Source organism: Mustela nivalis (genome assembly GCF_964662115.1).
Source record: "Mustela nivalis genome assembly, chromosome: 3".
Classification (NCBI taxonomy): domain Eukaryota; kingdom Metazoa; phylum Chordata; class Mammalia; order Carnivora; family Mustelidae; genus Mustela; species Mustela nivalis.
In genome coordinates this window covers 140,281,304-140,353,110 of record NC_139022.1, presented here as the reverse complement: position 1 = coordinate 140,353,110, position 71,807 = coordinate 140,281,304, and the positions used below count along the sequence as shown (strand labels likewise).

Genomic DNA, 71,807 nt, shown 5'->3' with positions numbered 1-71,807 from the left:
TTTTGAAGTTAGGGTTTCTTTCCTATTAAATTTGAAAAGGTTTGCACTAGATATGGAACAATGAAGTTTAATTTTAAAAAATATAATGTAAGACCAACTTTATAAACTTAGCTACAATGCATGACTGTGACTATGGCTCTATAGCTCTTATAATTGTGTTTTTCCAAATTATCATGATTTCAAATAATCTTGTCCATAATTCACAGGAATTTTCTGGAAGTTAGAGTTCTGCATCCAATCTGCCTCTCACACCAAAGAATTGTACAGAAATCCTAGGTCAGCTCAAGTATTTCCTTTTATAGTTCAAAGAATATAAGCCCTATAACTCTAATTTCCCAGGTTTGACACTTTGCTTTCTTCTTTGGATTTGGGGTGCTGATTTATCTGGTCTAGTTGGGCCCTAGTGGGCCCAAGGAGGAGGGAAGTAAAAAGAACCCCCAACTGCACATTACGATAAACACATAAAACAATGCACTGGGTCATGGAAGACCTTGGAGGTCAAGGTTATTTTGTAACTTACTTTCTTCATGGTTCTCTGGGTTCCCTTTGGAATTATTGAATGCCCTTTACGAGTCTTTTTTTCCCCAGATAAATATATAGGCTTAAACAGAGCCATAAGGTAATATCTCCTATATTCCAGGAACCACACTAAGTGCTTTAGATATACTTATTACCCCACTTTACAGTTGGGAAGAATCATGGCTGGGGACAGGGATATAATTTAACACTTCACGGATACTAGGTTACCCTGAGCTGGGATCGGAACCTAGGTCCTCCTCTTAAGCAGAACAAAACATATCTGAAATCCCACACATCCAGAAATCAATCCTGAGTTATGGAATCTCTGGGAAGGAGCCATAGCTTGGCCAACAGAACTGTGCAACCTTGGGAATCACCCCAAGGGAAGCACTTAAATCTGAGTTTGGGAGATTGCAAAGTGTTAACGTTTTCCAACTGCTTATTTATATTAGAACTACCATTGGCACAATTCTCTATTGCCCAGGGTGTCCTAGTGGTTTCTCTGACCGATAAGTGTTTGTGCCATCTTTCAAGTACACAGATGCTGGGCATTACTGATTCAGGGGGCTTTGGACAGGGGCACGATAGTCACAGAGACCCACAAGATTCAACCCTCTGGAACTCAGAAGCAGCTAGAATGGGCTACAGCAGAAGAGCTAAGTAGCAAGCAGAATACTTAGAACTATCACTAGGAAATGACCCATGACCACTGGGGAAAGAATAGGATAAAAAACAGAAAAGAATTCGTTCTTGGAGCGGGTGTGTGGGTACACATGTGTGCATGTGTGCGTGTGTATATGTGTGTGTGTGTCTGTTTCTGTGTGTCTGTGTGTGTGTGCCTGTGTCTGTGTGTGTGTTGGGTGGGGTGGGGGCTGCTTTCTTCCCTGAGTCATTGCAAGCTGTCTCCCATCAAGCCAGTTTGCTCTGCTTTCTCTCATAGACAGACCAGGTGGGGGAATCAGACAGCCTGACAGCCTTGAAGTGAGAGTTGATACAGGAACAGGGAGTGGGTGGGTTGCTCTGTTTGTTTTTTTGTTTTTTGTTTTCTGTTTTTTCTGACTTATTCCTGTGTCTAGCCACATCTGCAGTTCATCTTTCCTTCTGGAACATCGGCCATTTAAAATGTACTCACATGAAGATACTCAACAGTCCTTCTTTGGCAATGCAAGTGTGTGACTCTCAGAGCCTCAGTTTTCTTGTCTGTAAATGTTCATACACCCCCTCACAAGTGGGATGGCCTTTGTCAACACAGACACACACACACACGTCATTCTACAGGGTCGATAATCCACAGTTCCCTCAAAAGCAAAGTCAACCCCGTCTTTATGGGATCATCTTGTATGTCCCAGTGCCTTGGTTGAATCCAGAAATTTCTCAAGCAGCTTTCTACCTCGGTTTTTGCCTTGAGTCAGAGAATAAGGTGATTGGGTCAGAAGGGTTTCCCCTCGAGGCTCCAGTCCTTTCAGGAGTGGCGACGTTAAGCAGCCCCCAGATATGGCAGTTGGGTGGTTTAAATGCCTATTCTGGAAGGGGCGGGCAGTTATGGAAGCCAAGGTCATCGAAGCCTTGTAATTAGAATTAGTGTGACTAATTTCCATGGAATGAGAGGCTCCTACAAATTGCTTTTGCAGAAGTCATACCCACTGGTGTTCAACTGCCCTGAATCATCCTGTGCTCACTCTCAGAAACAGCTGGTAATTGGAAAAGTCTATACATACAGCAGATAATCACATGGGACTTGGTCTGAGGCATAGGCCTCCTCTTGCACTGAGAAGTGGTATGCTGATGACGTCATGTTAGTTGCCAAATTTTTCCGGTCTCTAAGGGGAGTGTCAGAGAGCAACCTTGAACTGACATTGGCGAGTACGGTGAGGCTCCTCCCTTTTCTGATCCTTCCTAAAATGAAAGAGTTGAATTTGATGGTTTCCTAAGCCCCACAGGCTTTGGCAGTTCACCACTTGTATGACATAAAATTCTTTGAGGCTTTGTTCATATAAGAGGTGATAAGAGGTGATTTAATCAAACATCTAGCTGGCTCACACAAAAGCCCCTTGAAGTTGATACTCTAATAGTCGTATTTTACAGATGCAGAAATTAAGGTCCAGAATGGTTAAGTGTCTTGCCTGATATCATACCCAGAATGGGGATTTTAACGTGAACCTTATAATCCTAGGGTCTAAGCTCTCGACCATTTATAGAATTAATAAAAATACTAATGAACCAGCCATGCATACAAAGTATTCCAGATACTTCTTTTCTGGATTTTTCCATTTTTATCTATAAACAGTGTGTGTGTCACCTCTGAGGAATCACCTGGCTGATGTGGATATATTCCTTACCTTGGTCCTGGCATGTCAACCCTGGACAGGTCCTAGCAGATTACCTGGGCCGGGTGTTCCTAACTCATCCTCCTGAAGCATGCGCTAAAGGGTCCTGGGGCTCTCTGAAGATATGTACAAAATGTGAGTGTGTGTGTACAGTTCTGAGGCAGATCTCATAGATTTCCTTAGATTTTTCCGAAGGGTCTATGAGCTTTTAGGACCAATCCATCCTTTGGCAGTTGGTAAAACTGAGACCTCGAGAGGAAACTGGACTTGCCTGAGGACCAGAGCAAAGAGTAACAGAGCTGGGTTCAGACCCCGGAGCTCCTAACCTGGAGCTCAGTATCACACTGACCTCACTCTATTCCCTCTGAACACCCAAACCCTGCCAGAGTCTAGCTGCCTTGGTAGGGATCCCATGTGCCGCTCACAGGCTTTGGGGATCGTTGGAAAGTCACTGTGCTTCATGTATATCTTTGAGTTTAGCCTTGGGCCTCTGCATCTTATTGTTGCTCCTACGTTCTTGTTGTTGATATTTACTCGCTGATCCACCTGTCCACTCTGGATGAAAACTTAGGTGATGGCACGTCCCTAAGACATGATCAGTCAGACTGTGCCTGGTTGCATCCCTGCATAGAAGCTAAAGGCATCTGGGCTTTTGTGTTCCGGTGTTTTGCTTGAAGCAATCAATCCAAAATAAGGCAGGCAACAGTTAAACCACACAAAGTAACATGTATTGAAGACTAAACACTGGTGAAAGACTCAAATCGTCCTGACACAGTTCAGACCAACTGAATGTGAACTAGGGAAATGGGACTCACCAGAGTAAAACCACAATGCAAAATTCACTTGGGCAGAAGCTAAAACGTGGTACAATTAAATCTGATACAGATACATCACACTCAGTAAGTTAAGATGTTCTTAGAAAAATTCACATGCAATAGAATTAATCTCTATAAAATGATTTTGATCAGAGAAAAGGGAAAATGGCAAGAAGTAGAAATGGTTTCACTGCACTATATTGAACATCGATTTGAAATTAAAATGGCTTAATGAGAGCTAATTAAGAACGTTCTTGACAAAAATTCAGCCCTGGGGTGCCTGGGTGGCTTAGTGGGTTAAAGCCTTTGCCTTCGGCTCAGGTTATGATTTCGGGGTCCTAGGATCGAGCCCCATATCAGGCTCTCTGCTCAGCAGGGAGCCTGCTTCCTCCTCTCTCTCTCTCTCTCTCTCTGCCTGCCTCTCTGCCTACTGGTGATTTCTGTCTGTAAATAAATAAATAAAATCTTAAAAAAATATATTGGTCCTTTAAATGATGGTAGTTACGAGTATGGAATCAAAGCAACCTCAGTGCCAAATCACAGAGGCCACAATGTCTGCCATGTTAGGGGCACCTGGGTGGTTCAGTCAGTTAAGCGTCCAAATCTTGATTTTGGCACAAGTCATAATGTCAGTCAGGGTTGTGAGATGGAACCCGTGTCAGTCTCTGTCCGGGGTGTGGAGTGGGCTTAAGATTCTCTCTCTCTCTCTCTCTCCCTCTCCCTCTGCCAACCACCTCTTGCTCTCTCTCTCTCTAAACAAAAAACAAAAAATTAAAATTAAAGTGTCTACAACATTAAACTAAGGGCTCAAATGGAAACTCCAAGGTAAGGAGGACAAAGCTTCTCATAGCTGTGTTTGGTAAGTAAGGAGGCAGTCACCTGTAGGCGAGGATTTGAGGAGGGGTAAACTGAGCTAATCACTGCCTTTGCAAAGCTCGCTTGAAGAGCCAAGCATCTGACATGGACTACATTCTTCTCACATATGCTTTAACCCTACAAGGTAAAGGACAAAGTGAAACACCAAAGAATATATGCTATGAGTGAGTGAGTGAAGGATGTTCCAAGCCCTTCTGGAGGGTTCCTGGAGAATTTACTTTACTTTCTGACCGAGAGGGGTCTCTTCCTTCTTTGCATTTTGGAAGGCCCCATCAGTTTACTTGTCCTGTGTCATCTCCAATACTAGGCACTGGCTCATCCACCAGACCGCTGGCCCACTCACTCTCATGACCTCATCTTCTTTGGTGGAGCTGGGGTCAGTGGTGGGCTAGAGCTGGCTTGAACCTACTCCCAAGAGCCAGTTGTTAGATTTCAGGAATTTTGTGAGCTGGTTGTTAAACATAGTCACTATTTACAGCTAAATTACACAAAGAATACAAACTTAAGATTTCATGTACCACATTAAAAAGAGCTCATAAATACTCAGTATTCCTCACTTCCTAGTTAGCTTAGTAGTCTCTGCTGTTAGATGTGCTCTGGAATTTGCTCACACCCATCATCTCTGTGGTACAAATCCTATATGGCCATGTGCACATCTTCCCCAGGCTAGACTCAGTGACATCACATTAGTAGCTTGAAATCAGCCAAGGTGGGAGTATTTACACCACAGAAATTTGCAAATCCTAAAAATTGGGACTTAACTGATGGCTTCATTGATTGTCTAGATTTAAGAAAGTGATGCTAATAATGCAGATTATACTTAAAATGGTCGCTTCTGTAGCCATTCCATTTGATGAGCACACACAAAAAAATTGAGGCATTATTCTTTCAAATTCAAATACAACATTATATGTTTTTTAAAAAATTTAAAAATTATAAAAAGTAATAAATTCAAATACCAAAAAGTCACTCACGCTATTGACAAGTGATTTCAGACCTCCTTTATCTTATTTCTAAAGGAAATACCAGTTAGCATTCATACCACAACTATGCTTGTTATCTGATTGCAACCATAGCTGACTCTACGTACAAGAGTTCCAAGTAAATCAATGAATGCATTCATTGTCTGAGAATCGATTGGCTATATGAAAATTTACAATGAAAATACTCATATTTATTGTTATTTGTAAATTGTTGTTGTACATCCTTTAGAAAAAGAAATTTTATGACAAACTTGAGTATGCATAAATACACACACATATTCTTTTTCAGAGAATCAGCTGTTAGACACTTACCTCTGATTTCCCTCAGGAGCCCCTCCAGCTCTTCCCACAAGACCACCAGAATCTGTTGTGGCCACCAGGCCTTTAAGCCAAGTGAGGTCATGGTGGGCCCAAGGAACTACCTGGAAGCTTCAGGCCAAAGAAAAGGAAGGCCAGTGTTTACAGTGAGGTCTGGCTTCAGAATGGCCTTTGTCTACCCAGGGACTTTATTTATTTTCCAACCAGCCTAATGCCTTTGACCCCAGCTTGAAGTCAAAGGACAGGAAGAAAGGTTCTTTTCTTTGGGGTGGGGATTGGCCACATGGCTTGGCGGGGAGAGAACTTCGGGATGCTGTGAAGGTCTGGCCCAGGACCTCCCAGAGCCCTGGAATGACAGCTCATATTAGAACTGGAAAGAGAATGACCTTGCTTCTTCCCGGAGGCCCCATGTCGTACAGAGGCTCTGCAGGAAGCCAATACTTACTCACTCACATACATCTCTAATTCAAGTCTGCTGATGTCCTACCAAGGGCATATTTCTTTATTTCATCATGTTATCTCGGTATAATCTATACCACAAATAATGTCCATGGTCCATTTATTTATTCATTCAATCATTGGTCTAATCAATCAATACTGAGCACCTTCGATGGATCAGGCGCAGTTCTCATACTGTGGCTGCATCAGTGACCCAGAAGATCTCTGACCTCAGGTATATGAGGTCAAGGGGACAATATGGGCATTAAACTGGTTTGCATCCCACTGGATGCAAACTATAAGTTCCACAGTCTCCAAGTTGAATTCGTGATCTTCACCCAAACCCATACTCTTCTGAAATGTCTATCAGTAGAACAACAGCCATCATAGCCACAACATACATGACACAGGCCCAGCAATAGTCTAAGCACTTCACATACATTAACTGATTTAACCCTCACAAGAACCCCCATGGGATAAGTACTATTAGTACCCTCACTTTACCAATGAAGAGAGTGAGGCACCAAGACCTAAAAATTTGTCTGAAGCCACACATTTGATAAGCTATAGAGTTGTGCATTGGTACCACCATCATCCTGGGAAGAATGTGTAGGTGAACAAGATCAATCTAGCTGAAGTCCCAGGAAATTCAGCAAAAGTCTAACTTCAGTTTTGGCAATCACAATATGGGCAAGGCTTGGACTCCTTTCCTGACTTTGCTACTTTCTACCTATAGGACTTTGAGTAAAATTTCATATCTTACTTAACCTCTCTGAACTTGTTTTCTTTTATGTACTGTATGAACAGCTATCACATGCAATTACTTCTTGGGTGGGGAGAGACCATTAGGAGGAGTCCATGATACAGTGGGAGCACACATTTAGCGCAGTATCGGGAGTGAGTGTTCAAATCTCAGCTGTGAAGACAAGAGTGTTGGAGAAGTTCATAAGAGGACCCTGGTCACCCAGGAGCCCCCAGGTTCCAATGGGTCATGGACTGTGATTACCTTGCTTCCTGGAGTATAAAGCCTACTACATGAGAGGTGTTGAACATTGGTTGGTTGGATGATTGGGTGATTGGTTAGTGGTTAGCTGGTTGGACGGAGGGAGAGAGAGTAAAGCATGGTTTGCTGTCTGTCCCACAGGAGCTAGCCTGTGACCCTCCCTCCTAAAGCTTTCCACATGTGTATCCAGTATCCAGTCTCCTCCAAGCAGACTAATAATGGATATTCCAAATCTGGGACTGGGCTTTTTGTCATTCATCTCACCATAACCCCAAATTCTGATTTCCCAAGGAAGGAGCCTGGGGGTTCTGAAACATTATTATACGCACTTAGGCCAGAAAATACCTTAAGGATGTCACCTCTCACCTGGCACTCTTTACTCCATAAGCCTTCAGCACTGAAACACCTGTGGCCACAGGTGATGGCATAACGTTTATATAAACCAATGGTCCTGCCCCCCGGGTTTCCTCGTCACTGCCCCTCCTTAAGACAAAGAAAAACCAGCACATGCTCACAAGAGAAATACTTCTCTGGGAGATCCTAAGTTCTAAACAAGAAAATGTGAAGCCAAAATTACATAGTTATTAAAAGCACTGATGTTCAGGTCAGAATATGTCTGCAAGTATCTTAATGACTTTGAGCCTTGATTCCTTCACCTGAAAAGTGGAGACAACAACACCTTCTCTGTGAAGCCATTTGGGGGAAGAGGTCCTATACTGTAGGTGAAATTCTTAGCACAAGGCCCACCACAGAACAGGTGCTCAGTAACAGATTAAGACTATCCCCGGTCATGACTGCTACCTCCTTCAAAATTGGGAAGACACCAGCTCGTATTTTGCAACTCATCCTAAACAAATGAAAATTATGCTGACTATTCTCAATAAACACCAACTAAGCATCTGCTCTGAATGTAAGCAGCCCTATCACCCAAGTCCTGAGTCACCTGAATCTACCTGCAATAAACAGGTAGATTATTGTTTTAATAATCTCTCCCTCTCGTAAGTGATAAGAAGTGTCCCAATCTGAATCCAAATTCTCATTCATTCATTTTTCTATGAACCCATTCACCAAACCTTTACTGAGATGCTACAATGTGTCAACACTGGGCACAACTCTGAAACCACAGAGCTGAATGACCCAGACCAGGTCCCTACTCTCTTGGAGCTTCCAACGAGGTGTGGTTATTTTTTTAAAGCCACATAGACACTATAATGATAAACTGTGGTAAGTTCTCTGAAGGAAAAGCACAGGGATCCTTGAATGCTTGCAAAAGAGAGTACTTAATCTAAGAATACTAGAAGAAAGAAAGAGACACAGACTTTCCCTAACTGGAAAGAAGAGTAAGGAAAGCCATATGACTTGAAAGAGTGTCAGGATTTCAGTCTACATAATCCCTTAGAACTTTAAAACAATCCAAAGTGCAAATCCTCCAGGTCATCTGTCTGTTTAGCTCTCTTTCCCTTCACCACCAGAATGTCCAAGCTACGTGTTCTAGGACAGACAAAAGTCCATTTTGTTTGTTTCATGAATAAGTGGCTGTTTGGTCCCCAGGATTACCAAGCAGCTGTTACTTAGCCTGTCCCACGGCAGGTCCTCCGGGAGGAAAGCAGATGTAGCAGGTGTCACTGCCGTCTGGTATGATGGGCAGAGAAGTGAGGGGCATTCCTGTGAGCATCTCTACAAAGCAAATGTCTGATCTATCTCCAGACGAACAAACAGCAAAAGTCCTTAATTTACAAGAAAGTTCAGAAACAAAGATTTCACCTTTGCACACAGTAGTTGGCCCAGGCAGGAACGGTAAAGTAGTTGAGAGTCACCCGCATCGTGTTTATTAATGTGATACTCAAGATCTGAAAGGTTAGAATCGAAGGCAGAAGAGATCGCCTATTTAAAAAAATTCTTTCCATAGATAAATAATTTATAATCAGTGAAATTTCATAATCCCAAATAAAATAGAAGTTTAAGAGCATAGATAAACATTTCTAAATACTTTCAGTCCGTGAAAAACTGTTTCTAGCACTCTCTATCCATAAGAATTAAAGCATCTCCACTCGAGCGTGGCTTTCCCCAGCGTGTTTGTTTCACGAGATGGGTCTGGAGGTTGATGGTATTCCCAAGAGCTCCTTCATGATATCAAAAGTAGGCGATCCTCAATGGAACTGGAGGGTATTATGTTAAGTGAAATAAGTCAGAGAAAGAGAAATGCCATATGGTTTCACTCAATCTGTGGAATTTAGAAAACAAAACAGATGAACACAGGGGAAAGGAAGGAAAAATAAAATAAGATAAAAACAGAGAGGGAGACAGACCATAAGAGTCTCTTAACTAAAGGAAACAAATTGAGGGTTCCTGGAGGGGAGGTGGGTGGGGAAAAATAGGTAACTGGGTGATGGGGACTAAGGAGGGCACGTGATATCATGAGCACTGGGTGTTGTATGCAACTGACGAATCACTAAATTCTACCCCTAAAACTAGTAATACACTATATGTTAACTAAATTGAATTTAAATAAAATTTTTTTAAAAAACACATGTCTATATCTCATTTCTGCCACTCAAGCTGCTGGTACCATGATGAGTGAAGCCCTCAAGGCTCCACCTGGCAGCCTCTGTTGCTCCGGTGTCCACATGCATTCAATGCTGGCTCTGAGCTATCCTGCAAATTCTTTTCACTTACCCCACGCCTCACCTGCAATCTCCAAAATCTAATTTGTAATTTGTTTTGACCATCGCCACTATGCCATTGTAAACTTTGTGTTCCTCCTTTCATTTTCCTTTTGGGAAAGGCAGTTTATCCTCTCTTCTAAGCTGCTACTTGACTGGTCAATGACAACCTCCATGTTTTTCTTAAGACCTCCTAGAAAATCAGTTCTCTCCAGTCCTGTTCTGGAGCAATTAATTTTCTGACCCACCAGACTCACTGTGTTGATTTCAGCCCCAGATTCCAGGCCGATGAAACAACTCTTCATCTAGCTTCTATGGGTGATCTCATTAGTGACGGTGTCTGTCCCAGACACGTGTCACCTGATATGGACCCATAATACAGTGTAATCAGTTAATGCTCTTGTTTCAGTATCAGGGAGACACGAGTTCAAATCCCACCTCCACCACTTACTAGCTATAGACTAAGCCACTTCCATTCTTTCGATCTCAATGGAGATGAAAAGCAATTGTATCCTCCTCCAAATGTTGTCGGATTACATGAGAAAATAGGTCCTCCTGCATAATATTTATTCAAAAATATCAACCCTTCTTTTTATTTTGATATGTGCTCATTCCCTGGTCTCAGTAAAGTTGTCCATCAAATGATACGTAAGGAAGAACAAAAGCCAGCGCTCTCCTGTGCTCTTTGAGACGTCCCCCAGGCCAGCACTTCTCAAACTGCAAATTAGTGAGTCTGTGAGACACCAATTTAGCAGGTCATAAGCTGAATATTTTTCAATTAGAAGAGTTTTGGGGGTGCCTGGGTGGCTGAGTGGGTTAAGCCTCTGCCTTCAGCCGAGGTCATGCTCTCAGGGTCCTGGGAGCCTGGTTCCCCTTCTCTCTCTGCCTGCCTCTCTGCCTACTTGTGATCTCTGTCAAATAAATAAATACAATCTTTAAAAAAAAAAAAAAAGAGTTTTAAAGTGGTTAGAGTAGGTCAGTGCACCTCACGTTATAAGAACTAAACGATGTTTTGTCAAAACTTGTATTATACGTATGTTTGCGCATATGCATACTGCGGTACAAAGTAAAATGCATTTCTCACTGTGTCACAGTGCAGGGGAGGAAATGTCTGAAAGCCTCTGCTGGAGGCCTATCCAGGACTATTACATGCATTCTTTGGTAATGTTGTACTCTTTAAGAAGACATTGCTGCCCCCTACTGGAACGCTTGATTTCTCACAAAAAGAAGCCTTGCTTCTCTTTGCCCTTTGTGACCTGGTCACCCTCCCTGTACCCTCTCCCAAGGCTCACCCAGAGGGAATTCTTCCCGGGAGCTCTCCAGATGCCCTGAGCACTGAGTCAAAGGCCCCCGCAGAAGTGGGAGCTGGAGTTCTCACCTCTAAAATAATTTGGAAAACGCTGTGTCCTTCCCTCCCACCCACCTTCCAGAAGCCAAGCAGCCGGATGACTGAGTCTCCCCCACCCATGTTCTCCCTGCCTCACCCCTCCCTACCCCAGACCCTCCTGGGCATCACGGAGCCTCCCCAGCCCCCGAGCGGCCAGCTGTCTCTGCTTTCTCTGGGGAGACTTCAAGGCGTACATCAAGAAACACATGATTGGATTATAAAGCGGCAAATAAGAAAGTTTAAATCTTGGCTTTACAATAAAACTGATGGATGAAGTCAGGCATTTTTTATAACATAAGCCATTTGTATTAACCCCTTTAAAAATAGTCTCGTTTGTTTTGCGTTTGAATCAAATTTGTTTCTTCCTTGGGTAAAGGCCTGCCCCCAAAGAGAGATGTGCTTCAGCCATTTCCTTGTCTACGAGACGGAAGCAGGTCAACAAACCTGTCCTGTCACTCTGTGTTATACCAGGTGCCAGCCACTGTGTGTTCGGGACTTTTCTGTGTCATCTCATCTCATTCTGGCGATGCTGGGCTCAGGGAACTTAATTAACCTGCTGAAGGTCTCACTGCTCACAAGAACCAGATTCTTCTGACTCAGTGCCTGCCTCGCCGCCTTCGCGCCCTGCTGTCTGCTTGATTGAGGGCCCGGCCCGCTCCCTGGGATTTCTCCTTCCTCTCTTCCCCTGGTCCACACATTTCAATGGGAGCAGTTATCAAACAGGAAGGAGGTCACAAGGGCCAACCAAGTCATGAAGAACAGGGAAAGACTGAGAAACTAACACAGACCAGAGGTGACTAGGGGTACGTGACAGTGAAATGCAGCGTGGTACCCTGGGATTCTGGATCACAAAAAAAGGACTTTGGTGGGGAAACCGATGAAATCTATGTAAAGACTGGAGTGTGGTGTTGTCATCGCCAGGTTCTTAGTGGGCTTACCAGCTGCTTCCCTCTTAGGGTCTGTTATCAAAGGAATGAGACTGAGACAGAGTGAAAGTTATGTAAAGCTTTATTTGATGCCAAGTATTAGAAGTCAGACTGATCGGCCAGGGGAATGAGACTGAGACAAGGTGCAAGTTATGCAAAGCTCTATTCTATGTCAAGCATTAGAAGTCAGACTGACTGGCCAGGCCTGTCCCCGAAGAGAGCGACCATTCCCAGTTTATAGGCTCAAGAATTGACTGACTGGGGCGCCTGGGTGGCTCAGTTGGTTAAGCAGCTGCCTTCGGCTCAGGTCATGATCCCAGCGTCCTGGGATCGAGTCCCACATCCGGCTCCTTGCTCGGCAGGGAGCCTGCTTCTCCTTCTGCCTCTACCTGCCATTCTGTCTGCCTGTGCTCGCTCTCTCTCCCCCTCTCTCTCTCTCTCTGATGAATAAATAATATCTTAAAAAAAAAAAAAAAGAATTGACTGACTGACTGACCAGTCAGGGCCGCCTCCGAAGAGAGCGACCCCTCCCATTCCTACAGGCTACCTTTTATTGGGTAAAACTGCAACCCATATCTTGGTATCTCAACCCACTGGGTTTGTGTGTCTCTTGCTGATTGGCTCGTTTCATCCGGTCTGGTGACGTGTTATTTAAGATTACTCCATATTAGGAACTGTTACAAACAGTATTTTCTGGGAAGGCTTTAGTCAGCTAACATATTCAGTGTGAATAGTAAGGTCGTCGTCCTTCCCAAGATGGAGTCATTTTGGTTTGGGCAAGACCTTCTCACTGTTACAGTTAGTACTTCATACTGATTAGATGTCTCTATCTGGCTTGACTCGTCCTTGTATTCTGGGCTCTGTTATCAGGAACTAGCTGACTACATTTTACTGGTTTCTGGGACTTGTTTCTAAGTAAGTTTCTCTGGGGGAGAGGGTCAATTTAAGTTTACTGTACAAACAACAAAAAGGCTATTTAACCAAGATGGAGTCGCTCTGATTAAATAGGTCCTTACATTCCTGCGGCCTTGTTAGCCATTCCTTACAGCTTCCAGAATCATCTTTCTAATGCACAAATCTGACCATGTCTTGCTCTCCTGCTTATAGCTTTTCCATGGTTCCCACTCACTCTCGGCTCCCCCTCTAGCAGCTTCTCCCACTTCCACTTCCCTACCTCCCTAACTCTGCTCCAGCTTTACTAAACTCAGTGCTATTTTCAGAAAACAGCAGGTCCTCTCCACCTTCTGGAATTTTGCTTGACACATGCCTGTCAACTCCATACCCCACAACTTGCAACTGGAATTAAGTAGATCTCTGTCTATCTCTCTCTCTGACTCAGTTCAGTTGTTACTTCCTCCAAGAAGTCCTCCCTGATGCCCTGGGTCCCATGGTGGGTGAGGTGGCCTCACCTGAGTTCCCATAACACCCTATAATTTGCTTCCACCACAGAACTTCCCATCCTGGATCACATTTGTATTTTCCCCTTCCATCTCTCAACACTGAACCCCCACTTCCCTGAAGTGGGAAGTAGGTATCAGGCATGGCACTGAATAACACTGTCATTGTGAAGATTTTAGTCCTTTGCGCTGCTGCCTGCATTTCTTTGATTGCTCCAAGACAAGCGTGTTAGTCGTTTGCAATGTTCCCTGCCTCTTGTTCATCTTTTTATTGTCAAATAATAATGCCAGATCAAGCCAGGGCCAGGCTCTTGCCATGGGCAACAGGAGCTAGCTTGAATGTCGTGCACTGTTTTGTTTTCACTGTATTTGTTTTCATTTATGAAATTCTATTTCTGGAAAGCACAACTTGTGTTTTCCTTCTATACAGATCAGTCATCCTTTATAAAATTAATTTATATGAGTAAAGAAAACAAATCAATTTAGAAGAAGTTTGAGAAATGGTTGCTTGGATGGCACATAATAGTGAGAACTGCTGAAGTGCTTACACAAATGTGCACACACACATGCACGCACACACACAGGCACACATGCGCACACACGCGCGTGTGCACGCACACACACATACACATGCGCATCCCTGCAGGAAGGTCGCTCTGAGCAAGAGAAGCACTATTAGTGCCGCAAAGTCCTTGGGTCATGAGATCCAGGGTACTGCTGTCTTTGCCACTAACATCCTCTGTAACAGGGGAAAAAATTACTTTTTTATTTCTCAGTTTACTCACCTACAAAAGAAGAGAATAAAATAGGGTCATAAAAAATACATATGATTTCATCTCCCAGATACAAATCTCATTTCCTGCTTTCATATGATATGGAAACAACATTGCTGAGAAGGAACCCAGAGGTGATTATCCTTTTTTTTTTTCCTAAAATTTTATTTTATTTATTTATTTGACAGAGAGAGATCACAAGTAGGCAGAGAGGCAGGCGGGAGGGTGGGAAGTAAGCTCCCTGCTGAGCAGAGAGCCCGATGTAGGGCTTGATCCCAGGACCCTGAGATCATGACCTGAGCAGAAGGCAGAGGATTAACCCACTGAGCCACCCAGGTGCCCCTGATTATCCTTTTTATATCACATATCAGAGATCTGACAGGTATAGAGTCTCAGGGACTTACCCAAGGTCACAGTGCAATTTAATGTCAAATTTAAGACCAAAATACAGGTCTCAACTAACCTGGTGACCTGTTTCTCCCCCTAATTCTGACACTTTCCACCCCTATACACTCCCTCCCCAGGTAAACTTCTGTCAGAAGAGTTACATAATACTTACAAAGCACAAGCAAACACACACATACACACACACACACACACGCACATGTACACAGAGAAACAATTTGAAGACATCTTAAAATAACCAAGAAGCAAATAAGAAAAGGGTGAAAGCATATCGGATTTCAGAGTGGTAACACTGTTGGGTAGGGAAAAAAATGCACCTGAAAGCTGAGAAAATACATTACGGGTTTTTCCACAATGGTGCAATTCCCTTCTTAATCTTTATTCAGGTTAGGTACAGGCAGCCAGGAGCTGGGTGGCTCTCACAACTTTTAGGGGAGGATTAGGATAAAGAGCATAATGAATTCATTCCCCTTCTCTACTGTAAGAGAACCTGCTTAAATATGGACCAGATCCAATCACCACTCCATGCTCTGTGGATTGGGGGCAGGGAGAGCATCAACATGATTTCATATTTTTTAAATGGGATTCTTAAACACTTTTAAAGACTGTTAGGCAGAGCAATTTCATACAGGATGTAGTAATGGCAATGATACCATGCAATGTTTTTCTCATTTAAAGATTAATCCTACCCTCATCTTTGGAATTATGTTGAACATTTTTTTTAAAGATTTTATTTATTTATTTGACAGAGAGAGATCACAGTAGGCAGAGAGGCAGGCAGAGGACAGAGAGAGAGGGGGAAGCAGGCTCCCCGCTGAGCTAAGAGCTGGACTCGATCCCAGGATCCCGGGATCATGACCTGAGCCGAAGGCAGAGGCATTAACCCACTGAGCCACCCAGGCACCCCCTATGTAGAAAATTTTTATAACTGATCTGGGTAGAGGCAAATGTACCAGGTTTACAGATGAACCAAAGTGTGTAGAACCAGAAAATTGTAGGCAAAATTCCCAATGAAATATAAAATGGGTGGATTAATGCCCTTCCCATAAAAATACATAAATAAATAAATAGAGGATATATATATATATATATATATATATATATATATATATATATATTACACAGATTTGCAGCAATTGAGAAAGATCTAGAGAAACAGAAGCTCACATGGAAGGAGGTTTCGACTGATCGTAAGCTGAATGTGAGCCAGAGGAAAGATGTGACTGCTGGAGAGAAGAAATATCTTATTGCAACCTTAGACTACAACACTAAATTGCATTAAGTACAGTAACCTCCCTCTGTACTCTCCCCACAAGCCCGTTCTGAAGACTGGTGGGTTGTGGGAAGCACACTTGCAGAGGAGCTGAAACTGGCATTCGGCCAGAGGAGAGTAATAGGTCGGGGGAAAAGGGAGAGGGACTGTAACCTGCGGCAAATGGGGAACGGTTCATGGCATTGATTGCAGGGCCAAACAAGCTCTCTTCAAAATAAGATGTGTAACTGTTCTGGAACGCATGTGCCCCTGTCTGTCTCCCAGGAATGTTGTGGGAAGGACGCCGCGTGGGAGGTCAGACCCATCCACAACATCCCTCCCCGCTCAGGGATTTTACGGTTTGTGGTGGGAACAAAATCACATCTATTTTACATGGTCGTGGATTAGGTCACTTCATTTCCTTCTTGGAGAAGACTATTCTAGAACAGAGAGCGTTTGACAACCAACTGAGATCCAAAGGAAAATAAGACGTACTGATGCGTAGATGACCTTAATGACTAGAAGATGCCATGTGGACTCAACTCCTCGCCCCAATCCCAACCCACCACACTACCAACCGTCTGGTGGGCCCAAGAAGCTAGAAATTAAGGGCAGTGATTCCGACAATAAAATCTAAGCTGCTGGGCATCTGCGGCCAGCCCTATGGCTAGATCATCTAGTACATTCGCACATTTCAGAACAGGGGGGAACCCCCTGCATCAGGATCACCTGAGTTGCTCATTTTAAAATGCATGTACCTGGGGCATCTCCCAGACCTACAGAATCAGAATTCCTGGAGTCAGAACCAAAAAGTTCATTTCCAGCAAGTTCTGTGAACAATTCTTTTGCACATTATCTGAGAGCCGTGGCTCCAAAGCAGTGTTTCTAGTGCTTTCGTGTGCATTAGAATCATCTAGAAAGAAAGGCAAAAGCTAGGGCTCCAGAGATTCTGATTCAGAGGTCCTAGGGGGCCCCCAGAATCTGCATTTCAAACAATCACGCAGGTGAGGCTGTTGCCGCTGGTCTAGTCAGCGGACTGTAGTTGGAGCTCGCTGCCTTAGGGAATTCCTGATTCTGTTCTCTAAACACTCAGATACAGAGGTAGGCAGCTTCTGAAAAGGCCCCCAGTGATTCCCTGCTTCCTGGTGTTTACACCCTTGGTAAATACCTTTCCTTCCTCCTATGGGCTGGACCTAGCAACTCCCTTATAATGAACAGAATAGGCAAAACTAATGGGATGTCACTTCTGAGATGAGGTTCTGCCAAGACTCTGTTCTCTCACTCGGCTCTGTCTCACTCACTTGCTCTCTGACCAAGCTGGCGGCCATGTTGTGAGCTGCCCTGTGGAGAGGCCCACATGGTGGGGATCAGGGGGCAGCCTCCGGCCAACAGCAAGCAAGGAACTGACTCCTGCCAACAGCCGTGGGTGTGAGTTTAGAAGCAGAGATTTCCGCTAGCTAAGCTTGAGAAGACTGCAGCTGACAAGCCTTGACTGTAGCCTTGTGAGCCACCCTGAGCCAGAAGACCAGCAAAGCCACACTTGGGTTCCGGCCTTCCAACAGAAACTGTGAGATAAAGGGTGTTTCAAACCACCACACATGTTATGCAGTGACAGAAAACTAATAGAGATGATTTTTTGAGGAGCAGCCCTGAAATCCATATGGCACCTTGGTACTTAACCCAACTTTCAGGTCTCCCCCTCCTCACCTCTACCCGTTAGAAAGGACACAAATATGCATAAATGTAGATGAGCAATATTTAATAATATACACTATTTACATGTAATGTGCTAATTTTCTTAGTGTTCGCTGTTTCAGCCTTGGCCCTTGGGGAGCCTCCTGGACTTTCCAGAAGGTATGGGGGAACAGAGCCTCAGGCAGGATGGAGAGGTGAATCTGCATGAGACGCCCCAAGACCTTTGCACCAACCTGGCCATTCTAAGGCCATCTTTTGAGCTGAGAGCATGGTGAGTTCCAGCCACCAGCCCCAGGAGCAGGAGGAGGAGCACCTCCTGTGGCTGAAGAAAGAGAAGCAAGAAACTACCAGTTTCTCTGGGGCAAGGGGAAGGGGCTTTCCCTGAGAGAAGTCAGTGAGGGGAACAAAGTCTGGCTTCCAGACTCTCCAGGGCAGTGCCTGATGTCCTCACTGTGGTCAGGAGAGAGGCTCCCCACGGGGCAAGCTTTCTCCATTTCTCTAGGAGAACTGTGTGTTGACAAAGTACGTTTCAGCGGATGTACCTGCAGACTAGAGTCCACTGGAAACACTCTAGACACAAAGCTAGGACTTCCAATCCCCGCTTTATCATCCACTCCTTTTGTGGCCCTCCTGGAAGGAGCCCCTGTCCTTCTGAGCTGTGCTCATCCCCTGGAAGGACACTCCAGGTCAGGGTGGAGGACCCCGGGAAGGGAGGCAGCTCTGGCCATGGCCCCCCGGTCAGATCTGGGCCAGCGGTCCTCAGAGGGCCAGCCCCCCGCCGCTCAGCCACCGTGCCCTCTCTGAGGAGCGCCCGGAGGGGCTGCTGTGCCACAGAGGGCTCCGGCAGATGTGGTCCAGCCTGCTCCTGATGCTGTCCTGCAGCTCCTCGTCACCCAGCAGCACTGCAGCTGCCAGGGCCAGCTGGAAGTACTCGGTGGCATCGTGGGCATCCTAAACCCCATGGCAAGGGGGCAGAGAAGAGACAGTGGTCAGCAAACATTTCCGGGAGAGGATAAGAGGCAGTGCTGGGGACTCGAACTCAAGCTTTGGTCCGCCCCACACACTTTCCACCCCCCTGCCCCTGGTTCCTGGGAGAGCTCCCACCTCACTCTACTGTGGACTGGACAGGTGACAGTGCTCCCTGCAGTGGCCCTCTGCCATGGTCACAGGGTTGGTACCTTACCCAGGCACCTTACCTCAGGCAATCATGAAGCAGCATGGTCCTGGGCCGGGGACCTCAGGGATCCCTAAATAACCCAGGCCACCTAGCCCAGTCACTTCCTGGGACCTCTCAGTGTAACCCCACAGAGCTAATGGTCCCTCCCCCTTTTAGCCACAGGCTAATAGCTGGACCCAAAGGACCCCCAGGAAACAGATAAGTAGAAACATACAGAGCAAAGAGAAACAGGAAAAGGTGAGGAAATCCAGGATGATGTTTGAGTACCAGCATCCAGAACGCCCTAAAACTCCTGAATTTATACTCAAACTTGCCAGTCACTTGAGCCAATAAATTGCCTTTTTTGTTTAAGCTAATTTGAGTTGCGTTCTTCCGCCTGGCAATCCCTAGATTCCCTGGTTGGGCGAACCTGATCAGATGCACTTTGTCCCTGAACCATTTCTCTGGAGCTATGGGACAGAAGCAAGATGGCTGCGAGTCCTTCACTACCCCGTGGTCCCTCCCCACATGGTAGGAATGAGGAACAGATGCTTCTTTGGGTGAGATTCAAAAAGGGATGTCTGGTTCCCATTAACCCTCACAAGTCAATAATTAATTCAGGCCAGAAACAACGTCTGGCAAATAAGAAAAGGACAGCAGAGTTGCCCTGAGGTTCCCCTGGGGGCCAAACACAGGCGTGACTCAGAAGGATATTAAGAGATTAAGGGCCATACTGGTGCAGACAGGGACCTCTGGTAAGGGGAAGCCAATGCCAGAGACAAAGTTTGAGGGCCAGAATGGTAACAGAAACTTCCAGACCACCAACACAGTTCTAGAAGTGGCTGGAAAAATAAGAAGCTCTAAATTCAACTCCTGTTGAACAAACAGGAGGGTCAGGGCTGAGGCCTGGTTAGGACAGAGGCACGCCTGCTTTTATAGACCGCACCTCGCAATCTCAAACGTGGTAGCGTGTCCCCAGATTTCTCCTAGAGTTTCATTTAACTTTATAAGAAGTACACGATGACTGACTAGTTACCCTGTAATATTTTGAAGACGCACTGTTAAGTATTAATTTTTTATTTTAATGTTGGAGCTTATAGTTCCTTTGTTTCGTGTGTTGTGTATTTCCATAGGCCCCTCAGGAACTCCCAGGCACGCGGCAAGGTCCTCATGGTCCCTGCCAGATAAAGTGGCTCCAGAAGTCATAGCAGGGCAGGGAGAAAGAGGAGCTAGGATCTCTCTCCTCATCGGATGGGAGCATCTTTGAGATCTCCCATAGGGCTAAGTGAAAATAGCCATCATGTCTCCAGAGGAGTCATTCCCCACCCTATGAGCTGTGACTTCCCATCTTGGGCCACTCGACTGTACCCTGAAGGTGTCCAGGGAAGAATAGGATGGGAATGCCTCTCTCTCAGGACCTCGGACCTCGTCTTAAGCCTGGCTCTTACCTTCAGCTGGTAAAAGGTGAGTCGCCCCAGGCGATAATACACCTTCACATAGTACAGGGCCTCCTTGGGGCTCTGCAGCCAGGGGGAACAAAGGGACAGAGTCTTCAGGTAGCAGTCCTCAGCCATCTCGTACATGTGCAGGGAGTAGTAGACTGTAGCCAGACGGTGAAAGGCCACCAGCTCCTGCTTCTGATCTCCTAGGAATGGGAAGACCAAGGGAGAGATCTCGCAGCTGACACTTGCTGACATCCAATCACTCACCCAGGCGCTGCTATTTTTTGAAGGTCTTCTAGGGATCGGGGACTTTGCTTGGGATGCACAGAACAAAGCAGAAGAGATCCCTACCCTCATGGGAGGTTCATCGTCTCCTGGGACATAGAAGTTCCTCAAATAATCTCACACTTCCTCACACACAAATTTCACCTGTGGTAAGGGATGCGTAAGAAAACGCCAGGCTCTGGGAGTGACTGCTCAGAGCACGTGTGCTCTTCAAGACTCGAGGACAATGCCCTGAAAAAACTTTCTCTTTATTACAGAAATCTCTGTAACTCAAGGTTCTGGGAAATAATTATCCCCAAGTCCCTGTAATGAGACAAGACTAGCTTGATGGGGTAGCTAAGGATTCTTTGTAATGAATGACTCTGTAGTACAAACGCCTTCACCACATGGAAGTTTCCCCCTTCAGAGAGGTTCCTGGGGCTATCCCCAGAAGCAATCACCCTCTGGCTCCTGCACCAGCCCAAGGTCTCAGATAACTACAGAGAACCCACCCCCTCTCCCTGCCACTTTTAACTTGTGTTTAGAACCTTGTTTCTAATGGGTCTACGATTTGTTACTTTGGTTTTTGGCGGCTCTGTTGTTTTAAAAACCAACTCCTTTAATACACAGTGGCCTTTCAGAGAGAACAAAGGCTTCCCATTGTGTTTCTGGAATATTCGCAAGGTGGCTGTTTGATGCAATTTGAAAAACATCACTTTTAAGCTTCAAAGAGACAAAAGCCAAAAATAAAAGAAAAAATCCAGGGGAGAGAAAATTTTCTGATATGGAAAAATCCAGTCACAGGGAAGTACAGAAAAGGGTGGATATATCTTCCTTTCAGCTTGTGTCCAGGGAGGGACAAAGAGTGTTCAGAGCGGGAGCTGCCTGGGGCTCCCACCGCCTTTCCAGAGATGGCAGACTGGCACTCAGATAAGATTTTCTGCAGTAAAGAAAAAGGTAGGAAAAACAGACAGAGAGCTCTGAAGTGCAATTAGACACAATAAAGTCCAGTGCCATCCACATCTCAAGCCCTTGAGAATGCCCAGAAGTCCCTTCTAGAATCCTCTCAGAAGACTCCATTTGCCCCTACATCGAATCAAACCTTCTCTAATCAAACCTGCTTTTCCTCAAGACCAACATTCAAGAGGACGGGGTTTTTTTAATTTTTTTTTTTTTTAATTCTGCCTTTTTCCTATTCTAATGGCACACATTGTTTCCTACCAGCGTCTGTGGTCATTACAAGCTTTTTCAGCTACACAGTGAGTTAGGTTCACGGGAGTTTGATCTTCATTTACTTTTCAATTCCACGCGGAAAATGTGCTTTCGACTAACCGTCAGCCCATTAAAAATTTAGGGCAGAGGCCTCTAGTAACAGGGGCACTGCCTGTGCACAGGATAACATACCATTTACCCTGAACTGGGAATAAACCCAACAGAGGAACCATCCCCATTTGCAAATGACACACTTGCTTACAACAGAGATTGCAGTCGAACCCGGGATGCGAACCCACATGGTCTGACTCCAGAGCCTCTGTTGTTACTGCTTCGTCATTCCCCCGTTGGATAAGCCTTTAGCCCTCTCATTCAATATGGCCGACCATCAGGACCAACCTACCTATGACCGTGCTGAGTCTGGCTGCCAGGGTGGCAAACTCCAAAGCCTTCTCATAACCTTCTAGGCTGATCTGCAGCTCTGTCAGCTTGTTGAAAACCCGGAGCTCTGTTCTCATGGCCTTCATCCTCCTCGCTAAAGGAATGGCCCCAGCCTGAGAACAGAAGCACATGGAAGCTTAGTCCAGCTAAAAATCCTCGGTATAGGCCATACTCTAGGAGGCTTACATTCTGCTGGTAAGGGTTGGGGGGATGGCTGTGTTTCCATGCATGGCTCTTCACAGCTCACTCTCCTGGTCCTTGCTCTTGGTTGCTCTGCCCAGATTTAGAAGTAGGAGAATTGAAGGTCATGTGACCTCCTAAGACATTTCCTAAGATGACATTTCTTGAGGCCACGTGGGAATGTAGTCACCTCCCAACCAGGTGATCCATTAGCACCCACAGTGCCATCTGTGGGGTATGCCCATGGTGTCAGAGAGTGCCCAACAAATGGTCATTTCTATTATTTTTATTATGATAGAATTGTAGGCAGGTCACTTCATCTCTCTAGATTTAATTCTTTCATCTATAAAGTGCATATGAAAATGACTAGCTCAATAGTCAGGGACATGCTTCTTGTTCTCCCCACCCCTAGGTCAGTGCCTGGCATGTACTGGGTGCTTGATTAATGTTTGATGACTGAATAAAGATCTGAACAAGCAAATGAATGCATAAATAAAATTTTAGGGTCAAATAAGATCATGAGGTTTCCAACCTTCAGTCAGTGATGAACAATTACAATTTTGACATATCTGCTTAACATATGCACAATTATTTAATTACTATTATTTTTAAGTCGACTCTCTTTTACTACTTTACCTCATCCTTGTCAATAATATCTGTGAAGTCATGGGTTTGATGTGCTGGTGTTACATACTTTTAATTTTTAAAACATATGTGAATGCACACTTGATAAAAACATAATAAAACAAAAGTATTCCTCTGGGGAACCGTCATCTCCCACCATGACACCAGTTGTACACAGGAACATTCTGGTAAACACAGAACTATGCCAAAAATGCTGAAGTACAGCATACCCAAGAGGTGTAATTATTTTGGTGTGTTTTCCCAGAAAGGACAATTTATCAAATCTAGGAATGACAGAGTTTATCGACCCCTTTTTTGAGAGCCTATTGATTGGAAAAAGGAAGAGCGCATGGGCACTGGATGAGGAAGGAAAGGAAAGGAAAAGGGATCCCAGCATGAGAAGGGACAGGGACCCCAGGCCACATGACCCTGCCCACATTTGTTCCAGGGTCCAGGTGGGTGCATGGTGCAGCCCAGGACTTACTCGGTAATACTCCACGGCACAGTGTCTGTGGCGTGTCCCATTGAAGAACACATCACCTGCTTCTTCATAGAGTTTGAGAGCCAGAGAGGGCTCCTCAGACTTCAAGGCCTTCTGTATGGCTGCCTGGATGGGACAGAGACAGGTGTCAAGGCAGAGAGGCCTTCCAAATATGCACAGGAGTGGCCAGAGTGACATCCTAACCACCTGGTTTAATGCTCTGCTCACATCCTCCAAATGCTGAATTGTCCTCCACGCTCACAGGACCAGTAGGAAGCCTTTGCAACCTCCTAGTCCAGCATTTCCCCATCATGGTACGATGGTATTAGGAGACCTAGAGACAGTTTTGAGCAGTACATAGACAAACATTTTATGTTTTAATAGTTCAGTATTTACTTTGATGTGTTTTAGAGGAAAAGCTGAATAATACATCCACACCTGTGACTTCAGATAGTGTTACTTAGTGTAAAAAACTAAGTTGACTTGAAGTTGAGTCAAAGAAAATAGTAACAATACAGAAAATACATGAACGTGGCCAAGCCATGAACTTCGCCTACAAATGACTGCAGTTTGGAAAACAGTGATCTCATCCGACACCTGCACTTCACAGATGGAGAAACTGAGGCTCAGAAAGGCAAAGGAAACTGTGTTTACATAATAGTTAGTGGTAAAGACATCCTGGTGCCCTCCAGCCCCATACCCTTCTCTTGGCACCCAGGAGCTCTTGCTCTCTCAGGCACTTCCATATTGCATCTAAACAGAATTTGGAGACGAAGTTCAAGTGGGGGATGGACCTCAGAACATCTGTAGCACCGCTACGGGACCTCAGAGAACCTGAGGTCAAGAATGGCCCTACAGAACAGCAGGCAGCAATCTGGGATTGTGAAGGCCTGGGACCGGGCCTGGGCAGGGAGTCAATGGGGCAAGACCCCCCTGTAAATGTTACTGCATAGCTACACAGTGGAACAGGCGAGGAGATGGGATCCTGCCATCTGGAGGTGCTGCCGCCGAGCAACGCACGACCCCATGGCTCCCTCTGGGCCTCTCCTCCTGGAGAGGGAAAGGTGAGACCTAATTATCTGCTCTCTGAAATCCCTTGCAGCTCTAACTTCCCATGGCAGAAGAATGTAGAGACTGAGAGCAAAGGCATTATGTCACAATGTCAGTGTGCGGTTCTCACGACTTACCAGCCGTATCACCTTGAGTACGTTACTCAGGCTCACTGAGCCACATCCATAAAATGGGAGGTTGAGTAGAAACTCTTGCTGCATTTGGAATGAGGGTTCAACTACAGCAGGTATGTGACATGCTTGCAAAGGCACTGTGCACAGTGAGCTCACACTCAATGTCACACAGCCATAGTTACTACTCTATGGACGTGGGTTTGTGTGAGCTTAGTAATAAGGGCAATAATAAGAGAGTAAATAAGAAATGGGAAGGAAGAAAACTGGCGTATTTTCAATGGAACAAATAATATATAACATCATAATGTCAGCATTATGTAGATAACAGAAATGATTATTAAAAAGAAAAAATCCAAGGGATTTTTAACAATATATTTTTAATAATAATGTTAAAATACCATTTATTAGCAAGACAGGAAACAACGTGTGTTGGAGAGAATGTGGAGAAAGGGGAACCCTCTTACACTGTTGGTGGGAATGCAAGTTGGTGCAGCCACTTTGGAGAACAGTGTGGAGATTCCTTAAGAAACTAAAAATAGAGCTTCCCTATGACCCTGCAATTGCACTGCTGGGTATCTACCCCAAAGATACAGATATAGTGAAAAGAAGGGCCATCTGTACCCCAATATTTACAGCAGCAATGGCCACAGTTGCCAAACTGTGAAAAGAACCAAGGTGCCCTTCAACGGACAAATGGATAAGGAAGATGTGGTCCATATACACTATGGAGTATTATGCCTCCATCAGAAAGGATGAATACCCAACTTTTGTAACAACCTGGATGGGACTGGAAGAGATTATGCTGAGTGAAATAAGTCAAGCAGAGAGAGTCAATTATCATATGGTTTCACTTATTTGTGGAGCATAACAAATATCATGGAGGACAAGGGGAGACGGAGAGGAGAAAGGAGTTGGGGAAAATTGGAAGGGGAGATGAACCATGAGAGACTATGGACTCTGAAAAACAATCTGAGGGTTTTGAAGGGGTGGGGGGTGGGAGATTGGGGGAGCCAAGTGGTGGGTATTATGGAGGGCACGTATTGCATGGAGCACTGGGTGTGGTGCATAAACAATGAATTCTGTTATGCTGAAAAGAAATTAAAAAAAAAAAAAGAAAAAATCAAGTAATTGTGAAACATTCACAATGCATACATCTAATAAAGGGGTTTCATGAATGACATATAAAGAACTTTTAAAAATCAATAATAAAAACGCATCAATAAAAGAATGGGAAAAAATCTTGAGCAGACAAAAGAAAGTATAAAAATGGTCAATAGGACACAAAAAGGCACATAACATGATTTGTCATTGGGGAATTATTAAATAAAGCACAATGAGAAAATGAAAAAAAAAAAAAGAATTTACTAAGTCCCAAGCATTTAGTAAATGCTTGCTTCGCATAGGCATTTATGCAAGTGATGCACCTAAACCTTACCTTAAGAGACTGGGTTTGCTTTGCCCATGAAGACACTGAGGTCCCATGACAGCTGATGTAGCAAACCCAAGGTCACACAGTCCAGAATCAATGGCCCTGTTATTGGATTCCAGGCCTGTCCCTCCCCAAAGCCCAGAATTTTAATCACTACACTCTACTGTATCTCAGGTATTAAAGGAACACAAGAAAAAAAGACTGGAAGAGGACGATAATGTTAATGCCTTGAACACATCAACCTTGCCTCATATTGCAGCAAAACCCCAAAGTCAAGTTGTGTATTGAGCTCAGCAAAAATAGATCTACTTGACATGACAGATGACTGAGTCTCCTACCACATTCTTAGAGAGTTCATACAGGTCTCTGGGACTCAGGGACTGCCAGTCACCAGACCACCCTGGTCTCTATCTTCTGCCCATGGAACATCCCAGGGTCGACCCTCCAAGGCCTTAGCATGGATATCACCACTCTCTAGCTACATCTGGTCACTTTGGAGGGTAGATCTATCTACCCTGGCCCAGGTGGGCAGGTAAGCTCTGCAGGAGTCCTACCTGCAGGTACAACTCCACCAGCTCGTCCTCCTGCATGAGGTAGTGGAGTCGCCCAGCTCCAAGCCAGGCCTCAGCAGCTTTGTCTTTCTCCCCAAGGTCAATGAAGATACGCAGGCTCTCCTTGATGCAGGTGAGAGACTTCCTGAGAGACCTGGGGTGACAGACACAGACCCATTAGCTGTGAGTCAAGGAACCTCTCCAAGGGGCCTTGGAGTCATTCAGCACCATAGGAAACTGAGGCTCTGGGAGGGAGTGACATTGACCCAGGTCATCCAGAAAGGTTGGACCCTGATTTGAATCCTAGCTCTGCCTCAAACATCTGTGCAAGCTTGAGAACATATTTAAAAACAAAACAAAACAAAACAAAAAAACAGAAAAACCTCTCTGTGCCTTAGTTTCCCCATATGTAGGATGAGGGTATCATTGTACCTGACTCAGAGGATTGGTGGAAGAATTAAATGGGATGGAGAAACTGGAGTGCCAAGAACAGTGCCTCCCACAGAGTAAGTAACAGTAATGAATGCTCATGTTAGTTGTCACTTTCATTAGTAAGGCCCATGGTCCATCCATCTTTCAACCGCACTATGGGAAAAACGATGATTTTCCCATAAGCACCTATAACATATAGGGGATGCCAAATGCATATTTACTGAACAAACGCATGAACAAATAACTATGGTGGTAACTTTAAATGCTCAAAAAAATGCTGATGTTTTGTTAAAGAAGAAAAAATCAAAGAAGGGCAAGAGTTTCAAAAGGTTGATGCTTAATGGAGGACTCTAATCATCTGGAAAATTGTCTTAGAAAACTCTTCTCCCATGACAGGCATTAATGACAATATGAGGCACAGGTAATGTAGTGTGGCACATATTCGGAATTCTAGAACAAGAAGGAACATTGAACATCATCTCATAGTTCTCTGTTCCAGCAGCAATTAGAATCACCCAGATCTTTGAACATACCAACACAGGCAAAGTGACCCCAGTGTATTGACACGCCATGGTAGCTAGGAGACTTTGGGAGCATTTTGTCAAAGCTCAGTAACAACTTAACTGCAAGATCCAACCCAACCCCTTATGTTATAGGGAAACAGGCCCAAGGGTAGGAAGTAATTTGCACAAGGTTGCACAACACTTCAGGGGAAGATTCAGGGGTAGAATTCCCTTCTCTTCAGTCCCAGCCCAGACCTCATCCCACAGTGCCTACCCTTCTCTGAGACTCATGGCACTCCATCAGCAGCATTATCTGGGAGTTTATTAAAAACACAGACCCCTAGGGTGCCTGGGTGGCTCAGTGGGTTAAAGCCTCTGACTTCAGCTCAGGTTATGATCCCAGGGTCCTGGGATCGAGCCCCGCATATGGCTCTCTGCTTGGCAGGAAGCTTGCTTCCCTCTCTCTCTCTCTTCCTACTTATGATCTCTGTCTGTCAAATAAATAAATAAAATCTTAAAAAAACAAACAAACAAAAAAACACACAGACCCCTAGAGCTATCTCAGACTCACTAAGTCCTAATAATTATAGATGCAAGCCCTGAATCTGATTTGTAATGCACTGAGGTTGTCTGTTATTGTTAAAGTCTGAGAACCACTACTCCAAACCATACAGATCCTTCTAGAAACACTGGTCCTCATCAACTGACTGTATAAACACTCGGAGTTAGGAGGTCCTCACCGAACCTCATGATGGACAGCTCAACCCCAGCCCCTTCATGCACACTGATGGAAACAAGCATCCCCTTCAACTGATGCAGTCCTGATTTATCTTGATGAAGAGGCAGCTATTGGCCTTCTAGAGAAAGTGCCAGCTGTTTGGCCCTTGGGAGTCTAAAGAAGAAAGAAATCAGGTTTTCCCCACTGCCCAGCTCCCAGTATGACATCCAGGATGGACACAGGCTACCCTCTCTCAAGTGTTAGAATGTCAGACTTGCTGCTGAGACCACGCCAGGAGCTGAAAGCTGCAGGCAATGCTGGGCTATTCGCTGGCCTCCCTGGTTGAGCTAGGACAAACATGGGCCTCTTTTTATCACTGAAGCCCTGTTCTTCTCTTGCCTGCTTTGTACCGCCCCCTCCCAGACCTCAAGCACAGTTTCCAAGCACTGCTCTTCCCACTCTCACTGGAACAGTTGATGAAGACAGAACACATATATCTCATCCTCCTATTTCCTGCTCTGCTTTCCTTTATTACCATTTGCTGTCCTGGGAGACCCTTAGGCTATGGTTGTTTTCTCCAGACCCCCAGGGAGCAAGATTTGGGTTATAGCAAAGAAGCCAATTACAGAGGAAGAGAGGAACTTTGCTTCTTAGACCTTTTCTCTCCAAGCTCACTATGACTGCGGATGAGAGATCAGTATTTCCAAGAAACCCCCAATAAAGGCAGGCAGAACTTACAGAAGCCTAGCTACTCACACAGCACCATCAAGACTCCTTGTGCATGCAAGGTGCCTCCCACCAGCATGTACACCTGACCCATGATGTCCAATAAAAACACACATGAAGTTCTGGACATGGGAGGTGGTTTCCAGTCTCCTTGGTCTTGTCATGCCAGCCATCGCCAGCCTTTGTCACCTCATTCATTTGCATATGCCAGTAGCCCATGGCATGTCACCCACCAGCTTGGCCTGAAATGGCTCAACGACCCAGTTCCTTCAGCCCTGCCTGCCGCAGGCTCTAGGTGTGGTTTAGTTCCCAAATCAGAAGAAGAAAGGAGCCTGCTGGGGCGGGGGTGGGGGAGGGGGTGACAGCCTTCATCCCAAATGTGCACTCCTGGGCCACCTATGCCTAGGCCCTGTCAGGGTGTCTCTCCTCTTCTCCAATCCTGAGTCCTCTGTTTCCCATTTCTCCTTTCCCTAAGTTTTGGTCTAGTATTACAGCTAGGTCCTATTCCTTCCTTCCCACCTGGCCCTCAGCCATGAACTTGTGGCCAAGTGACTCTGATGTACCTGCATTCCCAGACTTCCTCTTTCCCTCCCCTACCGGGGTTTTCCAGATCCCTGCCCCACCCGAATGAGCGCCTGTCTGACCTCTGGGCCCAGCCCTCACTCACTGGTCCTGCCCCATTGCCATAATAAGAACAGCTCCTCGCCAAGGGCTGACCCTGTGCCAGGGGTTGACATACGAATTTTCAGTATACATTCTGAAAACCTGTACACATCCTCCCATGTAAACCTCAGAAACACTAAACCATGAGGGACTTTAGCCCATTATACAAATAAGGAAACCCAGTGGGGACTTTTTATCTTGTCCAAGTTTGCACTGTTCATTTCTAAAGCTTCACGCTGAGCCCTCTGCGGTTTTGTCTCGTAATACGTGACAGTAATTGTTCCCTGATACTTACTGAGCATTCAGCATGCATTATTGCATGTAATCATCACAGCAACACAAGGCGAGTGGTAACATTATTACATCCATTCTTCTCGTGGGAAAAATAAGGCTCAGAAAGGGTAAGGAACAAGGAGTGGGTAATAAATGCTGTTTAAACCAGAGTGTGACCCTGAGAATCTCACTCCAAAACCCCACACACTCCTTCAAGCAGGGCTCCATCGTGGGCTCCGAAACCAGCCTATGGTAAGGTTTCTGCTTCTTTTTTTTTTTTTTTAATATTTAAAATAATTTATTTGACACAGAGAGAGAGAGATCACAAGTAAGCAGAGAGGCAGGCAGAGGGAGAGGGGGAAGCAGGCTCCCTACTGAGCAAAGAGCCCGATTCGGGGCTCGATCCCAGGACCCCGAGATCATGATATGAGCCACCCAGGTGCCCCAGGTTTCTTCTTCTTTTACCAGTCCAACAACCTGGAAGTTTTGAAGAACATAAGCTACTTCAAACCCTGAACAAAGTTTCCTCACCTACAGAAGTGGTGGTGAAGTGCATCCTAGCCTCGTGAGCAAAGGAGGACACATCAGTGAAAGCAGTTCTTTCCTTGCCTGGGATTACAGAAATGTCCGTGATTGGTTGTGTTCGTTACACTGAAAACCAAATGGTGAGGCATTTCCCTTTTTTGTTCCAAGGGAATAAGGAGCGTAAGAATGAGAATAAAAGCCAGGATTAATGACTTTGGGGCTACGGTTATATTCATGTGCAAAGAACTATTACTTTGTGAGGTGTTACTGCATGCCAGGCATGTCTTCTTTCTAAAGATAACATGCACGTCCTCCATGGCACCTACCACCATTTATAGGATACCTTTGGTTAATATGGACATAAATATTGTCAATTTCTTGAACTAGTCTGTAAGCATTGTGAGCTTAGGGACCATATCTCTCTGTCAGGTGTCCGGGCTATAGTAAATGCTCAGTAAATTCTTATTGCATTTATTCAATAGCGCTTCAGAATTCCCATGGATCCCACCTGGTTCAGCTCTAGAACAAGGTACAGTCTGCATTATGCCACCTGAACACAAAAAGCAAGATCCCCAAGGTCTGTGTTTTGAGAGATCAAAAACACTAGCTCCTACAGTTGTCACCCTGGAGGCAGAGAGAGCAAGACTCTAAAGGTACTGGACAAAGGGACAGCAAAGTATTCCAAGGCAAAACCCCAAAGGCTGGGCCACATCATCTTCTTTCATTCTGTTCCTACAGTTCCCTGTGCCCCACACAGTTATCCTGAGAGTACACGTTGCTTGGCAAGTGCCATGTGCTCACTGAACGCATCAGTCTCCATTACGACCGCCATTTTCACTATGGCTGCTCGCTGTCCCAGTCCGGAGGCCCACTGCTCCCCACCCCAGCACTCCCATACTCCCTCCTTGGGCATGGGCTGGAGGCTTCTCTCTCCTCCACTACTCACATCCACTTGAACACCCTCCTTCCTCAAACCTACAGAATGCCTTCCAAATGTGTCCCCACCTTTCCACAGCTATTGCTGGTCCCTCCACCCAAAATGCTTGTTCTCTTACCCTCCTCCACTTTCCAAAATCTTACTCGTCCCTCATGGCCCTCCTCAAACATCACCGCCTTCATGAAGCCTTCTGTGACCGATCCCCAACCCTCAGCTGAAAGTGTCCTCTTCTTTCCCTCCACATCGGCCCCCACAGATGCCTGCCACCTCGCCCAGGAGTGTTTGCTGCTTTTGAGATTCATGAGGATGGAAACCTCACTGGGAGAATTTAGTTGAAGAAATCTGTCTGTATATCAAGACCCACTTTATGCATATCTCCTAGAAATCAGGGCCAGAAAAACATTTGCTCCAACAAATACATTTGTTTCTTTTGGGGTTTTGTTTGTTTGTTTTTGTTTTTTTAATCAGATGGCGAGAACCTCTTGTGGCTTTCCCCTTTCTACCTCAGCTACCAGGAAGCTTACAGTGAAATTACAGTAACCCCTCCAGGTGTGTGCAAATACTGTTTACCTGTGTCTGCCGGGCACCCTGTAGGAGGAGATGATTTATACATGCTAAGTAAGTGTAGACTCATAGCACATTCTCCCTGATGGACCAAGCTTCTCGTAAAGGAGTAAGGACCCTTTGTTTGCAGGGTTTCCTCTGACACCTGAGGCACTTCTCCATCTACTTCTTCAGCTCACTCACTTGGGGGTAAAGCAGGAGCAGGGGAGATTTACGTCTTCCCAATTACACAACCAAAACCTCAGAGATTAGACTTCTAGAAGATTAGGGTTAAAGATTCCCATTTGAATCAACTTCCAGAACAATGGAATGAGGATAGCCAAAAACCCATTCCCCATAAAAGGACATTCAAAAGGTGTCCTAGAATGAAAGCAGTGTCACACTGGGGCCACACATCCTGTCCCCTCCCATGCTGTAAGGATTTGCAACTCCCTTCCCGGAGCAGAAGGCAGAGACACTTGGAGATCTGGAGGACACCTGATTCTTGCAAGAGAGGGAAAGGGTGAGGGAGACAGAGTGAGGGGAACAGAGAGAGGGAAAGAGAGAGAATTTGTTATCTGATTATTAGCGGTCTGGTTGTGCCCAAGGCTGCCACATTGCCTAGAAAAGCAACACTTGTCATTCAATTAGCTTCTTCTCAACCACCTCCCTGGTAGCAATAATCCCGGCTCTGTTTTAGATGTCCCTCATAATTATGAATACAATGCCACGATACTAATCTGTTGCCAAATGAAGTCGGACATCTTGTAAACCATGCAGAGTGTAATGGAATCAATTAAAGACCTGTTGGGAAGCAGAACTGAACGAGGGGTAAGCAGATCCCAGCCAGCAGGAGATGAGAGAAGAGAAAGGCAGCAGGACATGGCGGGATACTTCACATGGGAATAATTTAAAGATCAAGAGGTTGAAAGAAGCTGCCCAGTGGGACAGATACGTTTTGGTATATTTTGCACAAAGGAGCCTTTTGAAGAGAGGTCTGAAAAGTCCGTCACAAAGGATCGTTCACGGAGCTGTTAGGCAATTCTGCCCAACCCAAGCTAAAAGTCAGCGCTCCTTTGGGAGTTGAATCTGTGACTTAACCACAGGGCTGCCATTCTCACCTAAGTCTCTTCACGAAATGGCGGAAATAAACTCAGTTCTGTCATTTCTGGCTTCACTTTAGAGGGAGGGTTCCAAATCAAACTTCGTTACAATGAAGCTATCCCCACCTGCCCATGCATCGATTTACTTTGGGCTGTTCCTCTAATACCCACCTGTCCTCAGGTAACCAAGGCCTCCTGAGGGTGCCAGCCTGGGTGTAACTGGCATGTCTCCGAGTTAGGGACCCTCAGCCAGAGTCACATGATACTGGTTACACACACACCCAAGCAGCTGTAACCCAGCCAATGTCACCAAGCCGCCTCTACGGATCGGGCCCTGTCCCAAGTGTTCCATGGGAGTTGACTCATTTATTCCCCACATGACTACTAGAGTGTAGACGCCACCATTATTGTCTTTGATGAGGAAGCTGAGGTAGGGCGAAACGAAGTAGCTTGCTCAGAGGCACACAGCTAATCAGTGAGAGAGGACACCGTGCAGTGGCCGCAGGACCCACGCTCTTTTCCCTGATGCCATAAACACACCATGAGCCTGCGAACTTTACTTCCAGAGGAAGAGAATGCTATTTCTCTTGAAGGAAGATGAGCTGTGTCTAGGCCCGTCCTCAAGCCCCACTCACCTGGCCGTGTTCAAGTTCCGATAGAGCTGCCCGAGGGACTCCAGCAGCCTTCCCTCCATCTCTCGGTCCCTGAGTTGCTGAGCCAGGGTCAGCCAGTGCTCGTGGTAGGTGATGCAGGCCTTGGGGTTTGGGCATACAGAGCTGTAGAAATGGCAGAGGGATTTGGTGACCTGAAGCTGACCTGAACATAAAGCGGGGACATGAATGAGATCGCTTGAGATAGGATGAGGGCAAAGCGTGCTCTCACACTTTTCTCTAAAGCTCCCAGTAGCACAGGACATACTCACTCTTTAGGTGTCGATGCCTTAAGCCAAACAGCAATGCCATTTCATAACAAAGGCGGCCACTGGCCAGCTGGCGTCCATGCACCAGAACTTGGGCCAACCAGAGAAGGACCTGTACTAATTCCATGTCTGTCTCCATGCTGGTCTGGAGTTCAGAATAGAGTCGGATGGCCTGCAAAAAATAGTCCTTGGCTGGCTGCTCAGCCCAGGACTTAAGGGTCAGGTGGCCAAGATTGGCCAAAGTCACCGCCTCGTTACGCACATTCCCCATTTCCTGAGCTCTGTTCAAGGCCCGGAGATAGCTCTTGGCTGCCCTGTTCACCCGGCCTTCACCTTGAAGGGCAAGTCCCAGGAGGTTATGGACCACCCCCTTTTGGGTGATACTGTCTGTCTCCTTCTGGGAGTATAGGAGTGGCTCAAGGATGTCCAAAGCCTTTTTTGCCTGGCTGGCTAAGAGATACACCCATGCCAGGCAGAGGGAAGACTCGAAGGCTTCCTGCTCACTCAGCAGCTGCCCTAGCACCAAGGCCTGCCTCAGGTAGTGGATGGCCCCATCAGGAGACCTATGTTGGAGGTACACTTTGGACAGGATGAGACACAGGGCCCTCTGGGTGCTCCAACTGGCTTGCCCCTCACAGGCAGCCAGTGCCTGCCTGAGTGCTGGACAGGCCAGGGCAGAAATTTCACCCCAGCTTGAAGAGGGAACTCCAAGGAGCTTGGTGGTGTTCTGGAGAACCAGGTAGACCTGCCAAATTGGAAAAGCCATCCCTTGGCCGCTCTGGGTGCCACGTTCCTGGACAGAGGCCACTGTGAGGTGCGGGAGATACTTCTTATCGTACAGAAAACTCAAGACGGTTGCTGTAGCCTCCAAGTCAGGAGGGTGTCCAGAAAGGAGCTGCAGGCGCTCAGCGAAGGGCAGGACCTCCTCATGGCGGCCCAGGCTCAGGAGCAATCGGATGGCCAGGAAGCAGGCCCTGGCCTCCAAGGGACAGCTGCCTGTCACAATACCCTGGCGTAGTACGTAGGCCACCACATCGAGCTCATTTTTGGTACTAGACTCCCGGTCAGGTAGACAGGCCAACAGGGCCCCTGCTTTTTCCAGCAGAGCCGAGCCTCTATGCCTCAGCCTCTGCCTCAGATAGATGGCAGCCAGATTGGTGTACAGAGCAGCCACCAGGGATAGGTCTTCAAACGTCCCATCGAGGACGTACATAGCCTCCTCAAAGTACACCCGGGCCTGAGAGAGCTTGACCTTCCTGACACTCAGCCGGCCGAGGAGGAAGCAGAGCCGGGCGTGGGCCCAGGTCCTGCGGCCCCGCTTGGCCCACTTCCTTGAGGCCTCCAGGTAGGCCACAAGTTCGTCCTCCTCAGAGAAGCTGTAGAAGGAAGACGTGAGGAAAGAGAAGGAGAAATCATAGAGGCTCTTGAAGTGGTCAGCATAACCCTCGTGATCCAGAAAAGCCAACATGGGGGCGAAGTTCTCTGCTTCCTCCTCTTCCTGACCAGTGTTTAGGTCTACGAGCAGTTCCGGGTCATCGAGGTCATCGGGCTCAGGCAAGTGATAGCTGTCCGAGGCAGCTGAGAGGAGCTCCTCCTCCAGGCTGGAGTCCTCAGAGCTGCTGGACTGTCTGGAGCCCATGGCCTGATGCTCCTCCCAGGCTCTGCCAGGCCTGGCCTCCTTGAAGCCTTCCGGTTGGGACGCTGTAAGGGACAGGCAGAGTTGAGCAACATGAGCACGTGCAACTGTGGCGGCCAGCTCCTGGCAAGAGGACAGGATGCTGTTCTGAAGGACGGGAGGTCAGGTTCAGCATGATCTCTACTCACCACTTAGATCATTTGGAAGATTCTGGATGGATTCAAACCCACCTGGATAGAGATGCAAGACAGAGCTGGTGTTAGGTCAGAATGGGCCACCATGCCCATGCCTGCCGATGCACCCCAGACCCGTGGTTCCTGGGGACACTTTGTGTTTAAATTTCTCTGAGAAACTGAGCAGAATTCTCTCCGTCATCAATTTAACAGCTCTAGGGACCTGCGGAGCTTCTTGGTTAAGCCGCTCATTTTACAGTTGGGAACTGAGGGAGAACTAAGACTCAGAGCCAGAAAAGAAAAACAGAGAGGCTAGAAACACGAACTCTTTTCCAGGAGGTGGGGGTATGAGGAGGATGACGGACTCCGAAGGCCCAAATCTCCCAGCTAGCGGACAGCAGAGCCATGAATAAAACCTGTGGCATCACCTCCCATCGCCATGTGTACCTGCCTCCTTCCTCCCGCCCCCATGCACGCCTCATCCATCCTCTCAGCTGCCAGGGACTGCAATACGACACAGGACTAGGTGAGCAAAAGTGACTAATGAACAAAAGAGAGTGAAGGGGCATCTAAGGGTCCCAGTTCCATCCCCTGAAGTGACTTCGTGGGATGAGGTGGAAGAAGGGACAGTCTGGAGCAGAGTTTCAGACATTCTGCGTCTGAGGGACTCACAGGAGCTCTAGGCCGAGAAGGAAGTCGATCTGTAGCCAGAGGGAAAAGGCTGAGACTTGCGAACACAGATTTAGGAACCCCAGCGTGTCCTGAGGAATGGGTCCCAGTCGTAGGAGAAGCATTTGGGCAAGAAGGCAAAGCAGCTGGGGGAGGGGAGTTTGTGAAGGAATCGGAGAATCGCCAGCATTTCCCAGCAGGTGGGAGGCAGCAAAGGCACACTCTGAGAGGAAAGAAAAGACACAGAGATCAAGGTGGCTCTGCGACAGCCACCCAACGTTACAGAAGCAGAAGGCTAGGTGAGAATCAAGAAGACACCTTGGGTTTGGCAGCAAAAAACAGAACCCTCTTGAGTGTAACTGTGGAGGTGAAGCCTAACCGTGGAGGGGAAGGCCAGATTCACGCCTCCAATTCTTCCCTCCCCTGCCCCCGCCCCCGCGCCAGCTCCCAGGACAGGGGCTGCTGGAAATGAGATTCTACCTCTCCCTGACCAAGAAGCAACAGCCGCCTATGCCCTCACTCTGGGCTCTCTGGTGGGCTTTGCGGACACCAGGTCAAGCCTCGGCACCAGGTCAAGCCTCGGCCTACCGCTCTAAGAGTCGTTGTAGCTACTTGAGATCTGTAACCTGCAAAGGTAGAAGGGCTCGCCGCCAAACATGGCAGAGCTAGGGAGCTGGCTTTGTGCCCTGGCCCTCGTTGACATTGAGAACACGTGCCAATCTGACTCCAAGCCAGGGCCACCAAGGACGCAATGGGCATGAGTTACAAAAGATGCTCCCTCTGGGAGGAAGAATTATAAAGGGCACACCTTCCCCGGGGCAGAGCGAAGCTGGAGTTTACCAATAGGACGCCCCTCTGCTGGTTGCCATGGTGCCAGGAGACCCCTGCGTCATCATAAGTCTCGGCCCTGCATCCATCAGAGCGGCGCTCCAGGTCTTTACAGAGGAAGCAATGGGCTGCCTGGAACCTGCCCCTACCATTGGATCGGCAGTTGGTGGACCCCTTAGATCCAAGCCTGTGGCCTGCCCATGCCCAAGGCACACCCAAATTCCTCCTGGATTTTCAGACCCAGCTCTCCCTCCCAGGAGGTGCCCGTAGCTTCAGCTTCCTGGTTCAGCCTGGTGGCTGGTGTGGTCTATTTGTGGCAAGAAAGTTCGCATCTAGGTGCTCCTCGCAAATGCCCCGTGTGCATGGTGACCCTGACGCCCACCTCTGCCCCAAGGAGTGGACCTGACACTGCTTCTGCCGATTCTTTCTTCTGTGCCCATGGACTGTGCCCCATCTAATCTGCCCCCACGGCGTGGGGACACAGTACCGCCATTGCTGAAGAGATGGAGAAACACGAGTCCTTCCTCCAGCCACTGTCACAAGGTGAATGCACTTCCTGACACAGTGCAGTGGGCCCTCCCAAAGTAAGGGAAGGGAGTGGCATTCATTTGCTCAATCAATCATTCAGACCCTGATGAGAAGTGGTGGCACTGAGGTCCCAGCCCTCACAAAGTCAACACACCCCAACAGTCCAGCGTCAGTCTATGTTGGGCGCAGTGTGGTAGACTAGGGATTATCTTGACTAGAAAATGAGCAAGGCACTAATTCACCAGGGCCTCAGTTTCCCAATCTGTAAAATGGGAGGAGAAATCACCTCTTAGAAGCTGTAACATTCTATGGTCCTGCTTTTGTCATTGGGGACCGAGGCCTCCCTCAGCCCTAGAAGAGGTGATCTCAGCCTCAACTCAGGAGGTTTTCTTCTCCAAGGTTAAAACAGAAGGCTCAGTAGGGCTGGCCTCTCATGCTAGCACTGGACTGAGCTTTCAGAGGGGTCCAAGGAGCAAACACTCACTAAGCCGATAGACGGACGCTATATCAGTATGAGCAAGCTTGTGGAGGAAGCTGGCACACTCAGCTTTCCTGTCACTTCCCAGGACCCACAGAGAACATCTTTCCTCGTCACTGAAAAAGGCAGAGCTCTTGTTCCTGTGTTGAGACAAAAGACATGGATACAGATCAGTGCAAGGCTCCAGACACACCCATTCTCTCTCCAGCCCAGGACACAGTGAAGGACAGAGAAGCCATGGACCTGCTTGCCAAAGTGACAGCCAAACTCCTCATCTCTCTGTTGTATAATGTATTTATCTCTGCTGCCCGGGAAGAAGAGCTCTGAGCACCCCATCAAGAAGAAACAAGCTATTTGGCTGCTGAACAGATCAAAAAGGGGATGAAAACACCCCTCCTTGTTAAAACTCTATCTTTTGAGAAAAACAAAGTCTCTTCTCTTGATCTATACCCTTTCTTTGAGACCACCTGGTGCCCATTTCTAATAGAGAAATACGAATTCGCTACCCCAAGGTAAGGATTGAAAAGAGGCCATTAAAAGATGTTTCTTTGTCGGGTTATTTCAAGAAAACACTAGGACAGGTGACACAGTCTAGAGAAGCAATGGAGAGAGTTTGACTCTGGTCCGAAGAAGCTTTCACAACTGTTGACCTCTGATTCCATGGCACAAAACAAAAGCATTATGTGACATTCAGAGGGGAGATGGGAAGTGGGTAGAAGGAAGGTCAAGGGGTAGGAGAAATGACTACAAATAATAGAGATCTTTATACTCATTGTATTGAATAAACTCATTGTTAAAACTAATTTGCTTACTTGTCATTTGTCATTGAATCAAAAAATCCGAAAACTAGAAGTGCCTCAGAAAACGTTCAATCCAGAATGTCCACCTAAACAAGTTCTAAGATCTCGTTCAGGCCTAAATAAAGTTGGAGGGGTGGAGAATTAACCTCAGAAACCATTTTTTTAACAAAAATAACTTGGAAGCCCAAGAGGTAACAACAGCTAGTCCTTAGAAGGGTGAGGGGAGCCTATTACGAATCAGACACCCTTATCTCATTTAATCTACACAATTGCCTGATGAGGCTGGTACTATTCTTACTCCTTTTTGCAGAGGACAAAACGGAGGCACAGAAAAATAAAGTTGGTAGCTAGGAAGTGGTTAAAAAAAAAAAAAAGCCCAAAACAACAAACAAACAAACTTCTCTAGTTCAAGCAGAATTAAGGGAGTGGCAGGGATGGGAGTGCCATGTTCTGCCACCTACGTTTGTCCTCAGATCTCCAGACTCTCCCAGTACCGTGAGAGCAGCCATCCCCAGAAGAACATCTGGTTGAAATCTACAGCTAAGCTCATCTGAGATCGAAAGAAATCATTAGAGGATTTCAAATCATCATTATATAATTATATAAAATCATTATATGATTTTGAATTTCTGTAGAACATTTAAAATTTGCAAAGCATTCCTGAATTTGCTATTTCATTTAGTAGCGTGCTAAGAATGACACAACAAGCAAGCAGTCAAGCTGAGACAGAAACTGTGATCTTCAGCCTCTGTGGCCCCTTGCCTCACAGCTGATCTGCTCATGTCCTGAGTCCCAGGTATTTAGAAAGAGTCCAAGAAGCCTGACAAATTACATTAGGGTGTTCCGAATATAATGAGGTTAGAAGAATAAGACTTCTAGAAATATACAGGTTTTCCACAGGGGGCTATTCTCACCCACAAACACAGACAAATAGTAGATAAAATGTGACAAGGATAAATATTTTCATACGTTCTTTAACTTGAAAGAAAAGAAAAGGAAATGCCTGAAAGCCAGAAACTAAAGATGAAACCAAAGTCAAGTTTGTAAACACCAGCAGATGGCCCAGAGGCTCCCAGGAGTTCTCAGCTGGGACACTGGCCCTCAGAGCTGGGGCTCACCCTGTAATGCTACCCAGGGACAGGACATGGGACTTTGGGTCCAGGCAAAGCAGGGAAGCTGAACTGAGCTCCTTACATAGCTATGAGCTCGCTATTGCCTGACCGCGGCAAGAACTGCAGCTTCTATGAAGAGGAGATGGGAAAACTCACTGGCCAATGACACACTTACCGTTTGAGACCCCAGGAAAAAAATCAAACACCTGGACTTACACCATTAGAAAGTATGGGCTCTGGGGTGCCTGGGTGGCTCAGTGGGCTAAAGCCTCTGCCTTCAGCTCAGGTCATGACCCCAGGGTCCTGGGATCAAGCCCCGCATCAGACTCTCCACTCAGCGGGGAGCCTGCTTCCCTTCCTCTCTCTCTGCCTGCCTCTCTGCCTACTTGTGATCTCTGTTTGTCAAATAAATAAATAAAATCTTAAAAAAGAAGAAGAAGGAGGAGGAGGAGAAGGAGAAGAAGAAGAAGAAGAAGGTGTGGGCTCTGAATTATATTGGACAGTGTAAGTACAATCAAAGAACTTGACATTAAAAATCCAGCCCTGGATCACTGAGTTCCTAAATTTCCAGGGAAAGCAAATGCCAAAACTGCTCTACCGGGGTATTTTCTTCAGTCCGGTCTTCCTGCAAAGACCATCTTTTAAAAAGTTGAAAATTCAGGGTGCCTGGGTGGCTCAGTCGGTGAAGTGTCCAACTTGTGATTTCGGGTCAGGTCATGATCTCATCACGGATCATGGAATGGAGCCCTGCATCCGGCTCACGCCCAGGGGGAATCTGCTTGAGTTTCTCTCCCCTGTCCCTCCCCCCATGTGCATGCACACTTGAACGTGAGCGCTCTCTCTCTCTCTCAATAGATAAATAAATCTTTTTAAAAAATTAAAAGTAAAATGTTGAAAATTCGTTCACATAACCAAAACTACAAACACACAAAAAGGGAACTACTGACAGTGAAGGCCAGTGGGTGCACAAATAGGTAAATCAACATTATGAAAACTAGAAATAACAATTTAAAGATTAATTTATAATATGCGTGGTTAAAATTATGAAATGAAAGACTGGCTAGAAGCGACAGGGAAAATACAGAACCTGGTGAGCAGAAATAAGTATACATGGAAAATAGCAAAATACAAATTCTAGAAATGAAGATAAAGGCATGGACACTTAGAACTACATGAGTGAGGTCAGCAGCGCGTTTAGTCCAAGTAGAGGAAAGAATTAGTGAAACTAAAGACTGTTTGGAGGAAATCACCCAGAATGCACCTAGAGGGACAAAAAGATGAACAATACAAAAGAACTGATAAAGCAAGACTGAGGCTAGAATGGCAAGTCCAACATACCTCTGTTAGGAATTCCAGAAGAGAGACTAAAAAGAATGAGAGAGAGGCAAATATTCAAAGGGAGAATGACTGAGAATTTTCCAGAATTGAAGAAAGACATGAGTCTTCAGACTGAAGAAGTACACCACATCCTAAGCAAAATAAATGAAAATAATATCATTTCAACATGACTCCATTCCTTTAGATTTAACCTTTCTTTTCATGTTTTCTATTTCTCCTGGTCCTTTTTTCAGGATTCAGTGATCTACCACTTGACAGTTCAATTTACACGGTGAAAGAGTTAAACAGAAAGGATAAAGGCATAAATCAAAGAAATAAAAACAAAGCAGAAGAAAATAATAAAGATAAATAAGAAATTAGTGAGACAGAAAACAAAGGAACAATAGACGATCAACACAAGAAAAATTGTTTTTCTCTAAGGATTAATGAAAAGGACAAAACCCTGGCAAAACAGATTTGAAATTTTATACTAATGGTTATTTTCCCCTTCACTTAAAAGGTCATTCAACACTTAGCTGAATGATCATTCACAAGTATATTTTAAGTATATTTAAGACAAACAAGCACGGAAGACCAAGAGTAGAGGCAACTCACAGATCTCCACCGAAATAACTACTAAACGATACACAGGAGACACCTTACAATAAATATGTAACAGAATATATCACATCTAGATGTATCATAGTACAAAACATCAGTAAGAAACCCCCCACCCCCAAAAAGAGAGAGAGAGAGAGAGAAAAGCTGCCTACCTGCCAAGAAATGGCTATGAGACTAACAGCAAACTTCTCATCAGCAAAAATAGATGCCACAAGAAATGGAATCATTAAGAAGACAGAGATAAACAACAGGAAGAATTAAAGAGGGGATATAAGAAACATAGGATTTTTCAAACTTTTAATACTAATCTCCTGTGTTCTTTTTTCTGGTATTGAGTGCATTAATTTTTCAAATCTTCTTTAATTTACAAGTTTAAGTACATATATTTCCTTTAAATAACACTTTATTTAAAGGGACCATATCTACTACAATGTGAGTAAGTCTTAAATTTACTATAACTGAAAAAAAGGTGCCAGTTACAGGGAAAAAAAAGACATGTATATATATTTTTAAATACACAATACTCGTGTGTGTGTGTTGTTTTGGTTTGTTTTTTTGTTTGTTTGTTTTGGTTTTTTTACAAATGTCCATTTCTAAAATGTCTCAGAATGATGACTAGGAAGTTACTCATCAGCTTCAACCAGTCTTCCCTGGAGTAAGAAGCAGGGTCACAGGATGAAAATAGGAAGGAGTAACAGGGGGTCTTCAGTTATATCTAAAGACATTTTCCCCTCAACACACACACACACACACACACACACACACACACATCAAATACTTTTTAAAAGCCTAAAACCAAAGGAAAGGAAAGGTGTGGCCTACTGTCACCATCAGTAACTCTTAAATCTCTAAAGTCACTCTGGCCAAAACAAATACCCTGTCTAGTCAGACAGAATGCCTGCCCCCTTTTAGCAACTGGCTTTCCAGCTGCTGCTCCTGTGAAACCAGGTAGCTGGTGTTGAAATACGGGCTGTAAGTAAAAGGAAACCCACAACTTCGCTGCCACGGAAAAACAGGATCCCGTTCCCATGTGTCAGAGGCACAGACTAAATCTGACTCACAAAACAGCTTCTGAGAAATTTTACTCTATTTGGTTAAATAAATACAGATGGATGGATGGATGGATGGACGGACGGACGGACGGACAGATGGACGGATGAGGGAGTGAGGGAGTGAGTGAGTGAGTGCGTGAATGAATGGGTACACTTTAAGGAATAATATACTAACTAGCACAGGGAGGGAGCCGTGGGAAGAGGATGGAGACCAGCAAACGCTGGACCTTCTTCAGAAACCCTGTACCCAGTGAACACAGACTAAGAGCGACACCCAGTGGCCAGACCACCTGCATAGCACACAGGATGATTCCCAGGACTCCACACCCTGGCTGCTGCCAGCAACCAGGTTGTTCATAGGCTTTTTCTCTTACTGCTGTGTTTTGGGGAGGTGTGTGATCTAAGAGGACGGGGTGGGGGTGGCGATGAGCCAGCTTCCCTCTCCTCTCCTTCTTCCACCTCTCCCCATCTCCTGGCTCACCCTCCCCTTTCCTAGGAAATGTGTGGTCTCTGGTGACCGGGTGCCACAGGTGACCAGGTAGAGAAGCCAACAGAAGACACTGTCGAAATAAGAAGTTTTCATACCACAGCTACAGTACAGGGCACAATGTTCTTCATGGCGAGAGTAGATCCCCTCTTAAAATATGATAATCAAATTAATTTCGTGGTATAAATTATTGCAAGTTGGGACAAGGTAGGAGGTACAGAAGTCCGAATATAGTTTATGAAATCTGACGCTTATTAAAACTGCCTCTCAAAGAAGACCCCCCCCCAAGGCAGGAACGGCCATAGGAAGAGTTAGAACATATTGGTCGCATACACACACACTGTGCCAGACACCATTCTAAGTGCTTCACATGTGTTAGCTCATGTCAACTCTTGACAATCCTATGGGCAAATACTAATATCATAAGCATTTTACAGATGAGAACCCTGAGGTATAAAGAGACCAATTAACATGTCCGAAGTCGCCAAGCTGGTAAGCCCATGGAGACACACAATGTGCTTACGTGGCCATGAATGTCTTTCAGGCAGTCTGGCTCTGGAAGTCTGATTATTAAGCTGTTCTGCCCCCTGATGACGAGGTTCCCTCCAATGGCCACTGACCTCTCAATGACCAGTGACCTTCCAGGGGCCAGTCCCCAAGGCTTCCAGCAGGCAGCCCTGTTCTACCTCTTGCAGTCTGCAACAGTGTTAACTGCCCTCCCAACCCCCATCCTTTCACTCATGAGGCTCCTTTGTTCTTTTGTCTCCTTGGCTACATTCTTTCTTCCTCTGCTCTGTAAATTGTTCTTCCTCACCAAATCTCTGTGTTTATTCTTTCTCTCTCTTACCAGGACCTCAGCTGCAGAACTGGCCAAAAAGAAACCTAGATTTCACATCAGGATTCTGGAGTTCCAGACCCAAGGCCTTGGGTTCAGCCCTTTCCATCCTGGGGTCCTCCCTTGCCCCTGTGGTAAATGAGGGGGTACTTTGAGCAGAGGTTCCCACCTTGGCTGCCCATTAGCCCCACCTGGGGAGCTCCTATAACCCTGGCTGCCAGGCCCCACCCACAGCAATGAGATAGAACTTGTGGGGACAGAACACCAGCATCCATATTTGTGAACCTCTTGGAATCTCTAGATTCCTATGGATTGGCCCTTAGCCATGCCCTCTCCTTCCCGTTCCCCCGCCCCTTCCCAAGTGCCAGCCTTCATCTTCTCCTTGGTCTCCTACCTCCAGGTTCTCCCCTGCTCTTGCACGCCTTACTCAAAGCCAAGGTTCCCCTCAGTGGCTCCTCATTCTCTGCCAGGCCCTGAACAGGAATTCTCTGTCTGCCACGTCTCGTCTCAGCCCCACCGACCTTTGTCACACCAATGGCCTCCTGGTAACCTGCCTCTCAACCAACACCAGTCATTCGTCACACAGCCCCTCGCTTTCCCACCTGTAACCACTTTTCCCCATTTCCGTCTGTTGAAATGCATCCTACAAAGTTGAACTCAAATATTGTCTATTTCATGAAAGTTCTCCTGACACCCTTTTCCTGCTTATAATCACCCATTCACTCCATAATCCTCTAGGGGTTCAGTGAGCGCTCTTCCTTGCTTAAGGTCACTTGAGTTCCCACATTTCTGTGTAGGGAAAATGACCTGTCTCCTCCCTCTACAAAGGACAAGGCTTCGAGGGAGCTTCTGCCCTTGGCCCACTCTCTTCAGTGGCTCTTTTGTACAAGGGAAGACATTCTAATCTGGGTGTGCAAGGCCTTAGACAATTCTGGGGCCATATTTTCCCAGCGTCTCCATGCTAGCAGCCAAGTCTGTGTTCTGTCTGGTACTTACACGGCACAGGTTTCTTCTTAATTTCCTATCCTCATGCAGGAAGCCCACCCCAGAGACACCGTCAATATTCCTGAGCTCTGCTCCTCCATGAGGGGTGGGCGGCCCAAGCTGGCCATCTGCTCCTCACTGGTCCCATGGATGGGTCTGCTCCTCAGAACTAGCCCTTCCAGACCCCAGGCAGAAAAGAGGAAAGGATGCTCTCTATCATCCTGGCCCACACTGTCGCCATACATTAAGCTTTCCTCAGACCTCCATGGGAGGGTGTCTCCTCTCACTAAGCTGTAATCTATAGGCCGCTGAGTGTGCCCTTCCCTTAATGGAGCCCCTTGATTGGCTGTGGTGAGAGGCAGAATACAAGTACTGATACCACGCCTGCAGGGATAACAGCAGGCCCTGTGGCTTGGGATTGTGCCTCTCTCCTCACATACAAGAAGGCCTCAGGGACCATCTGCTGGTTAGAACTGAACTGACTCATTCCCGGATCACTCATCCTCTCCTTCCCAGCACCCCTTGCGGCAGCCTTGGCGGTCAGGACGTGCTCCTCTGACTCCCATCTTGCTGGGAAACCCTGAAGCACATCTGCAGCCCCGCTCAGCATGGGGCGGGGCCCCTGGGGAAGGCGCCCCACCCCAGGGCATCCCAGAGGACCCCTCCGCCATACTCACATCGGGGAATACGACTCAGGATCTATGTTCCTGGTGGGAACAAAGCCCACTTCTCCTGAGCGTGTCGACTTCCCAATGAACCACTGAAGCCCGGGTATGACAAAGCCGATGATCTCGATGCTTTCTCCCCGGCGAAAATTCAGCTCATCCTTTTCTTCCCTCTCGTATTCCTTCCAGGCCTTACATTTTCCTCTGCCTGTGGAGAAATAACATCGTCAACCAAATAAGGCAGAAACTGCTCCTGGTGTAATAGGAAATGGAGTCCCAGAATTCAGAATTTTGAGGATCAGTATCATCACCCCTCCCACAAAAAAGAAGAAATCGGTATAGGGTAACTGGCTTTTAATTTTGCCAAACTGGGACATTCAAAGAAAGGAACCACCATCCACGTTCACCAACACTTTACAAAAGAAAAGATGTGTTAACCAATGGAGGAAAGCTCACCTCAGAATACCTAAAACTGAATAAAGTTCACTCCTGGAGACCTGGAAAGCTTACTATATTGCCTTACTGTGTCTGATTTGCCATTATTATGTAAATACTTCATCATGGTTAGCACAAATCCACAGACCAGAGGGAGAAACAGTGTGAGATCTCTCCATTTCCTTCCAGTCCTTTGGCAACTATGACCCTCAGTCTCCCCAACTGTAAAACGGGAACAGTAAGAATACTCGTCTCATCGATATTAGGAAAAGTCAAAGTGATTAAGTGCACCATGCCTGGTACCTAACCAACCTTCAGTAAATGTTAGCCTCCTATTACTGGTAAACGGAAAACTTCTCAGGTCCCAGAAGGATTTGGAAGACTCACCCTCTGACTATGGTCATGACTCAACTTGGTGAGCTGTCCAGCTAAGATCTAGTAATGACATATTTACAAGCTCTATGCTGTCCAGCCTACAAAGTACTTATAAGCCCATTTTTTAAAATCTTTCCAGGGTCCTAAAGAGGAGGTAGAGCTGTCATCACACTCTCCTTCTTATAGGTTAAAAAAGTGGAAGAACAGAGAAGATCTGTGATTTGTCCAAGGAGCTGGGTTAACCAACTGCCGGTTAACCCTTCTTTGCACTAATGTTGCTTTCCTGGAGATAATGGCTCTTATGTGTCTTGGTTTCCATGTTTCCTTTAACTTCTCTGCTGTAGCTACTGGCTTTGTTTCCCCCCTGACATTTTTGACCAAGCTTCTATGGGTCGTGTCCTCAAGAGCAGAAACTTCTACACTTTGTGGGCAAATAGCATTGAACCCTTGCAGTGTGAGAAAACTGTACTGAGTGATTTTCAGATGTCACTCTATCGATTTTTCATAGCATTCAAAGCCAGTTTTATGGTAATGTTTTCTCATGAGAAACTTGTAGCATAGTGAGAGCTCACGTGGCCGAGGTCACACTGGTTTTCAGGTGTGGAGCCAGAATTCGAACCGAAAACAAATTTCACAGCCCTGTATTCATAATTCCAAGGAATGCTATCTTACAGCAGATAGCCAAAAATCTTGTTTACGGTGAGTTAACTGATTAGCCCTATCTGGGTTCCATTAATCCCTCCATTTCTTTTTTTTTTTTTTTTTTAAGATTTATTTATTTATTTTAGAGAGACAGACAGACAGAGAGTGCATGAGCAGGGGGAGGGCCTGAGGGAGAGGGAGAGAAGGAATCTGAAGCAACTCCTGGCTGAACATGGAGCCCAACACAGGCCTCGATCTTGGGACTCTGAGATCATGACCTGAGCCGAAATCCATAAGTCAGACACCCAACAGACTGAGCCACCCAAGTGCCCCTCCCTCTATTTCTTTTTTTAAAAAGTATTATTTGGGCTCACAGCTTACAAAATCGCACTTGAGCTAGGCTGGTTGGTGGTGGGAGGGGCTCTAAGGATGAAGATGAAAGGAATATATGTTCCAGATACTAGAGAACATTGAAGTTCATCTCCGTAGATACGTATGTCCTTACAGAAGCACATGCATATGTATGTATGTGCCTCTGTACACATAAACATATACATTGCCATGGAGATTACCCAAAATACATGCATGTTTATATAATGCATACCTTTATATATCTCTTTCACTTATTTATTCAACAAATATTAACTGAGTCTATCCATCACGGGCCAGGCATTCGTACTCTTCCAAAATTCAAGACCAATTTCACAAAATTTTAAGGAAATTGAAAACATTTTGACCCGAGATCGAAAATAGGCAGCCTGCAGCCACGTTTGGCTCACACTGGGCTTTTTATTCACCTGACCCATCATTAAATCCCCACGGTCCCCACCACTCGCTAACATCTCCCACCCAGGCTCTCACGCATGTGTGTGTTCTGTCTGCCACGCATGTCTGTCTGTCTGTGAACCTTTGTACCAGCAGCCCTGGATTGAGACCTCTCATGTCACAGGCAAGGAAACCTGTTTTAGAAGCAGCAACTGGCTTCTCCACATCCAGCCAGCAGCACAAGCTAGGCAGGAATTCACACCAAATGACTCCAAACTTGCAGATAAAATTAGGATGCCAGGCGGTATTATCTTCCTGAAGATACTGTCTTCAACTCAGTCATACCGATCTGATAGGAGCCTGTCCAATCCCTCTTCCTGGAAAGGCCACAGCTTCCCGGATAATTTTTTAGGAACCATCTGCCAATGGAAACACGGGGTTTGCAAAGACGGATTTCAAAAAATGATACCAGCGAGCAGAATAGTTCATTAGCATAACAACAATGGCCATGATCATAAGTATCATGGTTAGTACTCCTATTAAAACTATGACAAACATTTATTGAGAACTTCCTTTGTATCAGGTGCTGTGAAAAGGAGAGTCCAGCAGGCCTACGATGTTTTCTGGCTCTAAATTAGTTTGCCAGTTAAATGACTAACAGAGGATCTCTTTCCATTCTCACTGTCAGATTCTCTGCCATGGCCAAGCACAGGGTCCACAGCCTGGGATCATGTGTATGGCCCCTCTGGAAGTTTGAGGTTACAAAGCCTTCAGGTCCAGATTCTCAAACTTAAGTGTGGAATACATCCCCTTAGATTCAAGGGGAGCTTATAGAAAAGGCAAATTCCTGAATCTGATCCCAAAAGAGCCTGATGATGGCCAGGCAGGCTGAACTTGTAGTCAATCCCCAAGTGATTCTGATACAAATGGTCCCCAGTCCCCATACTGAGAAACAATGCATTTGAAGACCAGGCAGTAGGTACAATGTCCATCTGAAATTTTGAGTTGTCTCATATTTCACCAAATTGTACAAATTTTGACTGTTAAAAAAATAAAGGAATGACAAAAGGAAAAAAAAAAAACCCACCCAGATTTTGTTCCCTCCGTAGGACCGTAGATGCCCGTGTCTACAAACCTATCTCCCATGCACTGTGCAGATCTCAGTCTGCTCTGGGACCCACTCCCAAGATGTAGTTGGTTACTCACTGGTGGAAAGGCAGGGGCAGAGGTTCCAGAGCTGACAGGGGCACCAGACCACGCTGACCAGTCACCAAAGATACGCCCTCCCACTCGGATTCGCTGTCAGTGATCTTCACGGAGATTAACTCCTTCTTGCACAGCGTCAAATACTCTCCTTCCTTCTCAGCTGGCGGAGCCACGGAGCACATGGCTCTGCAGAAGAAGTGGCCTGTACATAATGAGAAAAGCCCCTCCAAGGAGTAGCACTAGGTAAAAAGGGATTATCACACAACGTAACATTTCTAACCAGAAGCCTGGCTACTTTTCTTCCTAGGAGTAAAGGACATGGCCAAGGGAGAAGCACCACAGGAAATCTTTGTGATCCCAGAAAAACTGGACCAGGGGTGCGGGGGGACAAAAAAGCCACTGGAAGGGAATTCTCTTAAATTAGACTCCATAAGCTCAGAGTGGTTTGTGAGAGTAAGGCTGAATTGGAACTTTACCTTGAACCAAAAAAATAAACGTGGGGGGAGAAACAAAAATTAACAGAAACTTAGTTACAACTATAACCTTCTGCTTAGTCTTAGAGACAAAAAAAAAAAAAAAAAAAAAAAAAAAGAATAAATTTGGTTGATGTTTCTCTAACCAGATTTTATAGTAGCACAGTATGACATTCTTTCCTTCGATTGTGATCTGTTCAACATGATCACAAACAGAATCAAGGATGCAAATCTAGATTGCACTGCAAATCTAGAATCTAGAATGCAAAACATTCTAAGCAAATCTGACTCTTTCATTGTGCCTGCGATGTCATGGGTCCTTAGCTGGTTGGTTGTAGCCCCAGTCGGATCCTTCCTTGTAAAGAGATTGGCCTATGCTCCAAGAAGTTCTCCAACACTGTTTTCCTCCATCTCAGGAAATCTTGCAGGTTTTGCAAGATTTGCAATTTTATTTCACAATCATATTCTATTATAAAAAGAGATTCTTACTCGTGGATGCACGTTAGAATTATCTGGGCAACTTTTAGAAAATACGAGAGCCTAGGTCCCCATCTCTGGAGATCTAATTGGCCCGGGTGGAAACTTGGCATGGAGCATCTTCTCCAAACTCCACAAGGGGGTCTCACATCAGACAATCAGAGAGCCTCACCCACACCTGTTCATGTAATATCAGTGTCCAACAGACAGAGATGTTTGGGGTAATATTGTAACAGGTGGGTCCATTTATGAATATTCTCACCTTGGAAACATTTTTTTGCCTCCTTTTGTATCCTAATTATTTCAGGGGCTCTGATAATAAATACCCAGATAAAACCCCACCCCACCCGCCCCCCATGCTCACCTTCCTGTATCAGGAGGCCCAGGTATATTGTTTCCAGATGTTTCTCATCCACTGACACTTGGATCTCTGTATCTTCCACCAATCTGCAGCTGAGCCAGTACTTATGGTCAAAGAGGAGATGTTCCAGACATGCAGACACATAGCCTAAGAGGTCAAGTCAACATGATTCCTGAACAGTATGATTTCTGCCACAAGCTGAGCACAGAAAAGGGTGAGGAAGCTCCTTTCTGAAGGTCCCTCCCAGACCGTTGTCCCCAACCTGATCCCATTTAACTGAAATTAGAAGAGCATAGAGAGGTAGCTAGAAAATTTCTAGAGTAAATTGATTCTTCTCAGCATCTGTTGGGAAACACAAGTCATTTTTAAATGACATTTACTCCTTTCAACACATTATGGGTCTCCATAATGGATAATAAGATGACCAAACCTAATTACCTTCTTCTAATACATCCATAGAGGAATTTCGAGATTCTAGTTTGAGCTCTGGGGGGTCCTGGTTCCCTCTCCTTAACGTTTTCCTGACTGAGGTTCAAATTCCTGTACCTTTCCTCCTACACTGTTGGTGGGAATGCAAGCTCGTGCAGCCACTCTGGAAAACAGGATGGAGGTTCCTCAAACAGTTGAAAATAGAGCTACCCTATGACCCAGGAATTGCACTACTGGGTATTTATCCTGAAGATACAAATGTAGTAGTGATCCAAAGGGACACATATACCCCAATGTTTATAGCAGCAATGTCCACAATAGCCAAACTATGGAAAGAGCCCAAATGTCCATCAGCAGATGAAAGGATAAAGAAGATTTGGTGTGTATATATATACAATGGAATACCATGCAGCCATCAAAAGAAATGAAATTTTGCCTTTTGCAACCATGTGGATGGAACTAGACTGTATTATTCTAAGTTAAATAAGTGAGTCAGAGAAAGGCAATTATCATATGATCTCACTGATATGAGGAATTTGAGAAACAAGACAGAGGATCATAGGGGAAGGAAGGGAAAAATGAAACAAGATGAAACCAGAAAGGGAGACAAACCATAAGAGATTCTTAATCTCAGGAAACAAATCGAGGATTGCTGGAGGGGAAGAAGGTGGGAGAGATGGGGTGCTTGGATGATGGACATTGGGGAGGGTATGTGCTTTGGTAAGTGCTGTGAATTGTTTAAGACTGATGAGTCACAGATCTGTATCCCTGAAACAAATAATACATTATATGTTGATTAAAAAAAAAAATTCCTGAACCCCTAACGATGCAGTGGCTAGAGGGTTGTCCATGACCCACAAAGGAGTCAGGATTGGCTTTATCATCCCTTCTGTGATTCTTTCCATCATTAATGCCCAGCGTGTGCTCCCTTGTTAAAACCAAACTAGATACTAAGCAAATTGCAATTACGGATAGTATTTTAAGCATTCTTACGAATGCGAGTTATTTGTGTTAACATTTTGCTTCCTTTGAGACATCCTCTTTCTTAAGATGCAAAAACCTGTTTCTTTCCATTCTGACTGTTGTGATTAGGCCTTGTGTGTTTTCTATCATTGTACACACAAATCTCCTGGGGATCTTATTAAAATACAGATGCTGGTTCAGTAGGTCTGAGGTGGGGCCTGGGATTCTACTTTTCTAACAAACTCCATGCAATGCCAAAAGTGCTGGTCCATGGAGCACACTTTGAATTAAAGACAGGTCTCTAAATGATCACGGGAGACACACAGTGTGGTGGGCAGGAAATCAATATGACTATGAGAGAAGTTCTACCTTCTAGCCAAGAGCCATCTTGACCCTCCACCCCATGTCGTCATTTTCTAGAAAATCCTGCAATCTGAGTCCCCTTTAGCAGATAACTCACCCATCCCTTTCTTTAACTCTTGTCCAAAAACATAGGCTAAAGTATCCACAACTTTACTATTTTGAGCAGCTACTTTGATCTGACTCAAGACTGGTTCCTTTTTTTTTTTTTTTTTTTAACCATCAATCTGCCTTTCAGTTCATCCATCAAATTTAGTGATCACCAAGAACAGTTTACCAATGGATTGACTGTTGAAGAAAGTAGTCTGTCCCTGAAAACAAAGTAATTTGAGAGTAATTTGAGAGTAGCTAGCATTACTCTCAAATGCTAGCAAATCTAACAGAATCTAGATTTGCTAGTATTTGAGAGTAATAGTTAATATTTGCTTTAGATTTAGTTCCAGGCAGTTTGTGATATTTCAGAATTTAACCATCTGTGTCAGGGCTTTACCCTTTACCTCTTTTAATTATCAGATCCAGACCTAATGTCAATCCCTAATGTCAATCCCTCCTGATGGGTGGAACCAAGATGTAGGTTCTCTTCCACCTGCCTGCTCCGTGTCATACCTAAGTTCAAGTAGGTGGAAAACTTCCAGATTTCCTCCATGGTCTTGAAGGTGATGAGGAATTGAGCCCTCTGGGACTGGATGCCCACCAGCCTGGCTGAGAGGTCCTGGGTAAAGAGAAGAGTGAATCAGCCTGGGATGACCGTCTCCTGTTAACAAACTCAGACAAGTGCAAAATGCTTCATATAAATTTCTTGATTGTAGCGCTGGAGTTTTCTTACACCACACACACACACACACACACACACACAAAATAGAAAAAGAAAAAAATGGAAATAACCTAAAAGTCCATCAATAGGAGACTGGATAAAATGAATTCTGATTCACCCATACAATAGAATATTATGATACTATGCAGCCGTAAAAGAGAGTGAGGAAATTCTTTGTGCTCTGAAGCAGCCTCCAAAAATACCCAGCTACAAGGAACCAGGATTCAGAACTATGTGCAAAGAATTCTACCTTTCATGTTCAAAAAAAAAAAAAAAAAAAGGAGGATGGGAGAAGGTGAAGAAGAAATAAGAGAAGGCACATTGGAAGCAAGTTTGACCGTGAATCTATGTCTAATGATTATTTTTATAAAGTTGACAAACGGAAAAAGAGAATTACACAAAAAAACAAAAATCATCCACAGTCCCTCCTCCGGGAGCTCATCTCGGTTAACACTTCAGTGTATTAACTTTGAATCCTTTTTCCTATGCATGCACGTTCTATAAATTGTTTTGTAATCTTTGGAAACAAACCATCTCCCACATCATTAATCAATTTACAGTATTTGTAACAGTTACTCATGCCATTATTACATTAACAAAGTTATTAGCATTTCCTTAGGGTGAGACAATTGAGATGTTTTCATTTTTTTTACCATCCTGAACAGTACGGTGAGAAACATCCTATAGCTACATGTTTGTACACATCTTTGAGGTTTTGACACAAGTAATTCTGAGATGTGCAGTTGGGAATGTAGATATTCATGTTTTCCATCCTAAAATGGCCCTCTAGAAAGGCTGTACTGTGTCAATTTGCATGCTCCCCCTCCCTTTTTTTTTTAAGTACCTGAGAATATAGACCTACTGTACAGACTTGGTTTTCCCCTAAAATCTTTCTCTGTTGCTTATCCAAGCTTCTAGAGTTGACTATCATGAGTGATGGTCAGAACATCCTTCCTCCAGGTCCTGCCATCAAAGATCAACCCCTGGAACACTGTTGTGGGGGAACCCTTTGAAAAGAAGAAGAGGATGGAAAGAGAGGAAGGAAGAGAACCCATACCAGGCCCCAGGAGTCCCCAGATCCTGTTGATAAGGGAAGGGATTCTGGATAAATACTCATTTCCCAGAGATTCATCCATTGTTATGCACTTCACTCCTCTACCAACAATGCCTCATTTAACTCACAATAACCCTACTGCAGCAAAGAGTACAATTACACTACTTAATCCATTCAAGATGCACTTTTACCACACTTAATCATTTCTGAAATTAAAGATAAAGAAGTGTGACATCATACTTAATTGACAGTATTTATTTCCCCTTCTTCAAGGTATAGAAAATATTGCTGCATTTTATAATCAAGCAGCATCTCAGATTTAATAGAAAATGGCATTATCCGTGTGTTATAGTCAAGGAAGCCCAGGCACGGACAGGTTAAGCAGTTGCCCCAGGTCACCTGTACTTAGGTCGTGGCCCCTGACAGCAGCCTAGATCCAGCTGGCTCCAGGTCTCTGCTCCTTTGCACAAGCTGGCTCAGATCAACCTTCAGCCCAACAGATCACCTGACTCAATCAAACCCAGCCCTGGCCCACACCAAAAGTGACTCAAATTTTTAAAAGAACTATGGTGCCAGTTAGCAGCTCATGCCTCCAACTTTCTGAATTCTGGAAATTAAAAAAAAAAAAACAAACCCTACTATTTATAATTTCTCTGCTGTTTAGGGAGAACATGCCACCACCCAAGCAAAGTGCCAAGCTCTCTCCAGATACTGACTCACTGGCTCCTCCCAACAAACCAGTCTTTTTTTTTTTTTTTTTAACATGACAGATTAATAGAACATGTTTCCCTTTTTAATTTGTATCAAATTAATTCAGAGACTATAAAAATAACTAGAACATACTAGTTTATTACATGAAGTAATGTTCTTTTTCTCCCATCTCTAGTTGCAACAACTTTTAACCATTTCTGAGTTTGGTTTTCTTTGTAAGTCCCTCCTAGGGGACACCTGAGTCAGTTAAGTGTCTGCTTTCAGCTTAGGTCTTGATCCCAGGGTCCTGGGATCCAGCCCCGTGTTGGGCTCCTTACTCAGCAGAAAGTCTGATTCTCTCTCTCCCTCTTTCTGCTGCTCTTCCTGCTTGTGCTCTCCCTGTCAAATAAATGAATAAGTTCTTAAATTTAAAAAAAAAAAAAGTTCCTCCTAAACTGTAAATAATTTGGTCATATCCTTCTTCCTTGGTTTAACAACTGAAGGTACTAGCTACCCACTATGAAAGAGGAAGGACTGGTTTATTTACTTTATTGCCTTTTTCTCCTCTCATTCTAAAATACATAGTTATTAATTTTTGATTGGCAATTTTGGTACCTCAGGGGAAAAAAAGTATACTTAGTGGTTACCTGTGGTGAGGAAAGGGGATGGAAGGGGTTAGTATTTAGTAGATAGAGAGTTTCAGTTTGGGACGATGAAAAAGTTCTGGAATGAATAGTGGTGACGGGTACTTAACAATGTGAGTGCATTGATGCCATTGAAATGTACACAGAAAATAATTAACATTGAAAATTTACATTACGTCTGTTTTATCACAATGAAAAAACAACAAAATTCAAATTTATCACATTTTTTAAGAGTTATACTTCATGAGGTAAATATCCTAACAATTCTCGTCCTAGACAGGTGAGTCACTTATAGAAGGTCAAAGAGCCATGAGTGGCAGATTTTAAACAGTTTTTTCTCTGACTCTGCAACCCCAGAGATTGCCCCCTTCTGAGTAGTGCCTATTCTTGCCCAGCAGCAAATGTGTAGATTTCATTCATTCTTTCCTTCCTTTAGCTGTTTCCTTGAGAGCCTACTCTGTTCCCGGCGCTGTCCTAGGTGCTGGAGAGCCTTGCCGCAGACGGACACAAGGCAGCGTCAGCGCCTCATGGGGCCACCCCAGCTCACCTGAAACAGGGCACGCACCTCCTGGTCCTCATTCTCCAGCGCCCAGAGCCGTCTCCTGGCCGCTTCCTGCAGGAGGCCATTTACACACCGCTGGGAGCGGCTCTTCACACTGAAGGAGAGCGTCAGATCTTAAAGAGAAAAGACAGGAATGCCAATCAGGGCAGGCTGGAAATGCAACAAAAGGGAAAAAAGAATTAGATGAACCCCAATGTTTCCCACACCTAAATCTTAAATTGGTGCCCTCATTATTTAGAGATTATAAGTAATCTTCACGATCTCCTGAGCACCTCCTTTAAAATGACCTCCAAGGGCAAAAAAAGAAAGAAGAGGCTGAAGCCTGAGAATGTTCTGGAATGTTCTGGAGTCCTTTTCATGCTGCCCTGGGTAACACAAAGCAGGAATCCCAGGAGTTGCTGTTGTTATTTCTGCTTTGAACAAGGTATATTTCTAGGCTGCCTGGCACCAAGGTGACAGTGCCAACAAAAAGAGCTAGACATATACACCTTCCTGTGGATGATTTGTGAAAGTTTTGAACAAATACTAATTTATTTATAAATACTAATACTAATAAATACTATAAATACTAATTTATTTATATATGTGGAAATCATTTATATGTCAAATCTATGATATGTAATAGATGGTCTATACTTTGTGCATTATGTATACACCATACATTTTCTCTAAACTGTTTCTAATGATGAGTCCATTAATGTTTTCCAGGATAGTTGCTTAATGTACTAAAGTCTATGTTTAATTTCTTTGAAATGCACATTTATTCAACCAATACTATGAGCAAAAGCTGTCTCAGGTTCTGGGATACAGCAGGAAACAAAATTGACATGGTCCCTGTTCTCATGGAAGCTCGTATTCTTTGCAAGTAACTGATTCTATGAACACAATACATTCAGATAGAAAAAAGTGCTAGGAAAGCAATGTAATCAGGTGAACAGCGTGAGGCAGTGGTTGCAAGGGGCAGGGGTGCGCCTCGGACGGTGCTGTTGGAAAAGGCCACCCTGAGGAGGTTCATCTTATAACGGCACTTTGCCACATCTTCTTGGACAATAAGTAGCAATCTTGTTAATAATCAAACACAATGAACCAAAAAGTCATTGGACTGGATAATGGAGGTCTCTCTTCAAGCCTTAACTTGCCAGGGACTTTGCCAATCCCTGAGATTAAAGACAGTCCTTTTCATGCTGCCCTGGGTAACACAAAGCAGCCTGGACTCCTATGTTTAAAAAGCCCATTTTTAACCTAGAAGTCCTAAAACTGCTGTGGCTGCCATCCAACTCCAATAGGACATCCGCAACTGGCCTGGCATGGGTGCAAACTGCGGGCAGAAGTCTTCCACTCTGCTCCTCCCTGGCCTGTGTTCTAACCTCAGCCAAGCCCTCCATCTTCAGCCGTCCCACCCAGCCCTCTCTCTGGTAGCCTCACGGATCAGCATACTGACCTCTACAGAGGAGGCTAAGCCAGGGAGGTGGAGTCACACAAACCTGGGCTCAAGGCTTGGCTCTGCCCTCCGCTCACTGTGCCGTGCTAAACAGTTAATTATCTCTCTACACTTGACTTTTCCCATTAGCAAAATGACTTGCCAAGTATCTATTTCATGGGGCTTTTAAGAGGCTTACAAAGGAGATTATGCGTATAAAGCTTTTTGTTCAGTGCCTCCTACATAATAAATATTCAATTAACACATTAAGAGTTAGCTGTTGACTCTCACAAACTCCCCGACCCCAGCGCTGCAGGGATTACTGTCCCTCTGCCCTCATCTTGTCACACCTGTAATCAACCCTGACTCTGACTGTGACTTCTTTTCACCAAATCCATCTCTCCTGTCCTTCCGAAGCCTGATCCAAACTCCCTTCTACAATCTCTCACAATAGTCCCCAGTGAATGACAGCCTTCAGAGTGGATCTCCTTGCCCTGAATATGAATCCACGGATATGTCACTCTCAAGACCTGAATTTAAATAAGCAAACTGCCTTTGAGATCTCGACATGTAAGAGTTGCCACTCAGAACCTGCCGTCTGGGCCCACTGTGGGATCCAGTGGTCCCCTCAGCAGGACCAGACAGGGAAATAAATCAAGCTCACTCCAGCGTTAGTATGAAATACACTTTGCCATTTTTTTTTAAGTCCTTCTGAATACCGGTGGTTTAATCATGCTAATGTATCTGATTGATTTTGTCCGTGACTCTTCCGCATGAAGGAGAGGTTGGAGGCTGGGGTAGAATGTCCCCGTCTCACTCAGTGACTTTCCGGGAAACAGCATCACAGTGGAAAATGCTAAAAGACAGACAAGTTCAGCCTCTCATTTGTTCATTGGGCTTCATGCACTGATAAGGCAAAATGCTGACTGTACTGCTTTCTGGAAACAAAAGGTGGCATGTCACCTTTTGTCAAGGACAGCCCAAGCTAACAGGCAAAGAAGCAGATTGATACAAGAACAAGAAAGGGCAAGGTTTTTCTCATGGCCAGCCCAGCAGTTTGACTGAATTTGCAACTGGGGAAGGAAGGAACCTGGTAGGACATGTACACACCATCTATTTACCTGGTTTCTGTCCTTTGAACGGTTCTTAATGTAAATCTTTTTCACAAATCAATTGTTTGTCTGCCCAAGAGAAGTACGTGTTTGGAGGGATAATGAAGCATGGTGGCTATGAACAAGGATGGGGGCTTGAACCCGTGTCTCATCACAGACCTGCCCTGTTTGTGGCAATGGAAAGGTTGCCTTTCTCTCTAAGACTCTGGCACCTTAGACATGGGGTATTTGGGGGCACCTCTTAGACGTGTGCATGTGAGAATGAGAGGCGGTCATTTAGCACCTACTTGGCACATGACTTGCCCCCCAAAATGGCCCGTTACTGTAGGACAGATGCTGGGTTTTCCACAGGTTGATCCCCAGAGCCTCCGGCACAAAGTTCAACCCAGGCATAGAGCCTTCTGCTGCCAACTGCCCGCCAGTTCTGCTGAGGTCTCTAACCCAGAACCTTGTGAAAGACATGTCTTGAGAATAAGATTTCCTTCACGTTAATTTCAAAATCTTGTACTGCTTCTGAAAGATTCATACAGGGGCTCTTCTGCCGGTCGCCTCTCACCCCGTATATTCAACCCTTTATTCACTTACGCATTTATTCAACAAGCGATTATCGAGAACCTGCTATGTATAAGGTACTGTATATAGACTACAAACATGACCTGCAAATATTTACTCAACCCTTTGTGTATTTATTTACCAAACATGTTCTGAAAAACCAGCCATATATAAATAACTCCTTAGGATACCATGTAGAATAAATATAGAAGTATCCTAAAAAATTAACGCTGTCCTCTGGCACCTTAAAATTTAATTGCTGATTTTCTTTTTTTGTAGAGCAAATCTGTCTGGAGCTCTTAATATGGCCCAGATTGTGAAGGTCTTTGAGTGTTCACCCGAAAAGCTTTCATCTTGCAGACAATGGAGAGCATTGGAAAGTTTGAAAGCAAGTGGATACCATGGTCAAGGTCATGCCTACAAAGATGCATTTGGTGATGGTACCTAGAAAGGATAAAAGGAAGGGAGCCTGCAAATGAGAGAGATAAGGAGGGTACTGTGGTATTCTACATGGAAAATACTTAAAAAAAATTTAAAAAAATTTTTTTAAAAATGGGACTTCTCTTCAGGAGCTTAGATACCTGGATTCATATTCTGTGGCAGGCAACATCTTTCCTTGTCTTCAGATGAGGCTATAAACTCACTTGATACGGTTGGATCTTTGGAAGGAGTTTCTTTACCTGGAGGAAAGCAAATGAAAAAGCATTCGTGTGAGTGTAAGCAAGTTATAAGCATGGACTGCAAATCATTGTCAAGTGACCATCTTTTCTCCAGGGCAGGTGGCCTGGAAGAATTCTCCTTGCTAACACCCTTTCCTAATAATTACTCAGTACTCAACAGTCATGCCTCTCATCTCAATTCTTCAGTAGCCTGAGTATCCCTGTTTTATTTAAGGTAAATAAATAAAACAGATCCCTACCCACAGGTCAGACTGAGTATCACGGCTGAGGACTGAGGACACTGAAATGCTCAATATATGTTGGAGCTACAAGGTCATTAAAGATTTGACTGCAGCAAGGTTTAAGGTAATGGGTGGATAATGGAAGTGCTGGAGCAGAGCCAGGGAAGGTGGCATCATGCAGAAGATGGCGGGACATGCTTGTAATGGACTTGAAATGTATTGATGGCCCCCAGAGTGTTTGCCCACTGGAGTCCTGTATGGGGCCTCTCCTCAGATCTCCAAAATGTTCCTGTCTTTGCTGCTGTCGAATTGGAGCAGAAAGGGGAAAAAAGAAGAGGCTTAGGGAGGAGGCACTTTTGACAGCAGAGAGTTGAAAAGAGAAGTGAGTATAGCTGTAAAGCATGAGGCAGTGGATATAAACGAATAAAGGGAAATTTCATAAGCACCACTATGAAATGTGGGCCTCCCTTGTGGTATCCCCAAGATACAAGAGAACTCAAGTCTGTAACACATTACTTTTATTTACTCTTTTCCTTTGACCATGAGACTGTTCAAGGACTATACCAGGGTTGGGGGAGTGGTCAGAATACTATAAGCACTGCCTGGACCTCGAAAGAGGGATTAGGAATCTTGGCTCTACCACTGTTTGCAAGCCCCTCACTTCTCTCAGTTTCTTTGATTGTAAAATTGTGCTGGATCGGAGTCCAGCAGACCTACCCGTGTTGCACTGTGGACCTGTTCTTCTACTGATGCAGCCCAAGACGGATAAGGGACCAGCCATCCCACTCCATCCACTCACTGCTGATGAATGCTGACCCCAGATCCTCACACGGCTGCCAGGAGTCTGGGCCTCCGCTCCCTGCTCCAGGCCTACGCAGTGAGATTTTTGACACCAAGTGTCACCCATTTTGACACCCAAGTGGAGGACCTTCCATTTCTTCACAGTGAGAGCGGTTAGCACTTTTGGGGTGATGTATAGGGAGGATGAAATGGACTTGGGCTTGAATAGGCAGAAGGAAGGACCTGTCAGCTCACAGCTTCTCATCTTGTTAGGGGTTCAGTGTTGAAAGCAGCTTAGCGGGAAAGCTGAGAGTAATGAGCTATCATTGAACTAGATCATTTTGTACTTCTGCCCCCCAGGAACCAAAGGTAACTGTAGCAAAAAGGCACTGGCTTGGGAATCATGAGATAAGAAGTTGAGCACAAATCAGATTCTCCCATACATTAGTTAATGACCTTGGGCAAGACATTTCATCCATCCGTTTTCTGAGGTTTCACTTTTCCCACTCGCAAATGACAGATGGATCTGAGTTAGTGGTTCTCAACTCTGACTGCCTGTTTGAATCACTCAGATTGCTTTTTAAAAATAGCAGCGCCTGAGCCACATCTCCAGGAAGGCTGATTGACGTGGTCCATAGTGCAGCCCAGCCATAGAAATTCTTCTAAGTTCCCCAAACGATTCTAATTTGAGCCAGTGTTTGGAATGATACATCTAGACTGGTGCTTCTCGAACTTTCATGTGTGTATGAAAGGCCTGAGAGTATTGGTAAAATTTAGATTCTGCCTCAATGGTTGAAAGCCTAAGGTTCTGCATGTCTAATGTGCTCCTGGAGTTGGGGGGGTGATGGGGCTGTCTACTGCTGGTCCCAGGATCACACTTGGAGTGGCTGCCTGCTTCTCTACTCTATGACAATTTGAAAAGTTAGATAGACAAGGGGCCAGAGGCCATCACAAACAACATTTTTTTCTTTTCTTTTCTTTTCTTTTCTTTTGTTCTTTTTTGTTATTCTTTCTTTCTTTTCCCCACCCAGTGAATTTTCAAAGCTTGAATTTGAATTGCTCAACATCACTCAGAAATTGGGATATTTTACATAACCCAGATGCTTGGCTTGGCTTTGAAAGCAGGAAGATCTGTAGTTTGGGACCCTCGGTCTCATGTGGCCCCAGTCGGCTGGAGCCAAGCATTTGCTGTCCCTCTGCAGTCATTCATTCTTCTCTGACCACCACAGTCTGCACACCGTCAAATTTACCCATTCCCATCTGGCCCCCTTGAGCTTTGAGAAAGAGTCCCTATCGCAAGACTGCGTGGAAAGAAACAATGGCTTAAGGATGGTGAATGCCCACCCTGTATGCCCACCTTGAAGAAGGACGTTCATGGCACCCTGCTTTGAGGGAGAGGGCAGGGCAGAAAGCTCTGAAAAGATGTGTGAGGTTTAGAGCAGAAAATGGAAGGTTTCACAAGCCATAATTTATAGACTGCATCAGAATTACCTAGGTGCTGGTTTTTAAAGAGTTGTCTGTCCAAGCCAACTGGTAGAAGAATAGAGAAGAGGGATGCCTGGATGGCTCAGTCAGTGAAGCATCTGCTTTGGGCTAAAGTGATCATGATCTCAAGGTCCTGGGATGGAGCCCCACATCGGGTTCCCTGCTCAGCAGGGAGCCTGCTTCTTCCTCTCCCTCTGCCCTTCCTCCTGCTCATGCGCACGCTCTCTAGCTAACAAATAAATAAATACAATCTTAAAAAGAAAAAAGGAAAAGAAAAAGAAAGAATATCTGCATGACTTGAAGTAACCAGCTCTTTCCTAAACTGGATGGGAAAGCTTTACCCACCCCCTCCACACACACACATACAAATAATAAATAAATAATACATACAAATACACATAATTAAAAAAATACATACAAATACAAACAAAACATACAAATAATAAATAAAATGAAGAACTTTTGTTAATAAAAAGATGCAAATAATAGGGTGAAAGGTAAGTGAGGGGAGTCGAAGAAAGTATAATAGAATGTATAGAATGTAAAGAACTCAAATCCAGAATATATGAAGAATTCTAAGCAGCTTTCAGAAACAGATGGGCAACCCGCTAGAAAAATGGACTAAAGGTGGAGCGCCTGGGTGATTCAGTGGGTTAAGCCTCTGCCTTCGGCTCAGGTCATGATCTCATTGTCCTGGGATCAAGCCCTGCATCAAGCCCCACATGAAGCCACGCATCAGGCTCTCTGCTCAGCGGGGAGCCTGCTTCTGCCACCTCCACCTGCCTCTCTGCCTACTTGTGATCTCTCTCTCTGTCAAATAAATAAATAAGACCTTTGAAAAAAATGGACTAAAGGCACAAATAAACTTACCAAAGGCAATATCCAAATGGCCAATAAATTTATGAAAATTTTCTCAAACTCATGAGGGACATGAAAATTAAAACTATGATGGAACACCTCCACACAGACCGGCTAAAATAAAAAAGACAGATAAAACTCCCATCCCATATACAGCAAGTGTGAGAGTAAGGCTTGAAGATTTTTTGCTTGGGAGAAACTGACTTATCAGTTCAAGTTGGATATATGCATGCGGTAAGATCCAGAAATTCCATTCCTAGGCATATACTCAAAAGAGTACGTATATGTGTTCACCAAAACACATCTACTAAAATATTCACAGCAGCAATATGGATAATACGCAGAACCTGGCAACAGCCCAAATGTCCCTCTACACGAGAATGGGTAAGTAAGTGCCAGTCTATACCATTAAGTACAATAAATGAACGGCAACCCCAGGAAGCAGCAGAGATGGATATATTCACCTTGTGAAAATTCACTGAGCGGTACACATGTGATTTTTGAGGATAGTTCTGTATAAACGGTAAATTTTAATAGAAGAAAATTTTAGAAATATTCCTTGAGCTCTTCTCTACCTACTTCACCTCCGAATTTCTAGGGGTAGATCTGGAGATGCGCATTTTCAATGAGCATTTTGAGGATTTCTCTTGTCCTTTAAAGTGTGAGAATCTCTAGAGTAGAGAGAGCCTGTGTGCCAGCTGCCTGGGGACCTATGAGCCAGCGGGCGGCCACTTGAGAGACAAGAAGGAATCTGGAAAATTTGAGTGAGCCACATAATAGGAAGAACAGCTAATGGCTGCACAGGGATTCACAGTTTACGGAGCTTTTTGGCACATGGACTGTATTTCAACATGAAAGAATATGAAGACTTAGCTGGGTCTTAAAAAGGGACTAGAGACAAATCAAGGCAAAAAGCTATCCTATAGAATACAGTATGTTTAAAAAGATGTATGATTTTTTTAATGACTGAAAGGAAAGAGACCAAAAGGTCCATAGAGGCTAGTGCCGGGTCATTTTTCATTATCTGTCTACTTTTGTCTACTTTCCAAATATTCTGTAATAAACGCACATTTGTTTTCTAACACTGGAGGCAGGTGGAGAAGTGACTAAGAGCTAAGATGGCCATGACACAGTCCCAGACTCAACCTTGAGCTTCCTCATTAGCCAGATGAGCCCCGTAAACCCAGTCCATGGGGTTCAAGCGGGGCTGACTCCATTCTCATCTCCAAAAGTGGGCACCGGACTCAAGCATAAGCCAATCACATTATGTTATCCCATGGCCACATAACCAAAGTGGAGCCGATGAGAACTAGTCCTCAGACCCACATCAGGATCACTCTACAGGAAGAGATTTCTTTCCATTGCACCTGGAGCTGTGGCTATGCCAGCTCTGTGGGGCCTACCCCCCAGGGAAGGTGCGCCTGAGGTTGAGGCCAAACCCAGTTAAACTTTAGGAGTTTAGGAAAGCTAACTTTCTAATAATATAATTTGGCTATCTTGATCTGACCATACCTAAAGCCAACAACCCCTGGACTTTTCATTTATGAATCAACAAATTACTTTTGGTATAGGCTAGTTTCATTTTTGTTCTTATTATTATTATGGGTGAGAAAAAGGTACAAATTGTTTTAAAAATTGACATTTAGTTAAAAACTGCCAAACTCCTTTCCAAAACAGACATACTGTGTTGCATTCCCATCAGCAATGTAAGAGAGTTCTGGTTTCTGGTTACTCCGTATCCCCCACCAACCTCTGAAAGTATCAGGCCTTTTAATTTCAGCCATTCTGTGGGTGTGTAGCTTTATCTCACTGTTTCAGTTGACATTTCCTTAATAACTAATGATATTGAGCCTTTCTTTCATGTGCTTATTTACCATACATACATTTTTCTGAATGAAAGCATCTTTACAAACATTTTGCTCCATTGCATTAGGTTATTTACCTTCTCATTATTGAGTTATAAGGGTGGGTTTTTTAGATCTTATTTATTTGCCAGAGAGAGAGAGAGAGAGAGCAGAAGGCCGAGCAGGCAGAGGGAGAAGGAGACTCCCCACTGAGCGAGGAGCCCTATGTGGGACTCAATCCAAGGACCCTGGGATCATGAGCCGAGCCGAAGGCAGCTGCTTAACTGACTAAAACACCCAGGTATCCCAGGGTGGTTTTTGTTTGTTTGTTTGTTTGTTTGTTTGTTTGTTTGTTTTTAGTGTTCTGGATACAAGTATCAGATGTGTGGTTTTCATGTATTCTACCTGAGTCTGTGGCTTCCTTTTCATTTTCTTGGTAGATTTATATGGGGAAGGGAGCAAAATTACTGGCACAGAGATCAGCAAGATAAGGGGGAATGAACTTTGCATACACAGAGACAGCAGAAGCCAGTCTGTACATACCAGAGAGGTCAGGGATCATAGGGCTAAAATTGGTAAATAAGGCAGAGTCAGGATAGGGACGGCATTTCAAAGCAAGCAGAGGAATTTAGAATAGATACAGCCAGCAATAGGGAGGCATGAAGCATTCTTGAGCATGGGAATACCATAATAACAGTGGAAATTCTACCTGGGGTGGCACGAGAAGCACAGGGGAGAAGGAAAGACGAGAGGGAGGAAGGCCAGCTAAAATCTGTACGGCAATCCAGGAGTGTATGTGTGAGACTGTGTGCTGCGATTTTGGCAAATGAGAGGAGAGGGGATATCGTGAATGACGTGGTATTTTAAAGATAGAAAAGAGAAAGCATCTTGACATATCGAGGGTGAGGGATAAAAATAAGGAAGAGGCAATACTTAGAGAAAATGAAGAGATAAAAGGGATTTAAGAGATCATTTCATTCTACTCCTCATTTTACTGCAAAGAAACAAAGGAGTAGTGATTCTACCAAGGTCACATAGCAAGTTTGTGCCAGAGTCAGAGGCCCTCCAGATCCCCGGGGGTCAGACCGTGCTGCCATCACAACGTTAACCTGACCTCTGATCTCTGAAGTCTGAAGTCGCTAATCTGGAAACATCTCACTCTCAGCAACTTGCTGGATGTGAGCCCCCACCTTCCACCCCACCTTCCCCCCACCTTTAAGAAGAAAAATATGCATGCATATTTTTTTTCCTTCTTTGTCCTGATGGTCACACCCTCGGCAGGTTTTAATATGTAAACCTACACTGTCCTTGTTAGGACAGATGCTAATCACAGCCATGGCTCCATCTCCCTACACGGATGTCTCTCGGATCACCATGTGAAGGGAGGGGGGAAAAAGCAAGATGCGTAACTGTATCATTTTGTTTCACTATCAAAATCTTCAGAAAAAAATTATTTGCAATGATTATGGGCACATGGACATGTACTAGAAGAACAAAATCACTGAATTCATAAAAGTGATTAACGCTAGGAAGGGAGGGAGGGAACTGAGACTGGGGAGAACTACCAGAAGACCCTCCTTGCCCCTGAAAGATTTTTTTTTTAAGATTTATTTATTTATTTGACAGAGAGAGAGAGAGAGAGCACAAGTAGACAGAGAGGAAGGCAGAGAGAAAGGGAAGAAGCAGGCTCCTGCTGAGCAGAGAGCCCAATACAGAGCTCGATCCCAGGACCCTGAGACCATGATCTGAGCAGAAGGCAGAGGCTTAACCCACTGAGCCACCCAGGCACCCCTGATTTTTTTTTTTTTTTAAGTAAGAGAATGAAATAAAAATATTCTGAAGTGGATATGGTGTAATGTAAAAAGGTGTTAGAGTTAGATTGTGGGTTTATTGTTCTGAAATTCTCTATTATCAGTAAGTTCAAAATGCCTAAATGCCTCACAAGCTTTCTAAAGTTCAAATATGAGGCATCATTTACTATTACCAGCCTTTTCCCTCAATTCCCTATTATTATACTCATGATTCACATTTACCAAAAGTGTTGAAAGTTAAAAACACCAGCAATCAATATAGGCAAATGTTCTCTCTCACATCCCCTGTTTAGGAGTGTAGGTCTGCCAAATTTCTTTAAGAAAGTGTTGACGATTATGGGGCAGTGCTAGAAGCTTTTAGGTCAATGAACTTTGACATGACTTACTTTGCGATCCTCTATGAGCAACTATACTTTATTAAACAGCAGCCAGACTCTCCAAGGTTCCAGAAAGACAGACATGACGGCAATTGACCAGAACCAGCACCTCTCACCATGTGCACTGGGGAGATTTATGTGAGCCAATGAGAAGCATTACCGGGAACAGATGCCACAGGCAGAGCCCACGTGTGGGAATGCAGGTCACCTGGGGTGGCCAGAGCCAACATTCATCATCGTGTGACACCGCAGCAAACCAGCTAGGCATCTGTCCAGGGCTCAGTGTTACCAAGGACCTCCTCCTTTCCTGCCCCCCTTCCCCTGAGGACTGCTGGTTCTCAGGACTGCTGGTTCAGGACTGCTGTTGACTCCCCCTTAAATGTAATGTAATGTAATGGCAGAAGCAGCCGGAAACAGGAGCACAGTGGAGCCAGAATAGGGAGAAGGGTTGTAGGAATAGTCTTTACTAGGGAACAATAAAACAGCCCACAAGTACTGAGGGGTAATCAGAAGCCAAACTGTTCACCAAATCCATGAGATGAATTATCTGATGTAATCCTCACCCAAAACTCCATGTGACAGATAGTACCATTCAATCCAGTTTACAGACAGGAAAACTGAGGTTTGAAGAATGTAAGAGATTTGCCCAAAGTCACAGAACTATGGAGTCACTCCAGGATATCTCATACTTTGTTCCATTTCTCTAGGATAAATAGGGGAGCGTAACAGGGGGTGTTTATGTCAACGGTCCTCAGACCTACAACACCCCTATCATCCTCCCTAGGGAAAGGCCCCGACAAGTGCAGAAAACAGTTTGGGGACATGGCATGAGAAGCCTCGATAAAGGAAATGGCAAGTTGACTCAGAGAAATAGTGGATTCGAGATTCCAACCATCTTTTGATGCCCCAAACCAGGTGAAACCGTGAAGTCACTGGATGATAATGTCATAAGAACTCTGAGGATGCTTTCTTTGGTGTTGGTTGGTTGGCTGGTTGGTTTTGAGCCACAGAATTCTTGTACATGAAATCTTGGGCTGAGGACAGGATGTCAGACAGAAGCAGATCTGCACCTGGGGCTCAGAGAGCAGGAGCAGAGCTCCTGAGGGCACCTCTGCAGGCCACGCCTACAATCCCTCCTTTTATAGATGAGCAAACAAAGGCTTAAGAGAGAGCTTGATGTGCTAGGGTCATAGAAGTATATATACACTTGACATTTCTTGTGCTTAATTCACTGTGTGTCAGGTCATTTTAAGTGTTTCACACATAGACTTAATCCCTACCACAACTCTATGAAGAATGCATAATGATATCTCAAATCCACAGATAGGGGAACTAAAACAGAGAGGGTAAGTAAATTGCTCAAGTCAAGTCTAAGAACCACGATCAAGCCAGACACTGTGGCCTTAAAGACCCAGTGATTCACCATGATGATGCCTGCCCAAATGTGTGTAGACTGAGTCAGATCTAGAACTCAGGTCCCTGGCTGGCATCCCTCATGTTCCCCCACACTCCATTAGGCATCTGCGCCTGTGAGGTACAATGGCAACAGGATTTAGCGAAAGGATCTTAAAAGTTTCTAAATCTTAGAAATCTGGAGAAGCAAAATGTTTTCATAGGTAGAGGTTGTGCCTTTTGTGCCAAGGGCATCATTTGCAAATCTGTTTGCCTTGGCTAGGGGTTCTCCTGGGTTCCCTGACCAAGGAACCACATGGTACTCTAGGAAGACATGGAATCCTAACAAGGGTTAGCAATGATTCCTTGGCGTGATGCTCTCCTATCTTCCAAGAAGTCCTCCCTGACTGCCACCTTCCCGCAAAGCTGCCACACATCCTGATAAATTCCCCACTCAAAATGGCAGGACCCCACCTTGGTCCTGCTCCTAAAAGAAGCAAGGAGCTTCCATTAGGGTGACTAACCACCTCGGTTGCTGGGGACTCTTCTGGTTTTAGCAGTAACTACACCCTGAGAAAGTCTTTGGGTCCAGGCAAACTGGAATGGCGGATCACCTGATGTCAAGTCCCAGATGACTTGACAATTTCTTAAGGCGACAGGTCTCCATGGCTTCAAGTTGACGTACAAAAAAAAAAAAAAAAAAAAAAAAAAAAAAAAAAAAAAAAATTACACTGTAATAGGTAGGAGGTAGGAAATTGCCCGTTTCTCTCTAATGACAGCAACCCTGATGAAAATAGGTTTGAGTGACAGAGGCCAAATTTATGACCACCCATGGGCCCCAGAGGCCCTCCCTGCCCGAGGTTCCTTCCTGACCTAGGGAATCCTGGGAAGAAAAGACGGAAGGGTTAGTCACACCCTGCGAGCGGCAGCCAAGAGCAGCATCAGCTCCTCACAGAGTGAGCTCAAAGTCTCTCTTCAGGAAAAGTAGAAGTTTCCCAGGGTCTACTCCGTTTTTACAAAGCCAGAATGACAAATACTGAATGAGGGAAGGAGGAGAGGGAGTCAGAAAGCAGAGGCATCTCCCCGTCTTTAGAAAAGTCACTTTCCTTACCCAGCAGATCCCTGAGTCTTCACTGGACCAACCACCACAAGCGAAGCCACAGGCCAAACCCAACCCACCCCTCCCCCTCAGGAAACTCACCTGGGCCGCAGGACAGACTCGGCTCCCCGGGAATGCAGAAGCAGCCACCCATGTGTGTATCATTCTCCCCAGGCCAAAGCCCCTGGGAACACCAGCCAGAAGAGCACTGGGAGGGGACAGCCTCCCGACAGTGTCCCTCCTCCCGCCTCCTTCCTGGCACACTAGGGACCAAAATCCAGCTCAATGCACAATGGAGCCTTTGAGATCCAGCTGCTGCAGGAGGCCCAAGGAGGAGGGGAGGGGCAGCCCAGCCCTCAGGACCCAGAGTCCTTACACTCTCGGGCCTCTGACTGAGGAGCAGCGCTCCTCCCTGCCTCTCTGCAGATCGCTTCAGGCCTATCAGGCTCTGGCACATTCCTCACATTCTAGGACTGAGATACACAGTTAGGTTCCTGCGGGGGAGGCCAGGGTCGGGGAAGAGGGCAGAGACCATCCCAGACATCCAGGCTGCTGTTCTCGTTCTCCCCGACTCACTGGGCCCACACTGACTCGCCTGCCAATGAGAAAGCCAACCCCACCCAGCGTCTCTCTGGGCACACCTCCCTGGGCTCTCTGGGTGAAGGTGGGGCTGTGAACCCCAGCAGCACCGGGAGCGACTCCTCACTGGTGAGTGTGTGGGGCTCCACCCCTCCTCCCAAAACTTTGGTCAGAAGGGATCTGGGAAATGGCCCCGATGGAGCCCAGCACCTTTCCAGATGAGAAGATGGAGGACCACGTCTGGTAAGGCTCTGAGTATGCACAAAAACCTGGCCACCCCAGACCAGCCTCTTTCCCATTGTGGCCAAGGAGCTGAGCCAGAGAATACAGCGGACACAGTACAGAAAACCTCCCGTGACATCTTTCAAAGGAGGTAGAGAAAATATGGCTGAATGTCCACAAGACTGAGAGCAGAGACATGACTGATTTAGTGACCAAGCTCACGGGTCACTAATTACTTATTTTCTTAATGCCTAGAGCAAAGATCGGTGGTGAGTGAACCAAGGAGGGAGGAGGGGCAGCCAAAAGGATGCAGGGTCTTAAGGGCTGGCGTGCAGGCTCCGTGCAGGCTGGACTGGAGGTCAGTGTCACACACATTTTAAGGAGGGGGGTGGCCTGGCCATGTTTATATTCTGGGAGGGGCACTGGGGTGATGGTGTGAAGGATGGCCCAGGGGTCAGTCTCCCTGGAGCAGTCACGAGTGTCCACCGCACACAGCAGCTCAGCCTCAGGTGACAGAGTCCGTCTTCAGTTTCAGTGCTGACTCATCTTGACTCCCGGGCACTGAATGCTTGCCACGGGCCAGGCACTCACTATACACGACTGCATTTAAATCCCGTAATAGCCCCATAATGAAGGCCCTAGCAGCTCTATCCTAAGTGAGGAAACTTACAAAGAGAGGCATATAACTTGTCCAGAGCCCCACTATCTAGGAAGTCACATTTGGGGCTGGAGCCCCGTTTCATTGATTCCACAGATCAGGAGCTTTACTCTTCCGACATACGAGCTCTTTCTGTGACCATGATGAAAACAAGTAGATGATCTGAAGTGAACTCTCAGAGCTTTCCCACCGCAACGGA

At 45.3% G+C, this 71,807-nt stretch overlaps 1 protein-coding gene across 4 annotated transcripts; it reads right to left on the bottom strand.

Annotated features, from left to right (window-relative positions):
* Positions 1-17,826: 17,826 nt before the first annotated feature.
* SH3TC2 (SH3 domain and tetratricopeptide repeats 2) lies at positions 17,827-70,712 on the bottom strand. Of its 4 annotated transcripts, none has more exons than XM_082724309.1 (17): positions 70,252-70,712; positions 60,184-60,282; positions 56,522-56,631; positions 53,361-53,466; positions 51,006-51,149; positions 49,692-49,893; positions 48,831-48,904; positions 46,281-46,476; positions 38,402-38,535; positions 35,908-35,949; positions 34,087-35,784; positions 33,800-33,980; positions 26,745-26,895; positions 23,581-23,703; positions 22,255-22,405; positions 20,382-20,578; positions 17,827-18,728 (listed from the first exon to the last, which is right to left on the bottom strand). In XM_082724309.1, the coding sequence occupies exons 1-17, from the start codon at positions 70,604-70,606 to the stop codon at positions 18,537-18,539; spliced, it is 4,155 nt and encodes a 1,384-aa protein (XP_082580435.1). In that variant the 5' UTR covers positions 70,607-70,712; the 3' UTR covers positions 17,827-18,536. The 4 variants fall into 4 exon arrangements, 3 of the variants coding, with proteins under 3 accessions (XP_082580435.1, XP_082580434.1, XP_082580436.1); XM_082724308.1 differs by having other exon boundaries at positions 56,504-56,631; positions 70,252-70,427; XM_082724310.1 differs by lacking the exons at positions 17,827-18,728; positions 20,382-20,578; positions 22,255-22,405; positions 23,581-23,703 and adding an exon at positions 23,734-23,911 and having other exon boundaries at positions 56,504-56,631; positions 70,252-70,689.
* Positions 70,713-71,807: the final 1,095 nt, after the last annotated feature.

What these genes read in the sequence shown, in the direction of transcription:
- SH3TC2 (XM_082724309.1), bottom strand. Translation starts at nt 70,606, where the DNA reads ATGTGCCAGAGCCTGATAGGCCTGAAGCGATCTGCAGAGAGGCAGGGA. An exon ending in GACAGGCTCCTATCAGATCG is followed by an intron (nt 46,477 to 48,830) that starts GTATGACTGAGT and finishes ATTTCTCCACAG; the next exon opens with GCAGAGGAAAATGTAAGGCC. An exon ending in GTGCCGTGGAGTATTACCGA is followed by an intron (nt 22,406 to 23,580) that starts GTAAGTCCTGGG and finishes TTCTGTTCTCAG; the next exon opens with GCTGGGGCCATTCCTTTAGC.